Source organism: Bubalus kerabau, chromosome 19 (assembly GCF_029407905.1).
Source record: "Bubalus kerabau isolate K-KA32 ecotype Philippines breed swamp buffalo chromosome 19, PCC_UOA_SB_1v2, whole genome shotgun sequence".
NCBI lineage: Eukaryota > Metazoa > Chordata > Mammalia > Artiodactyla > Bovidae > Bubalus > Bubalus kerabau.
Window position 1 is genome coordinate 10,459,533 of NC_073642.1, and position 72,089 is coordinate 10,531,621.

Consider the following 72,089-nt stretch of genomic DNA (forward strand, 5'->3'; position numbering starts at 1 on the left):
AGCCTTATTTATGGTCCAACTCTCACATCTGTACATGACTACTGGAAAAACCATAGCTTTGACTATATGGACCTTTGTCAACAAAGTGATATCTCTGTATTTTAATATGCTATCTTGGTTTGTCATAGGTTTCTTTCCAAGGTGTAAGCATCTTTTAATTTCATGGCTGCAGTCACTGCCCACAGTGATTTTAGAGCCCAAAAAATAAAATCTGTCACTGTTTGTAGTTTTTCCCCTTTTACTTGCCGTGGAGTGATGGGACTGGATGCCATGACCTTGGTTTTTTGAATGCTTTATTTTAAGTCAGCTTTTTCACTCTCTTCTTTCACCCTCATCAAGAGGCTCTTTATTTCCTCTTCACTTTCTGCTATTTGAAAAATTAACTGTCCGGGTGTTTGCTAGAGGTAGTTGTTTGCACCCTCTTCTAGCAAACACTCAAATAGTTAGTTATGACATTTTATACCTGGGTAGACTTTCATCTGAAATTTCCAAAATGGTTTCACTCTCTTAGTAGTAGAATGTTCTTTGCTAACATATCCAGAGTAGGAAAATGGTGTGCGTACACTCATATTTCCATCTAAGACCTGCCTCTGCAAATCATCTTGAAGATGATGAGATGTAGAATATAATTCTTGTTTAGAATATGTAATGAATGCAAAATATGTGCAATTATTGATCTAATGTGCTGATACTTAATGGCAACTCTCCTAAAATGTTCCATACATAACTTCTATGAATGTTAATACTTCTTGCTAGCCTCAATAACTATCCTCTTCAGCAAAAAAATTTGGGAATAAACTATTCATTTCTTAACTCTGTGGTTCCCATGTATTTCCAGAAACATTAAACTCAACATTAAAAATAAAGGTATGGTGAAAGATAACAGTTGCTGTGACTTTTGTTTCAAAAAATATAAGACTCAATTGTGTTTCTGAAAGCATTACACAGAATGTATTTGAGGAGGTAATAATTCTTTTCCATGAACTCATGAACCTGATTATATCATGTACTCAGTGACCTTATGCTTTTAATTTTCTACTAAAATTAGTAGTAGCAATTTTCTATATTTTAAATTTATTGTACATAGAATTTTTCTGCTATGTCTCACGATCTCCCAAAGTATTATTCAAAAGTATGAAGTACTTTTAAAATATCTTTTGTGACTATTCAAATCTCTGTTCCATAAAGTGAAATTGATAAACTAAGATCTGACAAACTTGCAGTTTGAATTTGACTTAACATTTTATGTTAAAAGTAATAAAAATCATTACTGTGTTTGATATGGTTGATGATGATACCAGGGAAGTCATTCAAGCTGGTTAATCTTATTTAAAGCAATATTTCACAGCCCTTTTATTCATGCTATAGATAGATTACCTCTTATACAGATCAGTGATGTATTATTCCAAGTACTAACTATAGAGTATATTATTTATATGGAGCATGCTAAAAAACTTATCCAAACTATGTACCAGAAAGAAACATTTTCTTTATTATATTTAATAATTTAACCAACAACATTTAACCAGATAAATGAGCAGTATTTTTAAAAAACAAAGTTATGTGTTTCCATAAATGCATATGTATGAATCATAACTGTGCGTCATTTCATCTAACTTTAGTTATCTTCTTAAGAGCCCTATTTCCAAATATATCCACTTAAGGGATTAGGGCCTCAACGTACAAACTGGGGAGACACTACTCAGTGAATAACAGAGGCAGCCTTAAGATTCCAGAAAGAATTTCCAGTAAGTATCCCTGAGGTCTAAGGCAAAGGATAATTTCTATCCATCTGCCTTCAGTGAATACCTGCGAACACAGAGTTAGAACCATTCACAAATCAAAACAGGATCCGCACTCCCATTAACTGAGATGGAAGACATTGACCTAAACATTTCCCATGAATTTCTCTATAAGTGGTTTTCATGTGTTTATTTGAAGACTACTATAGGAAACCAGAATTTTTGTGGCCCCTTTGAAGGACGGTAAGTACTTACAGTAAATTCCATGCTTGGCAATAGTCTCAAATAGTCTCAAAGCTCCCCCTAGGACCATGACCAGTACCTCACAGAGTCTATAAAGATGTCCACATTTAGGCTGGTCTTCACACACGAGGTGCCACCTCAGTGCTCTGCTGCAGCTTGACTAGAAACCTTTATTGCCCAGAACACTATGTTTTATATCATTAAAAACGTTGTACTTTTCCCCCTGACTACTATACACACAATTTTTCTCAGGCTTCACATCCTTCCTGCTAGCACTAAAGAAAAGTGAAAGTGTTAGTCTTTCTGCTGCTGCTGCTGCTGCTAAGTCGCTTCAGTCGTGTCCGACCCTGTGCGACCCCATAGACGGAAGCCCACCAGGCTCCCCCATCCCTGGGATTCTCCAGGCAAGAATACTGGAGTGGGTTGCCATTTCCTTCTCCAATGCATGAAAGTGAAAAGTGAAAGTGAAGTCGCTCGGTCGTGTCCAACTCTGTGCGACCCCATGGACTGCAGCCTACCAGGCTCCTCCGTCCATGGGATTTTCCAGGCAAGAGTACTGGAGTGGGGTGCCATTGCCTTCTCCAATTAGTCTGTCAGTCATGTCCAACTCTTTGGGACCCCATGGGCTGTGGCCTGCCAGGTTCCTCTATGGGATTCTCCAGGAAAGAATACTGGAGTGAGTTGCCATTCCCTTCTCCAGGGGATCTTCCCCACCCAGGGATCGAACCAGATTTCCTATATCAGAGGCAGATTCTTTATTGTCTAAGCCACCAGGGAAGCCCTACTTTACATGGAATTGGAAAACTGATGACCTCTTCCACTAAAGACTGGGAAAACCTTCCCATGGCACAAAGTATCTTCAGTGCTGTACCTTCTCTGTGAGCTTTGGCACATGAATGTTCCTTAGAAATCCACACTAGACAGATTTTCTGCCATGGCAACATGGTCAACCATGAAAGTTTGTATTTTAAAAGAATATTTTCTAAGATAAGAAATAGGAAAGAGTTGAGTCTGGGAAAAAGTCACTGGAGAGGTCATCTCTGAAGCTTTTACTTGTTCGTTCATCATTTCTGGCGTAGGACGAACTATTGGCTTCTTTAGCTTTTCAAGGAATAAGTCCAAACCATCAGAGCTGATCAACCAGGCAGCTATTTCCACTGACCAATATATTCATATTAAAAAATGACTGCTGAACAACCATCCTTGGCTGGGGGTTCACATAATTAGGTAGTTGAAGTTTCTGACTGAAGAAGATGATTCCAACAGGACTTAGATGGGAAATGAGGGACAGAGAAGTCCTTTAGTCTATGTTTACAATAAAAGAAAAGAAAACTTGAGAGACAAAGCCTTTGATATTAGAGGTAATAGTATAAAAAGACAGCTAATCCAGATGAAAAGCACTGATTGAAGGCGGGTGATATGAAATGAGGATACAAAATAAGAAAAACAGAAGAACAGAGTCAACATAGCAGAAAATAGTAATGTAACTACAAAGTTTGAAGACTTTCACAGAAAAAGAGCACAAAAACTTTGTTAAGCCCTTTGTATGCACATCATAGAAAAATATCCTTGACTGGTTTTGTAAAAAGTAATATCAGTAGTGGGGCTGTTTTAAGGTTTTTAAATTCAGTGGCTCAACAGTGTTCTCAAAGACCCAAACTCTTTCTGTATTTTTCCCATATCATCTTTAGAAGTAAAGTAAATATTCAAAATAGTAATATAACTCATTACAGAACTTGAATTTTTATAATCAGTTGAAGAGGCAGAACAATTCTAAACACACTAACCATAGATACAGCTTTGAAGATATCTGCTAGAAACATTATGACAAAAATTTAAAATATTTCAGAATATTTTGTTTATAAAAAATGCCAATAGCATAGTATGGGACACCAACTGGATACAAGTAAGAAACTCTTTAAAACAAATGATTAAGTACCAAGAATAATTATTTTGCTTATGTTTTTAATATTCTCTCAATCAATAATTATATACATATAAATTAATGTTATTTTCACTTTTTGAGAAATAATTTTATTTTTGAAACTATTATTAATTTTTTTGGAGCATACTTGCTTTACATGTTGTTTTAGTTTCTTTTATACAGGAAAGTGAATCAGTTATACATATATCCCCTCTTGTTTAGATGAAAATGTTTTTTGAATAGAAGGCTTGTATGTGTCTACTTATATAACAAATGATTTTTGTCTATCAGTAAATACGTATTTTGAAAATTATGTTTTAATTACATTTAAGACCCATGACATCTCTGGTTGCCGCTGACTTTTCAGTACAAGGAACAAGACATCAGTTAAATGTGAATGAAGGAGGAAATAGAGGTTTCAGGAAAGAACAGTATGAAATAATAGCATCAGGTTTTGCTATTTTTTTGTGGTCCATAAGTCAGCAACAGAAGTACCTAAGAGCCTCATCAGAAACCAGAATTTCAGTCTTCTCTTTCAGCCATACCAAACTAGAACCTGCATTTTAAATATGCCAAGTGATTCATATCCACCAAAATAATGAGAAGCACTGGATTTGGACTGGAAATGAATACACTGGAGGAATATAGTACAATATCGACAATAATGTTATAACATATTCAACCAGCTTAGTTGAATGTTTCTCCAATTGATAAAGATGTGCAGGTGTGTGGGAAAAAAAAACAATGGACTTAATTGATGAAGGGGTATTTCCACCTAGCAAGTTGAAACAAGAGAGACTCAGAAAAATTGATTAATGGAAGAGAGTTATTATAGTGATACACCATGGAATTGAACATATATGGTCTGGAGAGTGAAGGCATAAAAGAGAAGAAATAGTAAAAGGGAAGCAGGTCAATGGATTGTGATGTTCAGTGGGTGGAAGGACTGTTGGAGTTGGGGAACTAAGAGTAAACTGGAAAATAGGGAATGTTGATCAGAGGGGCTGTTCACAGTGGAAATAATGGGTAAGTTATAAATATTGGTAATGGAAAGATCTAAGCCATTTAGCTTTTGGCCCTGTGAGTAAGTAACTCGTTCAGGGCAGAGAGTAAGACTTATTGATAGAAAAAAAAGGTCAAGGGAATGAGAAGAAAGATAGTAGACAGGTCATCTATGTGGATAATGAAATCAGCAAGAAGTTTCATAATGGTGTTAAAGAGAAGGACCACAGCCAGCAACAGAAACCTCAAAGGAGCAATTGAGGGAACCAGAACTCTATAGAAGACTGCAAACAAGAGGTCAGTCAGTTCGGTCACTCATTTATGTCCGACCCTTTGCAACCCCATGGACTGCAGCACGCCAGGCTTCCCTGTCCATCACCAACTCCCAGAGTTCACTCAAACTCATGTCCATCAAGTCGGTGATGGCCATCCAACCATCTCATCCTCTGTCATCCCCTTCTCCTCCCATCTTCAATCCCGCCCACCATCAGGGTGCTTTCCAGTGAGCTAGTTCTTCACATCAGGTGGCCAAAGTCTTGGAGTTTCAGCTTCAGCATCAGTCCTTCCAATGAACACCCGGGACCGATCTTTAGGATGGACTGGTTGGATCTGTTTGCAATCCAACGGACTCTCAAGAGTCTTCTCCAACACCATAGTTCAAAAGCATCAGTTCTTCAGTGCTCAGCTTTTTTCACAGTTCAACTGTCACATCACATCAGTGGAAAAACCATAGCCTTGACTAGATAGACCTTTGTTGGCAAAGTAATGTCTCTGCTTTTTAGTATGCTGTCTAGGCTGGCCATAGCTTTTCTTCCAAGGAGCAAGCATCTTTTAATTTCATGGCTGCAGTCACCATCTGTAGTGACTTTGGAGCCCCCCAAAATAAAGTCTGTTACTGTTTCCATTGTTTCCCCATCTATTTGTCATGAAGTGATGGGATGGGATGCCCCGTCTTAGTTTTCTGAATGTTGAGTTTTAAGCCAACTTTTTCACTCTCCTCTTTCACTTCTATCAACAGGCTCTTTAGTTCTTCACTTTCTGCCATAAGGGTGGTATCATTGGCATATCTGAGGTTATTGATATTTCTCCCGGCAATCTTGATTCCAGCTTGTGCTTCATCCAGCCTGGCATTTCACATGATGTACTCTGCATATAAGTTAAATAAGCAGGGTGACAATACACAGCCTTGACATACTCCTTTCCCGATTTGGAGCCAGTCTGTTGTTCCATGTCCAGTTCTAACTGTTGCTTGTTGACCTGCATACAGATTTATCAGGAGGCAGGTCAGGTGGTCTGGTCTTCCCATTGTCTTTAAGAATTTCCCACAGTTTGTTGTGATCCACACAGTCAAAGGCTTTGGTGTAGTCAATAAAGCAGAAGTAGATGTTTTTCTGGAACTCTCTTTTTTTGATGATCCAACCGATGTTGGCAATTTGATTTTTGGTTCCTCTGCCTTTTCTAACTCTAGCTTGAACATCTGGAATTTCACAGTTCATGTACTGCTGAAGCCTGGCTTGGAGAATTTTGAGCAGTACTTTGCCAGTGTGTGAGATGAGTGCAATTGTGTCGTGGTTTGAACATTCTTTGGCATTGCCTTTCTTTGGGATTAGAATGAAAACTGACCTTTTCCAGTCAGTTACAAGAGGTAACTGGGTGATATAAAATAATAGGTAGTGGGTGGTATAATCTGATAAATTAAGATTCATACTGGGTAAATGGGAGGGAGGTGGTGGAAAAGAGCAATGTCGAGCAAGAAAGACATCTAGCCCACCTCCAGACCAAATTATTAAGGGTGATAAATGGAATACAGACTGCCATATCAGTAAACAAATGTCATTGTCATCAGCAATTACTGATGGGGAACTGGTGAGCCCTGAGGGAACTCAGGGAGGAAGGAAAACCTGCCATCCAGCAGCCATCAAACTGCAGCTACTACCCTTGCTGAGCTCAGAGGAAACCCAGGATGTGAAACACAGCATACTGGCCCCAGATAACTGAGGTGCCAATCAAACGAATGATTTCAGTGAGCCCAGACTGTTGCGTCTTCCCATACATAGAAAAGAGCTAAATTCCTCAACTTGAGATTTCTAGTTTTCTATAGGTGACAACAATTTTTTTGGTTCCTACTTCCTGCCATTTGTTTCAAAATTCCTATGTAACCTAGCTCCTCTCTCCCCTTGCTTTCTTGGAGCAGTTCTCTCAGGTTTTGTTGAGATGCAGCCTCCCGGCGTTGAAATCTTAAAAATTCCCACTGAATAAAACATAACTCTCAACTTTTAGGTTGTAGATAAAATTTTTAGTGGGCAAAGGGATGTGGAAGAGAAGAGAGCTACCCTTTAAGTGAGTGGAGATGGGAGGAGAAAAAGAAACAACCGTCATCCAGCAAAATGGGAGTAGATAAATAGCCCTGAATGAGTCAGGGAGAATAATGCGGGAAGCTGTAGGATGCTTTAGAAAGTGTGTAAGATCAGGAGTATCTTTTCAGGAGACACAGTTCTGGGGGCCTCTTTTTGTTCCTGCCCATAGCACTGTGGGAGCTGAGTACAGGAGTCTCATTCGGACACACAAAGTTTTAAGGATTCTAGTCTCTCTCCTTTTCAATTAAACATAAAAAAAAAAAAAAAAAAAAAATTGGAACCTGGCCTAAGTGTGTATAACTTTTCATACTCAACAGAAATGGCGAGTTTTTATAAGCTGAAAACACCCATGTAAACAGCACCCACATGAAGGATCAGTGCATCACCAACCCACTTCGTATTTCCTTTTGAGTCACCTTCAGGCTACAAAATAACCACTACCCTGTTTCTCATACTACAGACAAGTTTTTTGGTGTTCCCTTTGGACATCATCTGTTGATGGAGGCAAGAGGTAAGGAAAAGATGGTCTTATCACAAGTTGGCAGTGCTTGGTGGTCCCTTTTGACTTATTGTTAGCATAAATGCCTTGGAAGTGGCAGATGTAGCCAAAAAGCCTGAATCCTCTGGAATATTGATGGCTTCTTCCCTGTACTCTTACAGCATTTTGTGCCCACCTCGATAATAGCATGTTTAGTAAAATACTGTAATTATGTTTTTATCTCCTTGCTGCTTCCAAAGACACAAACACACACACACGTATGTGTGCATTCACCTGCGTACATGCACACACACACAATCCTTTAATTCTTTGAGCCAGCAAGTTTTCTCCATTTTTTTTTCCATTAAAAAACATGGTAAATGTTTAAAAGTATGTGTTGGTTAGAAATAAATGTATATCTCTGTCATTTATATTAAAACCAAATGAAAAACAGAAATTTCCAGAAAATCTTGGCGTTTATGCTAATCCTTTCTTAGAACTTCATATATACGCATTGTATAAAGCTTTCGGTCAATCATCTTGGAAAAGTCTTAAAAATGAGTTGATTTTAAATATTCTCATCACCAATTAAATTACTTCTATGAACCCATATTGTGAATTATGTTATTGTAGGAATGATTTTTTTTACAGTTAATCAAGACAAACTTTGATATCTCAGCTGAAATACTTCAACAGATGTCAAAAGTACTAATTAAGTACTAATTTCATGCACAGAGAACTATTTTATAAAGTTCTAGGAAAAAAATGAGACCTAGAAAGCACAGTTTCTATATCAACATTGTATTTTGGCAATATCCCACTGAAAAGAGAAGCAAGGCAGTTAGGTCATATTTGCAGATGAAGGAACCAAGTCACAGGAAGATTCAATGGCCTCCCCATGACAATGTAAATTCGATCCAAAATGCCTTTTATGCTAGTCCACATTTTACACTGCTTACAGATTATCAAGGCCTGAAACTTCACTATCAGTGATTTGGCCCTTGGAGTAACTCTCTGTCCTCTGTGAAAATAAAACCATCCTACTCTTAATATTAACATATATCTCTTAGTTTTAAGAAGTTGGTTTTGGTAGAGATATGGGAGAGAACTCATGCTAAAAGCACCAGAGTGGGACCCTTAGAGACTGGGAAAATAAATGTGAAGGGTCTATTGTCTTAAAGAAAAAGCCTTTAGTCTTCATAGAACTCAAGTAAAGTTGATACTTTGGTTTTGAAGAAAATCCCATCCATTCATTTCATGATGTTAAAAAGCAACACAAAAATTGGTACTGTTGGAGCTGCCAGTAATTTGGTGTCAATGTGCCTTTCTCCCAAATTCAATGATTTAGTCCATTTAGTTGATAATTAGTGAGGATCTACATGCCAGGCATTTACCTATATATGAGGGATACAGCAACATGGAAAACAGGGTCCTTGCTCTCAAGAAATTCACATTCTAATGCAGAAGTTACTGTGCTTGAATAGCTAATTTTAGCTACTGTAAGTGATACATTTTGCCTCTTCAGTTCCCAGTTATGTGTCAGATATACCTATATTTCCTCAACTTCAATCCTTTCCTATTGGAGTATAGTTGATTTAAAAGGTTGTGGTAATTTCTACTGTACAGCAAAGTGATTTAGTTATATGTATATCTTGCCTGGAGAATCCCATGGACAAAGTAGCCTGGTGGGCTATAGTCCAGAGGGTCACAGGAGTTGGACATGACTGAAGTGACTTAGCATGCATGCATATATATATATATATATATATATATATATACATATATATATATGTGTGTGTATATATATATATATATATATGTATATATATTGCTATTGCTATTGCTAAGTCACTTCAGTCGTGTCCGACTCTGTGTGACCCCATAGATGGCAGCCCACCAGGCTCCCCCGTCCCTGGGATTCTCCAGGCAAGAACACTGGAGTGGGTTGCCATTTCCTTCTCCAATGCGTGAAAGTGAAAAGTGAAAGTGAAGTCACTCAGTCGTGTCCGACCCTTAGCGACCCCATGGACTGCAGCCTTCCAGGCTCCTCCGTCCATGGGATTTTCCAGGCAAGAGTACTGGAGTGGGATGCCATTGCCTTCTCCATATATATATTTGGTTACTATATTTATTAAATATATAATAGTGTATATATTTTTACATTCTTTTCCTTTATGGTTTATCACAGGATATTGAATACAGTTCCCTGTGCTATACAGCAGGACCTCGTATCTTCATACCTGATAGCCCACATTTCCAATGATGACAATATCCTCCATACTGTCACTCAGGTTGGACACCTAAGAATTATTCTTGGCAGTTCTCCCTGTCCCAGCACTCCCAGTGATCAGTCTTCCAGCCTCAGTGGCCCTCCCACTCCTTCCATCTTCATCAGTCATCATCATTTCCTCCCGCCTAGACCACTGTCACCTCCCCCAGGGAGGTGCCTTGGATCCTTAGCACTCTGACTTCAGCCATGCCCTTTGCTGTTCATGGAGTGATCTTCCAAATGTAAAATCTCCTCATGACAATCTTCTGAATAAAAGCTTTTCAAATAAAGTTCAAAATGTATGGACTTAGCCTACCTTCCCAGACTGACCTTCCTCTAAATAAGCATGAATCACTGATACATTTCTTGATTCTCTGTTTTTCAAACCCTGACAATTTGCTTCTTGATTTCTCTGCTTCTGGGAGTTTTTCCTTTGTCTTTCCAGGACTGTCTCCTTTTCATACACTGGGCATCTTTTCAAATAGTACCTCTTCAGGGGTGTCTGCTCTGGTCATCTTATAAAATGTTTTTTGGGACTTCCCTGGTGCTCCAGTGGCTAAGACCCTACGATCCCATTGCAGGGGGCCTGGGTTTGACATGGTCAGGAAACTAGATGCCACATTCTACATCTAAATATCCCATATAATGCAATGAAAAGATCCCACTTGATGCAATGAAGACCAAAGATTTGGTGTGCCACTGCTAAGACCTGGCACAATAAACAAAGATTAATTTTTTTCCTACATATCTCTGTCTCGAAGCAGGTAACTCATTATTTTGAAAAATTATTACCATATAAGATCACCTGAGGACTTGATGTGTTTAGGGATTATTTTCTCTATCCTCTATGTAAGTAAAAGTGTTAGTTGCTCAGTTGTGTCCAACTCTTTTGTGACCGCATGGACTGTAGCCCACCAGGCTCTTCTGTCCATGGGATTCTCTAGGCAGGAACACTGGAGTGAGTAGTCCTTCCCTTCTCCAGCAGACCTTCCTGACCCAGGGATCAAACTCAGGCTTCCTGCATTGAAGGCAGATTCTTTACCCTCTGAGTCACTAGGGAAGCCTCCTATCCTCTGTATTAGAGAACAGATTCTGATGCCCAGACCTGAAGTCAATGCCTGGAACAGAGGAGATTTTCAGGGGTTACTTGCATAGGGGATAGTATCTTCTGTCCAGAATGCTCTTACCCATTTTGAGATTTTAAAACTCTCAAATGGTAAATTGTCCCCTTTTGTGTGATCCCACAACCTTTCCATATATTTATGTTCTAAAAATTCTCACGTTACATGGCAATTATTGGCAGAGTGGGTTAAAAATAATATGTTGCATTTTATACCACATCCACCTTCTAAGAATGGTGAAAAGCTGCTGATTGCATCTTCCTAAAAAGTAAAAGAGAAAATGTTAGAAGTTGAAGGATATATATATGGTAGAGAAAAAGAGGGAGAAAATAAGTTGATAGAAAGTTGTGTTTATCAATGATGCAGCACATACCTTTTGAGAATAACCCAGGAGTATAGTAAAATCTACTAATACTTACAAAACCTCAGAGAAATGGCGGAGTTTGTCTTGGAAAATGTGCGCTTTCTGGGAAAGTTTAGAAGTCATTGAAAAGGTTAATATTTTCAAAATTACAGAATTGAAGTGGAGATCTTAGAGCAATCATATCTGAGTTAATTTGTTCATATAGTTCCATGCACACACATAACGCAGATGAAATTATCTACATAATGCTGTGCATGTGATAATAAAGATAACTATAAGCTATAAAGACCATTCCACATACCCCTCACTCAATCTCTGAACAAGCATGTGAACAAGGCAAATGTGATTAAGTTCATTTTGCAGAAAAAGACAATTATTTTCAGAAAACTCGGCCATGGATCAACATATTGGGGTTTTGTCCTTGTTCCTCCTTAATCACTGTCTCGGTACATCTTCTTTCTGGCCTTGAAATAGTCAGTTTCCACCATTTTTGTTATCATTTCCAAAGACATCAGATAAAAATCTAGTGATTTTAGCACACAATCTGCATTTTTTTCTTTGCATGGGGATCATGGAGCTCTTTGAGAACTACATGGAATCTATGGACTCTTCACAAAATATTTCACGTACACACATGAAAATAGATCTTCTAGGAATCACTGGAAATCATACTGAGAACCTCTTTATAGGCTCTAAAAGTATTCTAATATTCACATTCAGGTGATCTTAAGTTCCTAACTGAATGCTACTAGCAAAGGGTGAACTTCTGAAGAGCTTCTTAAGTTAACTCATAGAAGTCTTCATAAGCACTAACTTCTTCATTCTCTAGTTGTGTGGAATTTCTGAATTGCATTGAAGGCTTTAATTCAAGCTAAACTGTAGAAGGTTTAAGAACTACATTTGGCTCTGTGAGATGCAATGAGCAACCATTTTTTTCTGGCTGTCAATAATGTTCAAAAAGCCAAAACGTTACTGCCCATCCTTGGAATACCCTTGGGCTGGAAATGCACAGTTTTTTGCAGAGTATGTGTTTGTGCCTTGTGTATGTGTTAATCCCTGTTGTGTCAACAGGGATTAACAGAGCTGCTCTCCCATTAAGAGAGGACGGTGTCCCCAGGGAAGCTGATATGTAAGCAAATGACTGTGATTTTATTTTATTTATTTATTTTTTTTTTTAAATTTTTTTTAATTTTATTTTATTTTTAAACTTTACATAACTGTATTAGATTTGCCAAATATCAAAATGAATCCACCACAGGTATACATGTGTTCCCCATCCTGAACCCTCCTCCCTCCTCCCTCCCCATTCCATCCCTCTGGGTCGTCCCAGTGCACCAGCCCCAAGCATCCAGTATCGTGCATCGAACCTGGACTGGCAACTCATTTCATACATGATATTTTACATGTTTCAATGCCATTCTCCCAAATCTTCCCACCCTCTCCCTCTCCCACAGAGTCCATAAGACTGTTCTATACATCAGTGTCTCTTCTGCTGTCTCGTACACAGGGTTATTGTTACCATCTTTCTAAATTCCATATATATGCGTTAGTATACTGTATTGGTGTTTTTCTTTCTGGCTTACTTCACTCTGTATAATAGGCTCCAGTTTCATCCACCTCATTAGAACTGATTCAAATGTATTCTTTTTAATGGCTGAATAATACTCCATTGTGTATATGTAATGACTGTGATTTTAAAAGGCATGTGTCCCTAAATTGAGACTACACTGGTCACATTTTGCATTTTGTAAACAGTCATAGCCTTATGGACTTTGAATAAATGAGCTCCCCAAAGACCACACTCCCTGTGATAAGTTTATCATCTGTGGAAGTAGCATTATCTCTTCCACTTCTGAAAGGTGATATGACTCATAGACTCATCTTTGAAGAGAAGCTTATACCATAAAAATATCCAGCTCAGTGTCTTATATATGAACTTAGTAAAACAATAACAACAATAAGAGACACTATGGTTTTAGAAAAGGCAGAGGAACCAGAGATCAAATTGCCAATATCTGCTGGATTATCGAAAAAGCAAGCGAGTTCCAGAAAAATATCTATTTCTGCTTTACTGACTATGCCAAAGCCTTTGACTGTGTGGATCACAATAAACTGTGGAAAATTCTGAAAGAGATGGGAATACCAGACCACCTGACCTGCCTCTTGAGAAACTTGTATGCAAGTCAAGAAGCAACAGTTAGAACTGAACATGGAACAGACTGGTTCCAAATAGGAAATGGAGTACATCAAGGCTGTATATTGTCACCCTGCTTATTTAACTTATATGCAGAGTATATCATGAGAAACGCTGGGCTGGACGAAGCACAAGCTGGAATCAAGATTGCCAGGAGAAACCTCAATAACCTCAGATATGCAGATGACACTACCCTTATGGCAGAAAGTGAAGAGGAACGAAAAAGCCTCTTGATGAAAGTGAAAGTGGAGAGTGAAAAAGTTGGCTTAAAGCTCAACATTTAGAAAACTAAGACCATGGCATCTGGTCCCATCGCTTCATGGGAAATAGATGGGGAAACAGTGGAAACCGTGGCTGACTATTTTTTGGGGGCTCCAAAATCACTGCAGATGGTGATTGCAGCCATGAATTTAAAAGACGCTTACTCCTTGGAAGGAAAGTTATGACCAACCTAGATAGCATATTCAAAAGCAGAGACATTACTTTGCCAACAAAGGTCCATCTAGTCAAGGCTATGGTTTTTCCAGTAGTCATGTATGGATGTAAGAGTTGGACTGTGAAGAAAACTGAGCACCGAAGAATTGATGGTTTTGAACTGTGGTGTTGGAGAAGACTCTTGAGAGTCCCTTGGGCTGCAAGGAGATTGAACCAGTCCATCCTAAAGGAGATCAGTCCTGGGTGTTCATTGGAAGGACTGATGCTAAAGCTGAAACTCCAGTACTTTGGCCACCTCATGCGAAGACTTGACTCATTTGAAAAGACCCTGATGCTGGGAGGGATTGGGGGCAGGAGGAGAAGGGGATGACAGAAGATGAGATGGCTGGATGGTATCACCAACTCTATGGACGTGGGTTTGGGTAAACTCCGAGAGTTGGTGATGGACACGGAGGCCTGGCGTGCTGAGATTCATGGGGTCGCAAAGAGTTGGACACGACTGAGCGACTGAACTGAACTGAACTGTTTGCAAAATATCCAAGAACAGCGGGAAACGTCTAGGTAGAGAATTAACTTGATGTTAATGAGAAAACCTGGTGTGTGTCCAATTGTCCCTTTTTAAAATGATAGAAACAAAGAATTTAAGTTACAGACTTTCATCTTAGAGAGAGCACTTACTTTATCCACAATGTAGACATTCATTCATTCCACAGATATTATTGAGCTCCTACTATATCCCAAGAGCCCAACACATATCCAGGAATGAAACAGGAATACTTGCCTTCTTGGTGCTTACATTCTAGTTGGGGGAGGGGTGGGAGTGGTTAAGAGTTGTCTTCCAGGATAAGGAAATAAATTATCCCTGTAAATAAGTAAATTGTATGACCATGTTAGAAGGAGAGGAGTTTCATGGACAAAAAGAGAAATAGAGCTGGGTATGGAAAGCAGAAATTCCATATGGTCAGCTAGATGGCCAGTCATTCTGAACCATTGCCATGTGCCTCACTCTCTCCAAGCATCCCCTGGAGTAGGGCACTGGTGTGGGGCAGTGTCTCGAGAAAGCATCTATTAAAGTGTGGCCAGATTAGCCAGTGACCAGGCTGGAAGGCAGGCTGTATTGTCTTGGGGCATCTGCCTCCTCACTCCTCACAATAGATAATTGCCTTCCCAGTAGACACCCAGCATCTTTATGTTCCCTCCCTCCTCTTTCCTGATAACCTGCTCCTCAAGTCTTCTCACAGGGAACGATGTATACCTTAATCAGTGTGCTCTGCCAGGCCTTCAGAAGAGGGAACTATCTCACACACATGCTACTAAGGAGGATGGAGTCCAGTTGAGATGCCAGGGAAGAAAACATGATGGTAAAGCTGCCAGTGTTGACAGTCAGGCAGTGGGTAAAAGGGAACTGTTTTGTCAGAAGGTAATGACAAGCTTCACATCCAGTAGAGCTCTCTGTACTCCATGGCTTACCTCATTGCACATGGCAAATTTCAGGAGGTCCGTGTTCATCCTCCCACTGAAATCACTGTATAATGATTGAATGAAACAGATTGGTATAATTTTAAAACCAGTTGACCGTTAAGGATATGTTCAGTTCCTCGCTCAATAGGGGATATCTTTTGGAGTACAGATTGAATCCATTTTTGTGATCATTTGAACAAAAGCTCATTCTCTGCAAAATTACAGTTATAACTGCAAAGATTTTGTACACTTATTTATTTGCTTGTTTGAAATGAACAATGTTTATGGCAACATTCATATTTCATTGGGAAGGTCTAAAAAGTTAGGAATTAAATGAAGGATTCCTATTCTGACTGTTACCAAATGACAACTTTCTTATTTGTAAGAGATACAAACTACTATTTCCTAAATGTCACCATTTCACATATAGCGGCTTATGAATTATTGCTGAACACATACAATCACAGGTGAAAATTTAGCAGAATCATAATAACATAGTAAATAAAAAAAGAATCCAGACTTTGATGCTAAAAGTTAAACAAACAAGCAAATACAAAGGAGTAAAGGGAAAGCTCTTTTTCTAGTAAGTAACAAATAACAGAGGAAAAACAAGGTTAGAAAATCATCACTTTGCAATGACCATGGTAATAATTAATATAGATGAGAACTATCAATGGATCCTAAAACTATTGTGAGATTTTGTTAAAGAATAGTGTGTCCACATAGTCTAGAAATATCTCCATTTGGATTTCTTATTAATTACAGAGCAAAATAAATTAGAGGTCTTTACACGAGAAAAATAGTGTATGAACAACCTAAATCAAGATCATGTGCTTCCTGATGTGGTTCACAGACAAGGACGGGGTAAAACTTACACAGTAATCCTGCCAGAAAATGAATAACCTGAATCAAATCATGAGGGAACAATCACACAACTCCAAATTGGGAGGCTTTTCAAATAAACACCTTTATTTAAAAACACCTTTTAAACACCTTTATTTAAAAACACCTTTTTAAATAAAGAGTATAGACAGCTAGTCTATACTCTTCCCAATTATCAAATGTCACAAAAGAAAAGAAAGACTAAAACTAAGGAATGGTTTCTGTTTTTAAAAAAGTAATAAGATGAACAACTAAGTGAAATGTGTGATTTTAGATTGGAAACAATTGAAAAGAAAAAAAAGTTGAGACAATTGCAAAATATTGAATTTGGACTATTTATTAGATACCACTATTTTATATGTATTTCATTTCCTTAGTTTCAATAACTACATTTTAATTATTTTCAATGTCATATTCTACTATGAAAATATCCTTGTTCTTATAAGAGAAACATGTGGAAACACTTAGGCATTTGTATCTTATATGGTTCAGCAAAATAATATTTCTGTATAATAAAGACATTACCTGGCTTTTGTCCCTGGGCCCTGGGAGGTCTACTCTAAACACTTGGAACTTCCTATCTTTAGGAGTGTCTCTTTACAGCCTTGGGATTATCTGTCTTTTTTACTTTTGGTGGTCCCCTTGGACCACATCTGATTGTTTATGCTAATTGGGTGACTCATGGTAAATCCCTACATAGTTGATGCTAATAAAATTATTCAAGATTGAAGAGAGTCAAGCCAAAAAGATCAATCAGGTAATTAGAGGGTGGGGCTTTGAGCTACTCAGCACCCACCCATTCTTTGGGAAGAGGAGAGGGCCTGGATATTGTCATTTGACCAATGATTTAAGTGATGATGTCTATTTAATGAAGCCCCACTAAACACTCTGGACACTAAAGCCTGAGCAAGCTTCTCTAACAAGGGCAACTTCACATGTCGGGCTCTCCCAGACCTGCCCTTGGCTGTTTCTAATCTGCATCCTTTTGTTAGGATAAAACTGTGATTATAAGTAAAGAGCTCTCCTGAGTTCTGTGATTTCATCAAGCAGACTATCAACCCTGAGCAACTTAGGAGAACCCCTAAAGAAAGTTGAGCAGAAGTGAGGATCTAGCTGGTGCCAGACATAAGAAGGATGGGGAAGTCTGACCTAATTCTGGGAAGATGACAAATTGCACATTCATTCATTCATTCATTGTAGATTGATTGTACAATTTTTTACAAGCTTCTGTAAGTCTAGTGTTTTAAAAAGCAATATTTTATTTTTAAAAGTGTATGGCTCTGATATAACTTTAGAAAGTGGGGAAATTAATCTGAAGACAAAGCTCAATACACCGTCTCTGTGCCTCTATGGTCATGTCACAGAAAACACTGAACTTCATCTGGTCAGGCAAACAATTAGATTGTTAGATAAATTTTTCTCCAGAAGTTAACTATTTTGGATTGAAAACAGCTAGTCTAAGCCAGCTTGATTTTTTATGCTTAAAAGTGCCCCAAACTAAATATTACATACTAATCTCATGGCATCACTAGCATGAAAATGAAAACACTTTGCAAGTAGACATGGGGGAAGATTCCAATGCAAGTCTTTATGCTAAACATGGTATTCTTATAAACAGTGTAGTACATTCAGTTGATGGGCTTCCCAGGTAGTTCAGTGGTAAAGAATCTACCTACCAATGCAGAAGACACAGGAGACACCAGTTTGATCCTTGGGTCAAGAGGATCCACTGGAGGAGGAAATGTAAACCAACTCCAATATTCTTGCCCAGAAAATTCCATGGACAGAGGAGCCTGGCAGGCTACGGTCCACGGGGTCACAGAGAGTCAGACACGACTGAGTGACTGAGCACGCACATGTGAACATTTAACTGATAGAGATCTTTAGCCATCCAAAGACATTTTAAAAATCTGTGCCTGGCTCATAGTGATGTTCACTGAGAAGCAATAGTAATGAATAATGGACAAGAAATATGAGGGATTTAAGGAAATGGTGATAGCAATGATTCTCTCATCTTGTATAGCACATTTTATTCTATGAGCTAAAATAGGTTTATGCATCATATTATTACCAAGCTGGAGTGGGATACTGGGTAGACAGCTTGAATTAGCACTATGATACTAAAAGAAAATTATCATGAAAACAAGTAGCTTCTCAAGGCCATAGATTGCAAAGTATCAGCCAGTCTCTTCCCACCTGTCATAAAAGTGCCCAAATTGATGACTTTGATAACTCTTCTTTATAGAATTCAAGAGAGAAAGAGAGAGACATACAAGGAAGACACAGTGAGGGAGAGACAGAAACAGAGACAAAGAGACAAATAGAAAGAAGCAGAGAAATAGAGACAGCAGATAATGGAGAGAGACAAAGGACAGAGTCAGAGACAGAGAGAAATGCAGGAGAGAGGAAGGCAGGAAGAAGGATGGAAAAAAAAAGGAGGGAAGGAAGTCTTTACCTTGTCGAAAATGTATTACATTAACAATTAAATACAGAACTTAAATTTTAATTTCTTTTAACTTTCTAAATTGCTGTGGTTTCACTGTTCAGCAGCTACCTGTCCTCTGTATAATGACTTTTGTCCTCCATTACACGTTCATTGTCTACATCACTATCTCAGACACATGCTTTTAAAATAAATTTCATAAAATCTTGCACATGTTGCTTGTAACTTCTTTAGCCAGAATACAATATGCCCTTGAAAATGCATATTAATTCAGTTGTAATCAACTTACATGAATGAAGGAGAAATAATTTACTCTGTATCATTCTCTTTCTTTCTCTCCTCTGCACACATTATATATGTTACATGTTGTATTTTGCAACACTGCATTGTTTTTTGGCTGTCATTCTGAGTTCATCCACCAGGTAAAATCAATTCTTTTTTTTCCCCGGGTAAAATAGTCAAGTTCCTGACACTTGCTTTCTTTTCTCAGCTATATGAAACAGCTTAAAGCATCAGAATGCTTCAGCTAGACTTTTAAATTATATATCTTAGTAGTCCAGTGTATTCAGGAGCTGTACTTAAATATTCAACCTGAAATGGACTCTGTAATAAATTAAGCAAACTACTAACTAAAGCAACTGTGTATCTGCCATCAGAAGTGTATCTGCCATCAGAAGTGACAATTCATCTAATTAGTTTGCAATACTGGATACATTCTAAATTATTTCCCTCCTTTTTTGTTTTTTTTTTCATGGCCACAGTGCATGTAGAGCCCACAGACATATTTCAGTTCAGTTCAGTTCAGTTCAGTTGCTCAGTTGTGTCTGACTCTTTGCCACCCCATGAATCGCAGCATGCCAGGCCTCCCTGTCCATCACCAACTCCCAGAGTTCACTCAGACAGACATACTTGGTTTCTATTAAAAGATGACTCCCACCAGCCAACACATTAATGAGTATTTGTTCAGTGCCTAATGATTTATACAAGGTATAGTGTTGAGTCTGTGGTATGTGCGTGTTCAGTAGCTCAGCGTTTCCAACTCTTTGCGACCCCATGGACTATAGCCCACGAGGCTCCTCTGTCCATAGAATTTTCCAGGCAAGAATACTGAAAGAAAGAAAAAGAAAAGAATACTGAAGCAGTGGTCATTTCTTGCTCCTGGGAATCTTCCCGACACAGGGATCAAGCCTGCATCTCTTGCACTGATAGATGGATTCTTTACCACTGCACCATCTGGGAATCCCACTGAGTATGTGGATGACCCAACAAATAAAAATGATCCACTGGGGAGTGTTACAGCATATCTTAGATATCTCATACTACCAGTGGGTGACCTTCAGTGACTGACAAGTTTCAAGGAAGGTGCAATTAAGACTGTGTGGCCCTTTCTATTATTCTTAGAAATATATCAGCGTACCAGTGAAAGAATAAAAAGAGTAAGGATAACCTTGAACTTTCATGTCTGAATTGACCAGTTGATGATTATCAAAATCCATCACCCCAATTATCATTAAAAAATCATTGGCAAACTTTGGAAGTTCAACTGGTTTTGACTGCAAACATGCAACTGTCTTGCAATTTGACTCATAACCGATGAACGGCAGTGCTCCACTGTGACCCACTGGGTCGGACTTTCCAGTGGTTCCCAGAGGGGCTGAGACAGGCACCAGATATTGAAGGGTGTGAAGGACTTAAAGGCGCAAAGAAAGGCCAAGAGTTACATGTGTCTAAGGGGAAGGGACAAGCTGAACAGTATGGAGAAGTCTCGAAACAACAAAAGAGCAATAATGGAGGCTGGGACCCAGGACAGGGGCATAACAACAGGGAAGAAGCTCAAGGGACGTGGTTGAAGCCAACAGAAAGAGACTAAAGTGCTGGACTTTTATTCCTTAAGCTAAAGTAATGAGTTTTCATTTAAACTTCTCTATTTCAATGCTATCACATAATATATTTGTTATATTTTATTTTATTGTTTACTGTTGTGGTGTATTTGGAGGGAGATAAGCACTGAGGTAAAGACTCAGAGCATATCAATAACTTTACTTAGCAGGCAACAGCAACAAACAGGAATTGGAAAAACAGGATCTGTTGAGCCTTCGTGTTATTTACCACTTATTGGAATGTTGGCTGAAAAACAGTAAAATAAATATTTCATTTTACCCAGCATCATTTAAAAAGTAAATAAGACACAGAGCTCTTCTAAGACGATTTCTGTGGCGGTATGGGGTAGCTATAATGGGCTTCAAGCCGCATAAAGTTTAAGCTAATATTCTTGGGCTTACGAGTTTATACCTCCCTCTCCCTGGAAACAGTTCCCTATATGATTCCCATAGGTAAAATCATCTCAGTGGGTTTCGCAAAGCAGTGTAAATAAGTGCAGGTTTGCATTAAAGCTCCGACTACATATTAAAGGCAAATCAACAGCCCTTACTAATAGAGATGTTCAAAAAAGATAAAACACCTCAAAGCCCAGGCGCTGGGTTTGTGCTGCTATTTCATGTCAAGGCAATTATAGTGATAGTACTAGGGAAGATGAGGGCGGGAGTGGTGTTGTCATCCAGGGGGAAGGGAACGCGAGCCTTTAAGCAATCATGTAGAGCATGCAGAACATCTTAGAGCTGGGGGAGGAACAAAGCTCCACGCTGTCGGAGTATTGATCCGCTCCAGAAGGTGCAGGGAGCCGCCCGGCCGTGATTGCCTTCCCCGCTGGGTTTAGAGAGGTCTGAAAGAATACAGTATTGATCTGGCCCCGTTCCTGAGAAGTAACTTAGAGATAAGCCCTGTCTGGAGGCCACCAACCTTGAGAACAAACTGTTGCAAAACGCCCCCCTTTGCCATGAGTCCAACTTCAGCGCTAATGCTGTGGGGGTGAGGATGAGAGCGCACTTAAACCCGGTCTGAGAGGAGTCGCCCACGTGCTTTCTTCCCCACCTGGCTCTCCCCAGGGGTCTCCAAAGGCCGAAACTGTCAGAACAGTATTAGGAGTGGAAGGAGGGGAGGACAGAGCTGAAGTCCCATTTGCGAAGGAAGAAAGATTGGCGTTTCTGAAGCTTTGTGTCAGTTTTTAAAGTCTGAGTGTTTACTCCAATCTTAGTCAACCTTCATTTAGTGCAACTTTTAAATGAGAATAATAATAATGCCTGTTTTTCAGATTGTGGTCTGGATTCAATGCAATGAAAGGACCTACTGAGGAAATGATAGCTCTTAATAGTCAGGGTCATGTTGGTGGGGGGGAGAGGCGGGGGCGGGGAGCGGAGTGAGGAATCCACTATCTCAGAAAGACTTTCTCCCAGACACTAAATCCTATAAATCAAAAACAAACCAAAAACACTTGTCAGGGCAAAGGAAACTTCCCAATTTTCCACTTCCTGAGCTGTGTTTGGAATTAGTTCATCACTTTAGTCGCTGTGTACTACCAAACCTCAATTTCCAACTTGGAAATATTTTTTAAAAAGCGGACTGAAAATTCTTCATTTGCATACCACTCCTTGTTTCATGGTTTCCTGGTGGAAATTACTGTAACCACAGGATTTTACATGGTTTCAACCTCCAGCCACAAGTTAAAATTGGACAGATGTTACTGAGAAGTTGGGGAACTGGACTGTTAGCTGGGGACTTATCCTGGTGTATCACCAGATCCAAATACAAATTCATTTGGACTGGAAGTTTAGAGTACAGCAAGTTTAGTTTTTCCATTTGCTAAGGAAGATGGCTCCAAGTTTGTCATTCCTTGGGGCAAGCCACTCCAGGAATACTTCTGCGGAGTTATTAATCCTACGTCACTTCCTCAGCCGGTGGGAGTCAACATTATCTCCCTGATTTACGCTGTGTGTCAAATGGGGTACATCTTTACTTCCTAGGTACCGAGGATTCTACGAGTCTCTGTAAAAGGACTCAGTGTTTGGTGTTTTTTTTCTTTCCAAATCGGTATCAGTTCCTCATAGCTATCATGAAATTGTTTCATCAATTTCTGAATTGAATGTGTTGAATGAACAGCCACTTCTCTCAGACAATTTAACCAAAAATGAATTTTATAGTTTTGTCATATTTGAGCTCAGCTCAAAAAGATACAGAGAGATGAGAAAGCCCCACCTTTCAGGTTACTTTCTCCAGCAGCAAAGAGAACTACAGCAAACTCTCCAGGAACAGGTCTTGCGGATTTAAAGATCATAATTGTAATAACAATAACATCTCACCATTTTCAAAGCGCTTCTCTGTGCATTGTCTGTTTTTCATCGTCCTCAAGGCCCCTGGAGGTCAATGCGCACATTCAGCCTGGCTTCATTTGACCCACCTCCGCTTGACCACTGCCGGACTTTTTCCCAGGCAAAAGGAGAACACCCGGGAGGGTGCACAGCCTGGACAAAGAGGCTGCCAAGGTGGTTTGATTTCACCACAATCATTTCATCTGTCTTAGCAGAAATCCCCTGGGCCGCCGTCCCGTATACAAACTTGCCTTTGTTCACACAGCTCAAATAGAAAAGCTTCCCCTTCAAAATTTAACCGTCTCTCTGAAACATTTAAAGGAAATGTGGCCCGTAATTGTTCAACATGAAATGCAGGCTCGTGGATCCTTTGTACAAAGGCTAATATTTAATCTTTTAAAGCTCCTAAGAAGTGCCTTTGAAGCTCTGACTTCGTCAAGCTAAATAAAATAATGCTAAATGTGTGTATTCTTTAGGAAAAACAGTATTTATCTGCACTTTCAGCACACCTTTGGTCACTCCTGCACCCTAATACCTCACCATGCAGAGAGTATTAAGATCATTGATTTTCTGAAATGTATCCATAATTGAAAAATCTTCTCTTCCCACCACCACTTTCAAAAATATTTGGAGAGATCCCTGATGAAAAAAGGCAGAAACGCGTAGCCGTTTTAAAATTCCCTGCATATAAAAAGGGCCAAATGAGTTGTAAAACGGGCTACTCTTGTGTAGCCAGCCCACTGCCTCCCTGATAGGCCAGGTCTGTGAGCATGATGGTTACCCGTATGATAAGAGCACCAAAGGTCTTTGTTACCTCTTTCAGCTCTTCTTTTTTCGTCCTTTTCTAGTTTTGCCGTTCCAAGAAAAGTCAAGGTTTAGAGTTTAATGCCTCTGAAGCTGGGGCAAGGAAACAAAACTGCCTTTTCCAGTGGTCAGTGGAGAATACAGGGAACACTTAAAACAGAGTCACTGAACTGAACAACCTTGATGTGACCAAGGCAGAAACATCCCCTTTAGGAGATCCCCACGGGGTTCCCTTCCGGCTGCGGGGCCGGAAGGTCAGCCCATCGCTATGGCCCTCCCTTTCAAGTGCACGGGCTGACGGTCAGAAACAGGTTCCGCATGACTGGTGGTGCGCAGACGGACTCCACAGAGAGAGACCCTTGACCCACCAGAGGGGGAAAACCAAAGCAGGGATCAGGCACTTTATTTCAAGGGTGTGTGTGTGTGTGTGTGTGTGTGTGTGTGAGTGCATGCACGCATGTGTGAGAGAACACACATTTCAAAGGTGAAGGAAGCCTTTCAAATCTGGACCCCACTACATACCTACACACACACTAGGCAGAAGAAAAAATGGGAAACAGAAATGAGAGATTGTCTTTCAGATGTCAGCAACGTAGACACAGAGGCTATGGGTGGCACCGCACAGTTAGAAATTTATATTTTAACTTTATCCCACTTTTTAAGGAAGACAGTGAATATAGTGGTATTTATATACTTTTGCAAAAAAAGCTTATTCTGCAGCTAAGCTCTTCTGCCTAGGTAGGTTTCCTTCTATCATTAATTGATACATGAAAACTTGACCATACAAGTTGCTAGAAAATCCCATTCTTGTTATCTTGTAAAGGATTTTCTCTGCTACAGATATACAGTGCTGTGGTATACATTTTTATTACATGGTACATTCTTGGATGTGCATAGTAATTAAAAAAACAGCATAACCACACTCATGGGAGGCACTAGCAAGTTCTGGAAGCAGCTAGAGATCCTTTAGCCTAAATCCTTCCCATTTGCAAATTGGAGGCAATCCGGTTTCCACACAAGCAGACTTACTCGTGAGCCAATGACTGGTGGTTATTCGTACCCTATCCAGCAGCTTTTGAAACTTCCTGTAAGTAAGGACGTAAGTAAGATGTCAGAGATGCTAAGTGTAGTACTGGTCACTTTTGTTACTTTTCAACCTTCCTTCTACTGAAGGTTTCTGGGTCAGAAACCTAGAGACTGTGTGTCCTAGTAAGTCATGGGCTAGAACAGGACTCACAGTAGTTGACTGTGACTGGAGAATCCTTGTGGTGGATTCTACAGTAGATGAGACTCAAGCATAACAGAGCCTCAAGCATACCCTAGAACCTGCAGTAGAGGAGACTCAAACATAATTCCTATATTCAGCAAATTTTATGCAGACCCTACTTTATTTCAGAGCTGGAGATACTTAAATACTGATGGACACAGCCAATTCTCATGAAGCCCACCCCCTAGGAAGGATGGCAACAAGGGGCAGGTAATTCTCCTTGTGTTAAGTTGCATGAAGAAGTGATGAATTCTAATGGGGGCCATAAGATAAGCAAACAGGCTGAGGAATGGGGGAGGCTTTCTGGAGAACAGGATGTTTGCATGATAAGGGAAGAAAATTAATGTACATGTGACTTACAAGACCTGATTTTACAGATTGTCTGTTGTGACTATCACATACAATAATTTTCAAACACAGACTCTCCTTTCCAATCCCACCCTGATTTATATTCCTTTGCTATCACAACAAACGAGTCAGGTTTGAAAACTCTCTTTCAGTTAAATTTGGACATTTTAGCAGGGAAAAAGTCTCAGTAGCCTGTCTGATAAGTAGAAAACGGATTATATTTTGGCATCTGTAATCAAACCCCATAGAATAGCCCTAATTGATTTTAAAACTCATATTTCAAGCATACATTTTATTTTCAAAAACACTGCCTCTGCAGTGTCTTACATCTTGCTGTCATTTCATAATGTATTGCCTTTACAAGATTCTGTGACTATTACGAAGCTTAAGCCACAGGTTTTAAGCAGAAATGGGGTTTCTTTTCTCACAAAATTTGGAATATTAAATTCTCCCTGTTCTGAATGAACAAAAAAGATATCTAATTTTGTGTAGGTAGAACTAAAGGTGGTTGCAGGTATAGCCTTTTCAGAAGAAGGAAATAAGACTTTTAAAATGTGGAATTTGAAGATAAACTATGAAACGTTGACTTGCCAACTTGCAACGTATCAAAATGTCAGCTCAGCACCTTAAAGAGTCTAAAGGGATTATTCAGCCCAATTTTCTCTGTGCTTAATGCCATATCCTGGCTTAGAGTCAGGCTCTTCTGGAAGAACATTTAACTCTTTCTGCACATCATGGCCTCATTTCATGCAATAAGGTTGCCATTTCCTAAATGAGATTCTAATAGTCTGAAATATTTCCCTCTGCTTTGAAAGGGCCCTTGCTTCAAGGATATAGCTTACATACTGCGATAACCTCAGTCATTCCCCAGCAAGAATATACCAAAATCACTCTTATGCCTCCATTAGTAGGGCCTAACAAGAATGGGAATAAGAATATTCTTAGCATTATCCCAAGAAGGAACAGTGGCTGGAATCTCATGACAACCTCCTTTAAGCCTGTGGGCATTGTGTGATGGCTTTAATGAAACCACATAAATCTTTAACCATGACATCCAACCTCTAAAGTTTGGAAAAGTCACAGAACATTTGGAAGGGACCTTGGAGGTGGTTGTCCATTTTGTGTATGATTCATGGATTCCCTCTACCATTCTTCTGACAGGTGGACACAAAGATTCTGAGTTCTTTTTTCTCAAAGGTCTCCCATCTCAGAAAGCCACCTATTACCTTGTTTGATGGATCCAGTTGAACTTGATCTTTATACTTTGTAGCAATTAACTTTCAGAAACTTTTACTGCTTGAGCTACTTCTGTATGAATGGGTTTCAGAGAGCCGAGCCATTATTTTCCCATAGGACATCCCTTGATTTTACTTAAAATCCATTTCTGTATGCATTCACCCATTTACTGGGCACCCACTATGAGTCAGACACCCAGCAAGTTGCTGGGGACACTGCAGCAAGCAAAAGTGATGAATTCATTTCCCTCATGGAGCTAACATTCTGGATTGGGTATAGAGGGAGCAGATAAGCAAACAAATAAGGGAAAATGGAAAGTATCAGGTAGAGGTGAGAGCCAGGGCATGCAGGGTAAGGAAGGGAGCTGCGAGTTTGTATCGGTGGTCAGGGGAGAACTTCTCACAAGGTGACAGGTGAGTGTGGGTGGAGGAGACCTGAGGGAGGGGGCCAAGAGGAGACATGCAGAGGTCCCAAGCCCTCCCATTCTGGACTAGCAAATGGATGTCACCTCCCCTATTGGTTTTGATTGATTGGGGATGCTGTCCACATCTCCACACTGAAAGCGGATCCTGGCTAATGTAAAAGGGAGCATTATTTAACAGTATCTGCCATGGATGCTGGGCACAGATGGGTAGCAAATATTCACTATACACATGTTGTAGACCTAATATACTTGCTGCAACTCTTTAAAGCCTTCTCTTCTCTAGATGTTATATCTTCATTCTCTTAAGTAAATCTCTTATTTTATTCTTTTTTCCCTCATCTTTGCAATGCTTGCCCTTTCTCTCGAGTAAGGGTTAATATGTTTCTTAAAGGTAAAAGTCAGGGCTGTGCAGAGTAATGAGCCTGTGATCTGGTGAGCAGGGAAAAAGTCTAGAATCTCAGTACCCTCACTCTGGACTCCACACTCAGACACGTGTAGCCTAAGTTCTTGTTGTTTGGTTTTGGAGGGACTTTTCATTACATCTGTGTGTTTAGTGCTAAGTGATGCCAGTGTGCCAAGCACAGGACTGGTCCTTTTTCCCTCCTTCCTTGGTTAAAAACCTAACATTTAAAGAAAGTGATGTGCATGGGAGGTGTACCATTTGTCAAAACAGACTCTAGTCACATCAATTTGCAAGTCCCAGCACACAGTGTAAAACCACAGTTTCATGTTGCCCATTCTTAACAAAAGGTTAATGCTTTGAGTTTTAAAAAAATTCGGATCTGTTGGTTGGTAATTGGAATAAACATTCAAATTTGAGCATCAAATTTCTCATTAGTTTCACATCAATACCTGTGCTGCAACTATGGATCAGTGAACTGGGCTCCTCGCTGCCCAAGTGAGTTCATTAATCACTCTCCCCTAAGATGGCTGTGTGAGTAGACAGCTGTTCTGAGCAGCTGTCTTCTGGTACACTCCTCTCTACAGACGATGGGAAACTTTTTGCATCAGTCTGCTGTTGTTTTAGCTGGAAGTCCCCTTGTAGTGACAGGTCCAGAAGCAACCAGGTCTCAGGTCAGTAAAGCATTCCAATTTGTAAATGGTCACTTTATGATCACAGATAGAAAGGTTTAAAACCATTAAGGCTAAGTTTCCGTATCTTATCTGACTTATCACCAGGAAAAAGAAATACGAAGCTGTGCATTTCAAGTCTGCACCGTGTTTGGTGAAAAGCCACAAACCCAAATTGAACTCTCATGACCCCTTTTCTCTTGCCCAAAATGATAGGGGCTGGTTGCTTAGCTCTCTGGCTCTTCCAACTATAGATAGATAACTTAATTTTCATATTTTCGGATACACTTGGCTGCTTCAAGAGATCAGAATCCACACACAGCTCCAATTCTCCATTATATTGAAGCGAGGACTCCAGTAATTGGAGCTTATCCTGTTTTAATATATGCAATCAGGAAATTTGAAGCGGCCTTGATGGCCCCTATAACATTTCCCTTAGATGCTCTCTGATATGTCAGCGTCTACAAGTTCATCCACACAGCGATGACCTCATGTGGCAACCTTTTTCCATCTGCTAGAACACTTAGTAGTAACGTGAGAACCTGATTATCTTCTCTTAGGGAAGGAAAAAAAGAGAGGAGTAAAGACTAAGAAAAACAACACACATAAAACACAAATTAAAGAGGTATCTCTCTCCTGTAAACAGAACCATCGAGAGAAATAGACACACACTGCAGAAAATAAGACTCTCAGAATCCAAACAACTGTTTTACGGAAAGGAGGATGTGGGCGTTAGTTGGGAATCAAGCCCTATTTCCTGGAGATGTATTTAGTCTTTTCATATTAAAGAAAAGAGGTAAAAAATTCAATGCATGGAAACTTTCTTTTCTCTCATTAATTGCAATCAAGCTACAAATAAAAGGAAAGGGTCAAGGGGAAAAAATGAATATTTCCTGGGTACTTCTTAGGCAAAACATTTTAAATTGGATTTTCCCATTGTGTGGTTGGGTCAGCTCTGAGGTAGGCAATGCCTCCCTCAAGTGCAGTGAGGCAACTGAAGATCGTTTATTAATTCATTCTTTTGATATTCCTGTAACAAATATGGACGAAGATACTACTATGTACAATGTACTGTTCTAAGCCTTGGAAATCCCGGTAAACAAGGTATTAAAAAAGAGTATAGTACAGGGAATTATATTCAATATTCTGTAATAAACCATAATGGAAAAGAATATGGAAAAGGATATATATATACATACATGTAGAACTGAGGGAGACAGACATAAATCAGGAGACTAAGATTGACACATACACACTATTATATATGAAATAAATAACGAATAAGGACCTACTGTATAGCACAGGGAATTCTTCTCAATAGTCTGCAATGACCTACATGGGAGAAGAATCAAAAAAGAGTGGATATATGTATATGTATACCTGATTCACTTTGCTGTATGGCAAAAACTAACACAACACTGTAAATCAACTATATTCCAGTAAAAATTTACAATAATAATAATAATAAAGAGCTGAATCACTTTTCCGTACACTAACAACAAATGCAACATTATAAATCAAGTATATTTCAATTAGGAAATAAACAGGGAGATAAGAGCCTTGTGTTCACAAAGCTTGCATTTTAATGAGTAAAGACAGAAAACAAGCAAGAAAATATCAGTCAGTAATAATTTTGTGGACAAAAATAAAGCAGAATGCTATCGTAAAGAGAGATTGGAAGTTATTTAATGTCAGGATGATGTCAGGAGAATGATGATGGGGGAGGGTATTGAACTTGAAGCCAGCTAAACAAGAGCTCCTCTTGGAGCAGCTGGGTAAGTCCTTCCCCCAAGACTACAACAGCTGGCACAAGACGTGGAATTTTCAAGCATTCATGTGCAAACCCCCAAGTTTGCTCCATTTTAATGGGTCATTGTGAAATATTTGACTACTTTTGTAAACTATAAAATCATAAAGATAGCTGGCAATTACGTGTAAAATGGAAGTTATGAAAATAATGTAATCAGATAATTAAATTATACATCTTCTGTTTCTGCTTGGCCCTCTCCAAATTGATTATCTCTCCAGCTGCATTTATCTGGATAATTGTCCCGGCTAAACTCTTTTGGAAATAGCTTTACCTTGAAAGCATTGTTTCTGAACATGTCCTCATCCTTACAGTGAACCTATTTCCTCATTACAGAAGTGCTGTGCCTTATTGTTCTCTGATTCTTACCCTCTTAATATCTCATTTAACCTAGTGTAGCTTAAAATTGCATTGGCTGTGGCATGGAGTTTGTTGGGACCAGAACTTTGTATTTAAGGCAATGAGGGGGTGCAGCAAGAAGCAGATATAAAAAAGGTTTATAAAACATTTATAAATACTACACAAAAAGACACACCCAGAAAGCCTCGAAAGTTGAGCCATGTATGCCCAGTGGGGTCTATTAATGGAAATTGCTTAATGAGTGTCTTTTAAAGTAACTACCTATTAAAATACTACACAGTTAAGTGGAGACTTTTCTCTATAATAATCATGGAAATTTTCTAGACTCTCGAATCCAGGAACAATTTCACTCACTACTGAAATGCAGCCCCTTCTGAGGCTGATTATTTCAACTTCCTCAATATACCCATCAGCAGATTGTTCTTTTATAAGACCAGCTGACTGAAGACTAACCCAAGAGTCAAACCAAAGTTGATAACCTCCAACCTTTAAGTTTTTTACAGACTTGTTGATGTAAAATCCAATATTTAAACTTTTTTCCTTTTTCCTTTTATGTCCTTACCAACTTGTTTATATAATTGGTACTAGGAGTTCATCAGACAAAGCTGTCTTTGTTTTATGGCATATATGGAGGAAATTGCTAGGCAATAAATATTAATATAAAAAATATTAATATGGCTCAGATTTTGAAATATGCTCACCAATATTCTACTCATAAAATGAATTACATAATTTTCCTGGAATGTTCCTCCCTGTCCTGTTTTTGATGAAATTCCAAATATGGATCCAATTTCTCCTTTATATTTGAGTTGTATTTCATTCCACTTGCTTCCAACTTCAAGGATTGAATTAAAGGGAATTCTACATACTTTATTCTGTTGAATATAACAATAATCCAAAATGATATGTATAAATGATCTTAGTGAAAAAATCAGCACACACACATATATCATTTGTATATGCAATTCTTACAGCTACGAATTTTGAAAAATATGTTATGTACCACATTATCATTTCTGACAGTTGTATCACAGGTGCGAGAACATTGAGCTACAAGAAACAGTCACAGATGCATGAAATTTGGAGCTAAGACATCTGGTTTAATTCCTTCTGTTTAAACACGTAGAAATCAAGATCCAGAAAGGTCATGAGCCTTGTATCCGGTCGCATAGCTGGTTAAGGGTAGAGCCCAGACCTTCTGACTGAATGTGTGAACAGCTACAAGGAAGACTTGCTTCAAGCAGTGGTGTGAAGCTTCTTTGGTTTAATTATACAATCTTATTTGAGACTCAATGAGATGCTTCCCTAAAGAATGTCTCATTAAGAAAAACTGTTACTAGCTAGGAAACTGCATGTTGTAGACTGGATATTTGTTCCCCACCATACCCCTCATCACCACCATATTCCTATGCTGAGTCCCTAACCCCCAGGGTGACTGTATTTGGAGAAGGGGGCTCAATTTAACATTAAGGTTAAATGAGGTCATGAGGTTGAGGCCCTGATCTAACAGGATTAGTGTCTTTATTAAGAGATGTGGAAGAAAACTCTCTTTCCCTCTTCTTCTCCCTCTCTGCTTTCTCCCCCTCTCACTCCACACACAAGGAAGGAATGATATGAGCACACAGAGAGATGGTGGCCACTGACTAGCCCAGCAAAGGGGCCTCAGAATGAAAACCACCTTGCCACCACCTTGATCTTGGATTTTCAGTCTCCAGACCTTTGAGAAAGAAATTTTGCTTAAGGCACTCATTCTGTAATATTTGTTATGGCAGCTCAAACAGGCTAATACACTAAAATAATTCAAGTGAGATTTACCTAATTTTCCATTTTGTACTTAATAGAGAAAGTTGGTTTACTTAGCAGGTATTAAAAGAAAAATGAAAGGTGGCAAGACAGTGAATGTTTATGTTAGACAACATAATAAAACACAATACTTAGGTTGGAAAAGCATGTTTAGCATTATTGCTGCTGTGATAACTATATAGGTAAAATTCAACAGATCTTTAGTAGTTTTCTTAGAAAAATTATTGAAATTGGAATTGCTGTGTCAAAGTATGCATGTAGTAAGCCTTTTAAAATTTTCACAGAAATAGTAACTGCATAGTATACTACTCTCCAATACTTCACTTTGCAGAATAGGACAGCATGTTGATGCATGAGAGGTAGTGAAGAGGTCTGTTCTGTATAAATGCTATTCATAGATAGCTGCCTTTCTGATGTAAGGAACTCTGCTTAAACAGCGGTTCCTAAGAACACTTGGGAATCTAGGAGAGAATGAGATTGCAGGAGGAGAGAGAACTTGCTTTCACTTTTGTTTATTAAAGACAGATTATCAAATTACCAGGATTTAAGGGCTTCCCTGGTGGCTCAGATGGTAAAGAATCTGCCTGCAATGCAAGAGACCTGGGTTTGACCCCTCAGTCAGGAAGATACCCTGGAAAAGGAAGTGACAACCCACTTCAGTACTCTTGCCTTGGAGAGTCTCATGGACAGAGGAGCCTGGCAGGCTACAGTCTATGGTGTCATAAAGAGTTGGACACAACTGAGCTCCTAATACTTTCACTTTCACTTACATAGAGGATAGAGAGAGAAAATAATCCATAAACTCACTAGGACACACAGCTGGCTAAAAATTAGCACCAAAAAAAAAAAAGGCAAAGAAAGAATTTCTGTGACCTATCTTAAATGAAAATCTCCTGTAAGAATAAAGACTAGCAGGATTCAAGTATGAGTCTGAACCTAACAACAGTTTCCTAACTTTATCCTTTTTCTCTTCTTTCTTTCTTTCTTTTTTTTTTTTAATTTGGGAGTCCAAGATCATTTTTGACAGAGTACAATCGGCAGCCCCTTGGCTACCCTGGAGGGCAACACAAAACACATTCCATCTCAGTTATTACTGACCGACAAGATAAGAAAGTTGCATTTTATGTCACTTCATATCCAGAAATTCTTCCAAATGATAACCGAGAGGCAGTTAAGCCTCCTAGAAAATGAACAGTTAGGAGGATTGGTGAAGAAACCCAGTCACCTTTTGAAAATCTATGGCTAGTAGCCACATGGGGCTTTTTGAACCGAGAAAGTGAGCTTTACTTGCTTGTACCTTGACCCCACCTCAGTCTGAGGTGTGGAAATTGAAGGCTGTATAATTTCTTTTGAAATATCTGCCTTGTGTGGAGCAACAGCAACCCCAAAAAAATGAGCTATGGTGAAGAAGGTGTAAAAAGAAATGCTCTTCTATCTTACAGGCATATCTCCTCTTAATGAACTTTGAAACCAGATGTTTAAACACACAGTCCACATGTAGGCACGCCCTCTTACCCACTGCTTATTCCTGAACATGCTGAGAAAAGTTAAAATTTTAAAAGGAGAGGAAGTGTATCATAGAGATATACTAACCCTCGAATTCCTTAGAGAGGTGAATAACCTTTTCTCTTGATATAGGAACCAAGCATTGATCTGTCACGCTGTTTGTTCTAGTAGAGCTCCCAGAGGCACGTTCAGTTTGAAACGTTAAGGCTAGTTCATTAGGCGTCCCCAGCCCGTTTCTCCCAGAGAATCAAGATAACACTGTGGTTAGTTAATGGCTTTCTCTTGTTTCCCCCAGAGCCTGCCTGTCTGAAGCCTGCAGGCTCGAGAAGCTTCTTCCCTCCTCCCCCCGACAACCCCCGCTTCTCTTTGCTATTAGTCACAGCTGGTAAGGCTCACAGGAGCCAAGCCTGTTTGAAAACAGTCGGATCACGAAAGCGTTTGAGTCTTTCTGCTGCAAGCAACGAACTTGCCCGGGCGGCCAGGAGGAGCTGAGTGGGAGTGGGGGCGGGGCGGGGACGCACTGGGCAGGAAAGGGAAAAGGGAAATTGCTCACCACCCCAGTTCACAACCCTCTCCCAGGGAGCCCCAGGGCAGGCGGCCTTGCTGGGAGGTGGGCAGACTGACTGAAACGAAGTGATGCCTCTTGGGGCTCCCGTCTCCTGTCCACTACCACTGGGCTCCCTGGTATCCTGGTCATGGGGTCCACTCATTATCTTATTGATAAGACTGGAGGTAGTGAATGACCCTTCAGCTGTTGCATTTCTCTAAGACTCACCCACCCATCCCCACTTTCCTCTATACATACTTTTTATAGAGCCTGAGGGGAAGGAAAGAAAGAAAATAAGAACTTAGACATAATCAGTTCAGTCACTCAGTCATGTCCGACTCTTTGCGACCCCATGAATCCCAGCACGCCAGGCCTCCCTGTCCATCACCAACTCTCGGAGTTCACTCAGACTCATGTCCATCTAGTCAGTGATGCCATTAGACATAATAGGTAAATTCAAATTCCAGCACCAGAGCCATAAGGATCTCTAAAATCCTGAGGTTGAACTGCCGAAATGAAAACAGGGTGCCTCACGAGAATGGCTCGATTTCTAACCGCCCTGTTATTTGATGGTTCAGTTACTCCTCCCAAAACAGGCCCTAGAAATGCTGAATAAATTTATTTGTTGCCTCTGATGGAGCCTCCATGAACTGCTACCAAGAACCACTACTCTACTGTTGCCTGAAGTGCCTTTGAGGACTGCTGTGCAAAAGGATGCTCAGAGAAGTCCCACGGTGATGCAGGTGATAACAGTGATGTCATCGCCAGTGACAAATGACCCTTCGTCACAGCCCCTGAACCTGGTTCATGAATGCTTCCGTTGCATTGGGTTTATGAGGCTAATAAACAGATATGCTTTGGGGTCGAGCTTAAATACAAGCCGGAAGGGTTTCATTTCCCTTTTTCCATGTTTAAGGATTGTATTGAGAAATCACAGAGGAAGGTTTTATGAGGGATTAGGTCAAGCCCATAAAAGTAATGAGGTTCTTCAGGTCACCTTTTCCAGGGCAGTCTGAACGGGTTCCCTATCTGGTTGGGGTTTTTCAGACCACATTGCTGCCTCTTCTTAAATGGTTTGAGAAAGTGTGATTTCTTCCTCTGAATTTGGAACATGCTAGTGCCTTATGAGAGATAATAAACACAGGCCCAGGTATATTGACCTTCAAATTCAAGCTTGATGAAAAACCAAGCAAAAAAATTCAAACAGACTCTTAATGTCTTTCCAAAATGGAAATATGTGTGTAATATTTCTAATTAATAAGAAATTCTCTAATTCTCTTGCAATTATGTTTTAGGTTTTAATATCTGTTCAGAGATCATACATAGAAGATAAAGAAAGACCGATGGGAGGACAGAACATTAGCCATTAGCGGTCCAGTAGTCCTTGTCTGGATTGCTCACCACAGCTCTTGTTATACGATAGAAAGATGGTCACTAAGAGTTAGGTAGCTACTTTATCTTATGTTTACTATTGGAAAGATGTGGCTACCACTCAATGTTTCTAAAAACATACCAGTGTTTCCTGTACTAATCTTTCAAATATGGGTTTTAAAAATAATCCAGGTTAAAAAGAGACTGCTGCTGCTACTGCTAAGTCACTTCAGTTGTGTCCGACTCTGTGCGACCCCAGAGATGGCAGCCCACCAGGCTCCCCCGTCCCTGGGATTCTCCAGGCAAGTGAAAAGTGAAAGTGAAGTCGCTCATTCGTATCCGATTCTTAGCGACCCTATGGACTGCAGCTTACCAGGCTCCTCCATCCATGGGATTTTCCAGGCAAGAGTATTGGAGTAGGGTGCCATTGCCTTCTCCATAACAAGAGACTACTATATCATTAAATAAAAATCAAGTCATATGTTATGCAAAAATTTTACTTAGACTTACATTTGAGGGAATTTTGTCTCAGGTCTACTACTGAACGTTAGTTGATGGCAGACTATTATCTAGCAACTTATCCTGGAGGTGAACACACCTCTGAGTAAGCACAAAGGAGCATTAGTGTTGTTCATTTATTCATCAGGCACCAATAAAGACTGCATTATTTAATACAGCTCATTCTCCACACTTTTGCTCCGTACAGGTTCGTCCCCCGGAATCTTCTCTTTCTGCCTGGCCCTTCCCCGGTGTGTCCTCCTCCTACCTGCCCTGCACATTGACTGTCCATGGTCTTGGCCCTTGGTTCTAATTGATCCATATTTTCCTTCTCAGAGAAAGGAAGATGGTGTCCCATCACATCAGATTCCACTCCAGTTTGCCTTCACTCAACATCAACTATATACTTGAATTTTTTCTAGTCATTACCAGATGAGCTGATAACCCTATTAACAAAAAGTAAAATCACGCATCTAGTACTTCTTATATATTAAGCACTGTTCAAAGTGCTCTGTACACACCAATCTCTTCACCTTCAAAAATCCTTTGAGGGAGGTACTCAGTATTTCTGTTGTACAGAGAAGCCAATCGAGACACGGAGGGATTGTTGTAGAATGGCGATGTTGTAGAATAAGAGGACAAAACACCATGGAGCAAAGGGGGCCTGGAAAAGTAGCAGACAGGAGACACAACCAAAATCCCACAGAATCTCAACCAGTGGGGATTAAAAGGACAAATGAACAAAAAACATATACAAATAGGCTGCTGCTGCTGCTGCTGCTAGGTCACTTCAGTTGTGTCCAGCTCTGTGCAACCCCATAGACGGCAGCCCATCAAGCTCTGCTGTCCCTGGGATTCTCCAGGAAAGAATACTGGAGTGGTTGCCATTGCCTTCTCCACAAATAGGCTAGATTTCCTAAAAAGCTGACCTTTGAAAGGAGAACTTTAAAGTAAATTTTAAAGATTTGTTGTATTTTGGGAACTTATTAGCAAGCATCTTATTTCATATAATCTGCACCAAATCCCAGTTTCACAGATAGACACTTAGAGAGGACACAGATTGTCTAGTTTTGCAAAAGAATAAAATGCAAGGCCAGAAATTAAACTCAGGTCTGCTTTGACTCAGCACCCATGCTTTTAGCCACTTTACTAAACTGCCTTTATCTTTGTGGTAGATGGTGAAGGGTGAGTGAGGTCTGGAAAGCCAGAACTGGGAGGGTAGGCCAGTGCAGAGGAGGATAAGTACGAGTAAAGAGGCAGATACGGAATCTGAGAAAGGGATGTCTCTGCTTTGTTCTTCCCTATCCAGCAGGAATGCATGACACTCATATACTTGACAGATAGCAGGCACGCATCCAAATTTTACAGGCTCTGCGGGGAGGGCATAAGAGAGGCCGTGAGAGTGGTGTGAAATGGGAGAGTGAGGATGCCATGGTTGTGTAGAGAAATATGGGAACAGATATTGGGAAGTAAGGTTGAAGCTGCACCTCAAAGGGCCAAGACAAGGTGTTGACTATGGATGTCAAGCAGTGGGTAGCTACCTCTAACTTGCTGAAAGAATACACGAGTGAAATTAAGCTTTACGATATTAGCTTGACAACAAGATGTATTTGGAAGAGTGATGAAAAGGTCATTTTAAAGACCCTTGAAAATAACTCAAAAAATCGATGAGTGTCTAAAGAATAATGTGGAAGATAATAAGCAAAAAGTCACTGTGGACATAGAATGCACATTTGGCAACTGAGGTCGATTGGATTACAGAAAGGGAGGAGGGGCTGATGATTGTCAAGTCTTCAACCTGACAAATCTTTAAAATACTGGTGTGTCATGATTTTATTTTTATTTTATTTTATTTACTGCTGTCTATTTATGAGAGATAAAGAAATTAAGAAGCTTAGTTGATGTGATGCTTAAGATAATGAGTTTTGATTTGGACAACTTAATTTGAGGTACCCACAGAACATTTCTTTGGAATAGTCCAGCGGGTACTTAAAATGTGAGTCTGTTCTCAGAAAATGAGTTGAGCTTGAAACTATGATTTTTAATAAAATTTACTTTTAAAATCAGTTTAGATTTATAGAGAAATTGTATGGATATTGTAAAGGGTATACATAGACTTTATATCTAATTTCTCCTCTGAATAACATTGTGTATAAATATGGTTCAATTCAGTTCAGTTCAGTAGCACAGTCGTGTCCGACTCCTTGTGACCCCATGAATCACATCACGCCAGGCCTCCCTGTCCATCACCAACTCCCAGAGTTCACTCAAACTCTCATCCATTGAGTAGGTGATGTCATCCAGCCATCTCATCCTCTGTCATCCCCTTCTCCTCTTGCCCCCAATCCCTCCCAGCATCAGAGTCTTTTCCAATGAGTCAACTCTTCCCTTACATTTACTAAAATTAATGAGCCAATGGTGTCTCAGTGGTAAAGAATCCACCTGCAATGCAGGAGATGTGGGTTTGATCCCTGGGTTGGAAAGATACTCTTGAGAAGGAAATGGCAATCCACTCCAGTATTCTTGTCTGGGAAATCCCATGGTCAGAGGAGCCTGTCAGGCTATAGCCATAGGGTCACAAAAGAGTCAGACACAACTTAATGACTAAAGAACAGCAATAGGCCTGTGTCTAGCAGGCTGTTCCCCTTCTCACATCTGAATGCAGGAGGATGAGGACCTAGCCTACATCTCAGGAATCTTGCAAGCATAATATTGGATGAGGGATGTGAAGTAAATGGACAACACAAAGTCTACCAAAGGGTAAGCATGCAGCAAATAGCAACTGATGAAGCAGAAGTGATAGTCTATCCTGTTGAGAACGCATTTGTGAAGATTTCATAGATTTCTTACTAACCATACAGATTAAACGAACCAACAACAAAACCCTCTGTGGGCCAAAATATTCTCCCCAACACTGCTGATGAGTGTGAAAATTGGTGTAGTAGAACATTTATGGAGGACAGTTTGTTAATATAAATCAGAAGCCCTAAGCAAGTACATGTGCTTTATAGGGCTTTATAAGTGGATCGAACCGGTCCATTCTGAAGGAGATCAGCCCTGGGATTTCTTTGGAAGGAATGATGCTAAAGCTGAAACTCCAGTACTTTGGCCACCTCATGCGAAGAGTGGACTCATTGGAAAAGACTCTGATGCTGGGAGGGGTTGGGGGCAGGAGGAGAAGGGGACGACAGAGGATGAGATAGCTGGATGGCATCACTGACTCGATGGACGTGAGTTTGAGTGAACTCTGGGAGTTGGTGATGGACAGGGAGGCCTGGCGTGCTGCAATTCATGGGGTTGCAAAGAGTCGGACACGACTGAGCGACTGAACTGAACTGAAGTGGCTCAGATGGTAAAGAATCTGCCTGCAGTGTAGGAGACCTGTGTTTGAGCCCTGGGTTGGGAAGATCCCCTGGAGGAGGGAATGGCAAGCCCGTCCAGTATTCTTGCATGCAGAATTCCATGAACAAAAGAGCCTGGTAGGCTGCAGTCCATGGGGTCGCAAAGAGTCAGACACAACTGAGTGACTAACACATTCAGTTCCGTTCAGTTCAGTTCAGTCACTCAGTCGTGACCAACTATTTGAGACCTGCAGCACACCAGGCCTCCCTGTCCATCACCAACTCCCAGAGTTTGCTCAAACTCATATCCATTGAGTCGGTGATGCCATTCAACCATCTCATCCTCTGTCGTCCCCTTCTCCTCCTGCCCTCAATCTTTCCAAGCATCAGGGTCTTTTCAAATGAGTCAGCTCTTCGCATCAGGTGGCCAAAGTATTGAAACCTCAGCCTCAACATCAGTCCTACCAATGAATACCCAGGACTGATCTTTAGGGTGGACTGGCTGGATCTCCCTGCAGTCCAAGGGGCTCTCAAGAGTCTTCTCCAACACCACAGTTCAAAAGCATCAAATGTTCGGTGCTCAGCTTTCTTCACAGTCCAACTTTCATATCCATACATGACTACTGGAAAAACCACAGCCTTGACTAGATGGACCTTGGTTGACAAAGTAATGTCTCTGCTTTTTAATATGCTGTCTAGGTTGGTGATAACTTTTTTTTCCAAGGAGCAAGTGTCTTTTAATTTCATGGCTGCAATCACCATCTGCAATGATTTTGGAGCCCAAAAAAATAAAGTATCTCACTGTTTCTATTGTTTCCACTTCTATTTGCCATGAAATGATGGGACCGGATGCCATGATCTTAGTTTTCTGAATGTGTGTTTTAAGCCAACTTTTTCATTCACCTCTTTCACTTGCAACAAGAGGCTCTTTAGTTCTTCCTCACTTTCTGCTATAAGGGTGGCAGCATCTCCATACCTGAAGTTATTGATATTTCTCCTGGCAATCTTGATTCCAGCTTGTGCTTCATTCAGCCCAGCATTTCTCATGATGTACTCTGCATATAAGTTAGATAAGCTAACACAATAGTATTTCATTATTAACTAAAATCCATAGTCTATTCAGATTTCCTTAATTTTTACTTAATATAAAACTTAATATTTTTTTCTTCTCCAGGATCATAATCAGGACACCACATCCCATTTAGTCATCATGTCTCCTTAGGCTCTTCCTGGCTATTATAGATGCTCAGAGTTCCCTTGCTTTTGATGACCCTGACAGTTTGAGGAGTACTGTCCAGGTAGTTTGTAGAATGTCATTGTGTCTGATGTGTCTGATGTTTTTCTCATGATTAGACTGGGGTTATGTGTCTTTGGAAGGAAGATCACAGCGCCAGTCTCATCCCATCATATTGAGAGTACATATTGTGGATGTGGCTTACGACTGTGGGTGTTGGCACTGATGACCTGGCTGAGACAGTGCTTGTCAGCTTTCTCCATTATCAAGATATTCTTCCTCCTGCCCGCTTCCATTCTGTACTTCTGTAAGGAAGCCACAGCAAGGACTGGGATTCCTGTTGCCCCTTGAGAGTGAAATATCTACAGAAATTATTTGGAAGCCTTCTGCACAAAATATGTCTCTATTCTACAATTATGTATTTTTTTAATGATTATTTTTCAGTCATTGATTTAGATCAGTATTGACACATGGATATTTATTTTACACTTTGAATTATAGCATACTCATACTTTCATTTCTTGCTTGATTTATTCCAGTTAGGCCTTTGGGAACTCTTTCTCAGGGCCTGTATCCCTTTGACGGAGTTCATATTTTGTGTGAGGCATTTTTGTGTGGTATCAGAACTATTAGCCCATACAGCACCACGGGAAACAATTTCCTTAGCTAGAGTACAGTGCTCATTTACAGTTTCATTTCACTTTAGTTTTCAGTTCAGTTCAGTCACTCAATTGTGTCCGACTCTCTGCAACACCATGGACTGCAGCACGCCAGGCTTCCCTGTCCATCACCAACTCCCGGAACTTGCTCAAACTCATGTAAATTGAGTCGGTGATGCCATCCAACCGTCTCATCCTCTGTCATCCCCTTCTCCTCCTGCATTCAATCTTTCCCATCATCAGGGGCTTTTCAAATGAGTCAGTTCTTTGCATCAGGTGGCCAAAGTATTGGAGTTTCAGCTTCAACATCAGTCCTTCCAGTGAATACTCAGAACTGATTTTCTTTATCATGAACTGGTTCGATCTCCTTGCAGTCTAAGGGACTCTCAAAAGTCTTCTCCAACACCACAGTTCAAAAGCATCAATTCTTCTGCGCTCAGCTTTCTTTAGTTTTATGACTTAGTAATTTCCAAAGTCATTTAGGTCAGCTCCGTTTTCGTCTACCAGAATACAATTTTGAAAAGCATAATTTTCACAAAGATGATGACTATGCCAAGGAAGTGTAAGGCCAGTGGTGTATCTTAAAGAGATGTCTCTGTGTGTGAAGTGTAGGAGAAGATGGAGCAAGTGATAGTGATAATAAAGAAAATTAGGTAGAGAATGAAACGAATACATTGGTACAGATCAAAGTGGCAAGAAAAGAAGAGATAGTTGTTGGGTGATATGGAGCATAAGGATGAAGACAAAGATGTCGCTTCTATAGGCGAATGTTGGCTCCCTCTTCAGGATCATCCCTTTCTGTTTTTACAAATGTTCTCTGGAGACATTCCCTCTTTGGGTCCCTGTGGGGCTTTCTTAACAAAAGGTCTAATTTCACCCTCAGTAATGTCTCCCTCCAGACTCTTCTTCCTCCCTTTTCCTTCCCTTTTTCCTCCCTCTAGCCATCAACTTTGGTAGCCCCAGTGTTTAAGGCTATATAAAGTACCATCTGATCTAGTCTAATCTAAATTTTTCAACTTTTGCCTCCCATTAATAATTCTCCAAGCAGCAAACAGCATTTCTTTCAGAAAGCCCCTCTTGATGTTCCTCCTCCAGAAATTAGATGCTTCAGATGTGAACTCCCATCACAGCATAGCTTGTTAAATTCTTGGTCTTTTGTTGCTAATCTATCAACTACATGAGACCCAAACAATACTTATTTCAGTTGCTATTGTGTATGCCATAGAGTACATGACATCTGGTAATATTTTGATAAATGTTTGTGCATGAACTCATCTTCTGAAGAACCCTTAGCTCTCATCATGTCAGCCTGATCTGTTAATGACATATTCACTGTCATACTTGAAATCTGTTTATCCCATTCTCCTCCGCCTCAACTAAAGCTAATACTAATTCTTCAGTTTTCCAGTGATTTCTTTTGCTCATCAGTTTGTAAAATACTCGATGTTACAGCATTTCATTGCTCACTTTGATTTGCCATTACTTAAGTTTTGTCATGAGTCTTTGTTTATGGCACCTGCTAGATTGTAAATTTTCTGAGAATAGAAGATAAAAATCTATGTTAAACTGTAACAAGCATTTATTGAACACCAAGTGTATACATGGAGTGAGAAGACTTGGCCTCTATCTTTTAGGGGCTTAAAATGTAGCTATAACATAGGACTAAGCATGAAATGATCAGGGAGTACTTGCAAAATAACGTAGAAGAAAATATGTGAGAGAGTTCAGACTGGCTTAGTAATTGCAGGAAACAAGTAAAACCCAACTTTGAGTAGAAATTGTCAGGTAAGGTATGGTAAAGTTGAGGTTGGAAAAACTTTTGGACAAATATGGGGCACTTGCAGCATTTCTTGTCCCTTTTGCAGCCCCTCCTTCAGAGAGGGAAAAATGCAAAAATGGTGCTAGAAAGTCTGATTCCAAACAAGCCTGGGATCCACCATTGACTGGTTGTATAACCCTGGGCTAGTCACCTAAGTCCATTGATCATTAGTCAACTTTCTATAAGGTGATGCTTTAATATCAACCTACTGCTGCTTGGACAGAGGAGCCTGGCAGGCTATGGTCTATAGGGTCTCAAAGAGTTGGACATAACTGAACAGACTGAGCACGAACTACTGGTGGATAGGATTTGCAGGGGAGTGGGTAATGATAAAAGAAGACTCAAAAAAAAAAAAAAACCCAAACTTCTAGGTTTTTATGTAAATGATGATGCCATTAACTGAGGTGGGAAAACAGGAAGAGACGGAAATTCAAAAGGAAGAGAAAGCGAGGGAGTTAGACAACCACAAAAGCTGTTTTTGACGAGTCCCACTTGTGGATATCAATTAGATAGTGACCTGTTTCTATACCTCTTCTAAATCTCTGTCCCCTGTCCCATCAACCCCAAACAGAATGCTCAATCACTTTCTGCGTCTACTCTGCCTTGAATTTTTACATAATGTATATTTTTTTGAAATTGTTAGATTTCTCATTTCTTTGTTCACTATCTACTCCTTCCCTAGAATATAAATGCTAAAAGGACCAGTAATTTATGCTGCTCACTCTAGAACCACTAATGGTACTATAAGACCTGACATGTTGCCAGCACTCAACAATGAATGAACGAATGAGTTAATAAATGAATAAGTGAATAAATGAATCTAAGAAGCTGTATAAGTTAAACTATTTAATAAAAGTATTTAGGAATCAGGGGTCAGTGCTAAAAATATATACACTAGTCACCTGCAATCAGATGGCATTCAAAGCCATGGGAATATGGGTGGTGAAGAACCAAGAAAAAGATGAGGAAATGCCAGCAAAGAGAGGTTGGGAAACTTGCCTGATGCCCTAGAACATATGCAAATTAGCCAGGTTTGAACTTAGTCCCTTGTTCCCTCCAAAGCTTGCCTCCAAGCACTGTCTCTGCATCTCCCCACTAGGGGAAGAATTCTTGCTTAGACCCCCACCTCACCAGCCTCCAGTAAAATTTGCCTTACTCATGCCCTCCACCAGCCCTAGAACTAGAGCCGAAGCAGCTTCACATTGTGAAACAGTCACATCAGTGACTGACAGTGGCTTGTAGAACTTAAAAGATGTTTGCATGTGCATTGAGTAAAAATATCTCATTCAAAAGAATTTATTTTTAACAGCAGAATTTTAGGCTTCAGCTGCAAATCATTCTCAGAGATCGTTAAGTAATAGCCCTTAGGTGTCTCTCTAGTCTCAGTGGATAGTTTCTCGTCAACACTTGAATATAAAAAAAAAAAATCCTGTTCCCAGAAGATTGGTGATCAGAAAAAAAAAAAAAAAATCTAATATCCCATCCTAGATTTTCTACTCAAAGACTTTCCCAGCCTCTTTCTACCTGGTAGAGTGATAACTCCTACCCTGCTAAAAAGGCCAGCATTGTATCTTTTGCTATTGCTTTTCCTCTCTAATTAAAGAAAGAGAGAAAGAAAGAGATGGGCTATGTGTCCCATGCCAAGTACTTGGCATGTATGTACTTGATACATCTGTACCTTTTCATCATAAGTGCACAGTCTCTGGTTAAGATGTTGTAAACCCCACCTTTTGAAAGTCTCTGCAATTCATGAATATAGACTGATTTTGGTTCAGCTGGTGTTAGTGTGTTAGTTCCTGACTTTGAAATGCTTGTAAGTAAGAAACAAACATGCTGTTAGGAAATCAGTGTTTCTTTGAGGGTGAAAAAATAGAACATCTTTTTCCTTTGCTTCAGGGGACAAGCAACCTATCTTTTCTACAAGAGTCTGTAATCAAGAGTTTTAGTAGATCTGAATTCATGACAAAATTAAGAAAGTTAAAAGTTCAGAACTTTCAATCTGCTCAGCAATTCACTTTCTGATGTTCTTTTGTGGTTTAAGCAGTGGCTGAAACTCTACAGAATATGAACGAAGGACAACATGGCTTGGGTCTTCATTAGAAGAATGAGGCCTTCTTATAGTTGAGTGAATGAGTTGAATATCCATTTATAACTTCTCTTAAAATAGTACTTTTTCTGGACAGAAGATTTTATTAAAGAAATTAACATTCATGAAAAATATCATTTTCATTAAAATTTTTAAATAATAAAGCAGCTTTCCAAACCAAAATTTATGTGTGTGTTCCTAGTGTTTGGGAAGATGATTTTTGATCTTCTGACTTTGGTAGAAATTAACATATCTTCATGTTAACATTCGTATATCAAAAGCTATGGTTAGACCTCATCATTAAGTGCCATAAGTTAGTGAATAGTGAAGAGAATTTTTTTTTTTTAAATATGATCAACTAAAGTGGAACCAAAGTTGAGTTATACACAGAATTATTTTAACAGAGGAGTTCTATAATACTGAACTGAGGAGGATTTAGTTTGACAAATCCTTTCATTTGAGCTGATTATATGCAAGTATTCTCAGACACTGGGTAAAGCAAGGCCAATATGAAGCAACAGTGAAAAAATCCTCACCTTAGACATACATGAAGGCTTACTTTTGCTCCCTGATGAATCTCCTACAAGGCTTCCAAATCCATCTTTCCTCCTTTGGGTTAATGAAGTAGTCTATTAAACACACTGTTTAGCACCAAGGTTACTCTAAGATGCCATTAAAGGTGGTCTTGAATAATGTATTTTTATTTGCTTTGGGGGATGGGAATGGTAGTGGGTTGTATGCAAACTTGTAAAAGAAAACTTAGAGTGTCTGAAAGAACTTCATTTCACATATGACCTTTTACAGTAATTGGATCTGAATTATAATCAGTCACCTGAATCCTGAAATAGATAAAATAGTTTTTTAATGTTAAAAAGTTTTAGCCCTTCGTTGATTATCTATCAGTGCTTACAGTCCTGTGAAAATAAGATAAATGAGAAATTTGGTCTCTAATTAGACTTCACTAGATTTACAGCTTTTAATTTATACGCCAATGCAGCTCAGGCCGGCACTAAGGCAGATAGAAATGGAGCCACAGTTTTCAATTGATTTAACAATTTAATTGCAGCATTAACATCCATTAACATTTAACTAACCTTTTAAACTAACCTCAGGCACAACCTTAAAGACTAAATGAAGTAAAATTGCATATAAAAAGGTACTAACATACAGCTGCAAGAAGCCAAAGTGAATCTTGAGGGAGATTTAGCTTTACTTCCTCACATTGGCAGGAGGGAGTCTGTTTTCCTTCTTGCAAAATTCAGTAGGAAAGCATGCTCTGATTTATGGGAAAAGGAAATAGACACCTTTGATGGTTATTAACTCGCATTTGTGTCTTCTTGTCTATGATGATAGCTACATGACGCAACCTACCCTTACAATGGTGGAGAGTTAAGAGTCAAATGCTAAGGAATGTACGGACCACCTTAGAACCGAATGCAAATTTGATCCGAAGCTGAAGTATAACACCCTCCAAACCCTACTGTACTCATGAAACATGCATGCATGCATGCTACGTCATTTCAATCCTATCCAAAAGGCAATGGCACCCCACTCCAGTACTCTTGCCTGGAAAATCCCATGGACAGAGGAGCCTGGTGGGCTGCAGTCCATGGGGTCACTAAGGGTCGGAGATGACTGAGCGACTTCACTTTCACTTTTCTCTTTCATGCATTGGAGAAGGAAATGGCAACCCACTCCAGTGTTCTTGCCTGGAGAATCCCAGGGACGAGGGAGCCTGGTGGACTGCCGTCTATGGGCTTGCACAGAGTCCGACATGACTGAAGCGACTTAGCAGCAGCAGGGACTGTAGCCCTCCAGGCTCCTCTGTCTGTGGGATTTTCCAGGCAAGAATGCCGGAGTGGCTTGCCATGCCCTTCTCCAGGGGATCTTCCCCACTCAGGGATCAAACCCATTTCTTTTACAACTCCCTGCATTGGCAGGCAGGTTCTTTATTACTAGCACATCTGGGAAACACATGAAATGTGGAGAATACACAAATTAAATCCAGTTAGCCAAACCAGCCTCGTATATTTGTTTGTCTGTTTGCTTGCATTTGGGGTTGGGTTGTTTGGTCAGTGTTTTAATTCACAATTTTTCTTCAGTCTTTTCTGCTCTTTTTTTTTTTCAGTTGAGTGGAAAGATTAAAATTCAACAATATATTTTACATTTTTAGGAAAATTCAGGATCGTCTTTGTAAGCTTGGTTTTAAGATAAAAAGGTGAAGGGAGAAATTTTAAGATATTATTCTCTGACTTCAGAAACAAAAATTAAATTGTAAAACATCTGGTTTCACACTTGTGGGTATTTTCTGAACAAGAACAGTCACTTGAGATAGCTTTGCTAAGGTAACTGAAGAATTTTCTTAAATGTTGGTTTTAGAGCATTTCTGCAAAGCAACACTTGGGATGACTAAATAAAATACTGCTGAGATCCTTGTGGTTTTGCAGCATCATAATGGGAATTGATCCCACACACAGATCCAAGGCCCTGGGACAACCTGAGAGTGTTCCCTTTGATGCTTTAGACTGCGAAGTCTAAGGACGCAGGATGGCCTTCCAGCCAACAGAGACACGTTGCTTCCAGACCGATACTATACATCATGTATATAGTAGTTCAATGATCCAGATATTAAAAGCCCATAATTGTAAGCACTGACACAGTATATTGTCACTCTGCCATTTTTCATGCTTCCTGGCACTTCAGTTCCATTTTATGTTGCAGGGCTCTGAGGATATATCATATTAACATTGTGTTCATCCAGGAAAGGTGGGGGTATTATAGACATGCTTACCTTAAAAACTCTGCTACAGCACCTCACAAGAAAGGGCTGTAATTAACCTTAGTAAACAGGAAGACAAAGTGATATGAGAAGGCACTAGGGTGATAATATGTTATAATCAGCCATTTCTGTTCACATTTGGTTTAGTAACGCTTTATATACACATACCACTGATGTGTATAATTTATCTTATTATAGATAGTTATACATCTCAATTCAGTACAGGGTAAGTGGGCTTTGAAGTCAGGCTGTATGAATTTCTGCCTTCACTACTTGCTTATTTTATGTCAAAAGCTTGTTCTTTAAACTCTCTAGGTCTCCATTTCTTTTTTTTGTTTTAAATAAAGGTCCTTCTCCATAAGATGATTGTGAATATTAAATAAGTAGTCAACATAGCATACATGTAGTTCAGCAAGCAGCAGAGAAAGAGAGACAGAAAGAGACAGAGACAGATACAGGGCCATGAAAGTGAGATTCAAATAAATTTGCAAATATAAAAATTACATATCAGAAATACTATTAATATAACTAATGATATATGATGTTAAATGAAATGAAATAGATAAAAATACTAATGTTTTCGGAGTTAGACTGAAAAACAAACGAAGAACCTACTACCCTGGACTTAAAAAACATTATGTTAAAATGTAAAATGATAAATTTTTTGGAAAAGAAAAATAGAACAAAGTCTTCAGAATGAGTTACTGAGACCTGATATCAAAAGTAGAGGTAATAACAGGAAAAACTGATAGGTTAGACCTCATTAAAATACAAACTCTGATTCTGCAAAAGATTTGGTTAAAAGGATAGTCAAACTCCTGACAGGGAGAATTTATTTTCAAACCACATATTCAATACTACAGTAGTATTTAGAATATATAAAGAAATCTCAGGTCTGAAAAAAATAGAAAACCAAATAAGTAACTTAGAAAACAAAGACGAAGAGACATTCCATTGAGAATATGCGGATAGCAAACAAGCATATCAAAAGATACTTGATACCTTTACCTATTAGGGAATTACAAATTAAAACCATGAGGTAGCACTACACAACTAACAGAATGGCTAAAATGAAAACAGTGGAACTCCAAGTGGTGACAAGGAAGCAGAGAAACTAGATGAACCAAACATCACTGGTGGGAATGTAAAAGGGTACAACCGTAGAAAACAGGTTCGCAATGTCTTATAAAAGTAAACATGTGATTGCCATATAATCTAGAAATTGTACCCTTCAGTTTTTATCCTGAAGAAATAAAGACTTGCCTTCATATCAAAAAAAGAAAAAAAAAGAAATGTTCATAGTCACTTTATTCACAATAGCCCTGAACTGGAAACAATCCAAATATTGTTTAATAGTGAAAGTGAAAGTGAAAGTGAAGTCGCTCAGTCATTGGGTGACTCTTAGCAACCCATGAACTACAGCCCACCAGGCTCCTCCGTCCATGGGATTCTCCAGGCAAGAACATTGGAGTGGGTTGCCATTTCCTTCTCCAAATTGTTCATTAGGCAAATGGTTCAAAAATTATAGTTCATCCATATTATGGAATACCACCTAACTCTAAAAAAAAGAACAAAAATTGGTACATACAACAACTTGGATTTGGCCCCAAGGTAATTATGTTGAGTGAATATGCCAATCCCATAAGGTTGCATGCTATAAAATTTAATTTATATAATATTCTTGAAATGAAAATGAAGAGATGAGTGGTTCTCAGGGGTTAGAAATGGGACCCATAGATACAAAATAGCAACACAAGGGATCTTGATAATGATGAACTGTTCTAATTTTGATGGTAGCAATGAAATACACAAATACTCACATGATGAAATCACATAAAATAAATACACATACAAACAAATGAGTACATAGAAAACTGATGAAATCCAAACAAGATCAGTAGATTATTGATGTCAATTTCCTGGTTACGGTATTGTTTTGCACTATAATTATGGAAGATGTTACCTTTGGGGGAAACTGGGTGAAGTATATACATGATCCCTCTGTATTGTCCCTCACTGTGGCATGTGAATCTACAATTATCTCAAAATATAATTTTTTAAAAAATAAAGAAAAGATACTGTAAATACTTGAAAACCTAAAAAGAAACTGCATCTCCATCATTTCAGGGTGAGAATAAGGCTAAGAAGTCTGTTCAGTCTCCAAAGAATATATGCAACCTGATATCCACTTCAAATATAGCCAAGGAAAATAAAGAAAAACAAACAAAAAAAAGAAATCTCAGAGAGTGGAGCCCAGATCCATAGGTTTCCATGGAAAAAGGAAGTTTCCTTGAGAAGGAGCCTTAGCACCTGATCAGGGCACTTAAAAATGTCTTCCCAGAAGATTTCATTGTTTGCTGTGTCTCTATCCTTCCCTTTCTCCAAACAAAGGATTTACTATGGTTGTACTGTCCTTTTATCTCACTATATGTTGGGTGAAAGATATGTTGATCATGTCTGAATCAAAAATAATCACTTTTCACCTGTGAGACTACCATGCATCACCCCACAATAAAGAGAAGAGTACAAACCAGTGAGAGATCCCGGAGTACTGAATAGGAACTTGGAACTGCCTCTCGTGAATATGGTAGGAGTACGTTGCCTCCTGGAAGGATAGTTAGCTTGATTTTGGTGAGTAGATGGGTAACCAGTGTGGTCATGAAGTCTAGTTCCATTATTCCAGTTCTCATCCTTTCAGGTTTATGGTAGAGCAGCATCTTTCTGCCTCTGTGAAATGGGGTGCAGCCTTTTGACTTGTTTTAGCTAATGAAATATGAGGAAAAGTGATACCCATGGAAGTCTTTAAAAGCCAGTGTTCAACTCACCAAATTTCCTTTTATTTTGCAATTATAACCCACAACATTCCAAATGCTATAGGCTACACCAGCCTCCATTCCAAAGTAAGGACAATACAGCACCTATTCCCTGCCAGCCAGCAATGAATTTGTATGATGAATATGATAAATTAACCTCTGTTGGCTTAAAACACTAAGAGCTTGGAGTGTTTGTTAGTCTAGCAGTACCTAGTCCATCCTGGCCAATGCAGCTGTCTTGAATTGTATTGAGTGTTTTTTGTTTTTCTGCCCAGAGTAAGAATGTCTTTTCTAAACCTGGATAAAAGCCAGAGCATGCTTCTCTTCAAAGTAATCTGAAGATGCTAGATATATGCCTGACTATTTTCTCTTATAGCTTAGACTTGACAAATGAAATAAATGTACCTTGTACTCTGAATCTGGAGCTACTTATACAGGAGTTGTAGAGAGTCCAGCAGTAACATACAGTTGTGAAAGCTGGACCATAAAGAAGGCAGCTGCTGCTGCTGCTAAATCGCTTCAGTCATGTCCGACTCTGTGCAACCCCATAGACGGCAGCCCACCAGGCTCCCCCGTCCCTGGGATTCTCCAGGCAAGAACACTGGAGTGGGGTGCCATTTCCTTCTCCAATGCATGAAAGTGAAGTCACTCAGTCATGTCTGACTCTTAGTGACCCATGGACTGTAGCCTACCAGGCTCCTCCATCCATGGGATTTTCCAGGCAAGAGTACTGGAGTGGGGTGCTATTGCTTTCTCCGTAAAGAAGGCAGAGTGCCAAAGAATTGATGCTTTCAAACTGTGGTGCTGGAAAAGAAGGTTCAAAGTCCCTTGGACAGCAAAGAGATCAAACCAGTCAATCTTAAAGGAGTTCAACCCTGAATACTCACTGGAGGAACTGATACTGAAGCTCCTTTGGCCACTTGATGCGAACAGCTGACTCATTGGAAAAGACCCTGATGCTGGGAAAGATTGAAGGCAGATGAGAAGAGGGCGACAGAGGATGAAATGGTTGAGTGGCACTGCCGATGCAGTGGACATGAGTTTGAGCCGTCTCTGGGAGATGGTGAAGGACAGGGAGGCCTGGCGTGCTGCAGTCCACGAGGTTGCCAAGAGTCAGACACGACTTGGCAACTGAACAAGGACAAGAGAGTCTACTGTGATGATAGCGGTCGTGGTGGCAGCAGCATTCACTCATCCGGGCCAGCCCTCCTAATCAGGCTAGCAATAGACTCCAGTGCCCAGTGACATCCCCTGGTCAGCAGAGATAGCGTTGGTGCTCTCCCTGGCCCGGTGGGATACAAACCATGGTTCTTCCTCTTACCCAGGCCCTATGTTCCTAAGCCTGATTGTACAGCCTTCCGAGAAATTCTGTGAGTTCCCCAGTTACCTTTCGAGGAATCTCTCTGATGCTTACAACAGTGTTAGTAACCGTTGGTGGCAATTAGGATCTCTGATGGATACAGACTGATGCAGACTAAGGTTCCTCATGTTAATAACACTGAGACAGTAGGAATGATGGAGAGCCCTCTTTAAATTCTGCATGATTCATTCCAAACTAAACTACTTCAATACAATTGTTTGACAAGAGCTGAATAAAAATCATCTCAAAAGAACAAAGAATGGCCAAATATCACAAACGCTCAGAACTAGTTTTGAAACTGGAGAAATCAGTTAGGGATAACTTTTCAAGTGGTTTAGGTAGACTTAAGCAGTGTTGAATACATACCCTAGAGCCAAGCTGAAAGGTAGAGTCTATGGTAAAAACAAACACTTGGAGAAGACCATATTCCCACTATTTCTGAGGGAAAAACATTTGAACATTTTTTTGGAATATTTGGAATCACTTTTTATATGTTTGAATCCAAGGTGTATGCTTTAGTTGCTGATATCAATAATAAAAAATATAGGAATATCTATGTCATAAGTTTTTCTCAGTAAAAATCACAATGATTACTCTGGCTCACAATACTTTCCAGGACTTCCCAGGTGGCTTAGGTGGTAAGGAATCTGCCTATACTGCAAGAGACTACCTGTAATACAGGAGACCCGGGTTTAATCCCTGGGTTGGGAAGTTCTCCTGGAGAAGGAAATAGCAACCCACTCCAGTATTCTTGCCTGGAAAATCTCTCGGACAGAGGAGCCTGGCAGGCTATAGTCCATAGGGTCACAAAGAGTCAGACACAACTGAAAGAGTAAAGCACCATCACCAGAGTACTTTCCAAAGATGGTTGTAAGAATATCTCTTGTAAAATAAGTCCTTTGGAAGTTTGCCACTTACCAGTTGAGAAGTAGAGTCTATGTCCTTTTCTCTTATACTTGTAACTGCCTTAAATGGCAATCCACTCCAGCACTCTTGCCTGGAAAATCCCATGGACGGAGGAGCCTGATAGGCTACAGTCCATGGGTCACAAAGAGTCCGACACGACTGAGTGACTTTACTTTCACTTGCATATGACTGCAGATGGTGACTGCAGCCATGAAATTAAAAGACGTTTACTCCTTGGAAAGTTATGACCAACCTAGATAGCATATTCAAAAGCAGAGACATTACTTTGCCAACAAAGGTCTGTCTAGTCAAGGCTATGGTTTTTCCAGTGGTCACATATGTGAGAGTTGGACCATAAAGAAAGCTGAGTGCTGAAGAATTGATGTTTTGAACTGTGATGTTGGAGAAGACTCTTGAGAGTCCCTTGGACTGCAAGGAGATCCAACCAGTCCATTCTAAAGGAGATTCAGTCCTGGGTGTTCTTTGGAAGGAATGATGCTAAAGCTGAAACTCCAGTACTTTGGCCAACTCATGCGAAGAGTTGACTCTTTGGAAAATTGTCTCTGATGCTGGGAGGGATTGGGGGCAGGAGGAAAAGGGGAAGACAGAGGATGAGACAGCTGGATGGCATCACCGACTCGATGGACATGAGTTTGTGTGAACTCCGGGAGTTGGTGACGGACAGGGAGGCCTGCTACTGCTACTGCTGTGAAGTCACTTCAGTCGTGTCCAACTCTGTGCGACCCCACAGATGGCAGCCCACCAGGCTCCCCAGTCCCTGGGATTCTCCAGGCAAGAACACTGGAGTGGGTTGCCATTTCCTTCTCCAATGCATGAAAGTGAAAAGTGAAAGTGAAGTTGCTCAGTGTTGTCCGATTCTTTGTGACCCCATGGACTGCAGCCCACCAGGTTCCTCCATCCATGGGATTTTCCAGGCAAGAGTACTGGAGTGGGGTGCCATCACTTGGCTGGCGTGCTGCAATTCATGGGGTCACAAAGATTCGGACACGACTGAGCGACTGAACTGAACTGAACTGGTATGACTTCTGCTCAGGTGTTAATACTGGCTCAGATGGTAAAGAATCTGCCTGCAATGCAGGAGACCTAGGTTTGATCCCTGGGTCGGGAAGATCACCTGGAGAAGGGAATAGCAACCCACTCCAGTATTCTTACCTGGAGAATTCCGTAGACAGAGGAGCCTGGCAGCTACAGTCCATGAGATTGCGAAGAGTCAGACACAGTCCTGGCCGAGTTCTTATCAGACAGCCAGAATCAACTTGCCAGTCATGTGAGGGGCCCATCCTGAACATGGATCCTCTCAGCCCTAATGAGCCAACCCAACTAATATTGAGTGGAGAAGGGCTAACGCATGCCCCCTTCATGCCAAGCCTTCCTCTTCCCTTGGATATTTGTGAGAAAAATATTTTTAATCCACTAAATTTTAGGTGGTTTATTATACAGCGAAACAATTAATATAATGGTATCTAAATCAATCTTTGTGATACAAATCCAGAGGGAAAAAGACTCTGATGTTTCAGTCCATATACTTCCATCTAGACATTAGCAGAGTCACAATATTGTGATAGCAAAGTTAAGATAAAAAAGTGGCTTCACTAACAGGACGTGATTCTGCGAGCTGAAAAGTGAAAGCAGTGTATGAAAACCGACCTGCCAATTGGATAAAGTGCCCTGCCCAAGAGCTCCGTGGTTGAAAAAGCTCTCAAAAGCTCCTGAGACACTCTCACATTGTTTGGAAAGACCCAGCTCTTCTCAATTCTCAGTCTGGCCATTCACTATGTCCTTCAAGCATGAACCCCATTTTATCTGACCCTTTCCACAGCAGCAGACTTATCATAAAGTCTCTGCCATCACCAGAGAGCGTTTAACACTAGCTGTCAAGCAATCAAAAGCTGAGTTGCTTTATCACTCTCTCCTACTCATCCCCAAGTTATATGACTTTGAGTAAGAACATTTAGGGTCCTCTTAGACAACTTGAAAGAACACATGTATACCTGTGGCGGATTCATTTTGATATTTGGCAAAACTAATACAGTTATGTAAAGTTTAAAAATAAAATAAAATTAAAAAAAAAAGAATGAAGGAAAATATTTTATATACTTGAAAAAATTCTTTCTCTCACATTTTTAAAGAAAATTAAGTAGTAAAGATAGAAGGGAGAAAATTAATTTGAATCTTTTCTTTTAAGAATTTTATAGTTTTTCTGATAGTTTTTCTCTGGACGTGGGTGGATGATATGCTTTTGAAGTTAAAGAGAAGCCATGAAACTACTCATGAAGAGAAAGATGAACATGATCCAAGAAAGCATTCAGAGTAAGAAGAATAGTAAATTGTACCATCTCCCCTCCTGTTTGTGTCATTTATTCATTCTTTCAGTGAATATTTAGTTTTTTCTTTCCACCTGCACTTTATTTAGCATTTTTATTTTCTGTCAGCAGGAGACTTTAGATATAATGGATATTAGTAACTTTCACTGCTCTGTGCTAAATTTGCAGTGGAAGAAGCTGTTGTGAAAATTAAAGTGCTAGTCCCTCAGTTGTGTCTGATTCTATGTGACCCTATGGAGCCTGCCAGGCTCCTCTGTCCATGGAATTCTCCAGGCAAGAATACTGGAGTGGGTAGCCATTCCCTTCCCCAAGGGATCTTCATGACACAGGAATCAAACCTGAATTTCCCGCATTACAGGTGTATCCGTTACCATCTGAGGTAGCTGTTAGACCTAGGTATTTTTTTGCTCCTAAATTAGTTTCCTTAGCCACAATCCATTGCTTTCACTTTAAAAGTCCTCTGAAAAATCAGTAGTTCCAAAGCATTGCATCCATTGAGCAAAGCACATATGTTTATTTATTCTTAAACTTTGGAAGCAAAAATCCAGTGATTTATCCACCTAGACACCTTCCCATGGAATAACATACTCAGGAAGAAGGCTCTAGCCCACAAAGAAGAGAGTCAGTCAAAACTGATAAAATACTGACTGATTTTATGCTCAAAATTTAGATCATACCCAAGCAGAAGGGCAAAGTTAACCAGGCTTGCATTCAGTAGTGGGAAACAGTTCAGTGGGAACAGACCTCCAATGGGTTTTGACCAGGCTTGTATCCAGCAGTAAGAAGCAGTTCATTGGGCACTGGGCATTGGGCTCCAGTGGGTTGAGGTCAGGGGTAAATCAAAGGTTTGGATTCAGAAAGTTAGCAAGATGAGAGTACAGAAAGAATCCCTAAGAGGACTCATGCCAGAGAGGAGATAGCATCCAAATCAAGGAGTTTGAGACCCAATCTAGTCCCCAGTAAATGTCAAGTTGTGAACCAATGTCTGCCATATTCCAAAACTCTTGCTGTTAACTAATGAGCTAAATTATATTAGTATTTAGAAATTAATAGATATGAAATAAACATCCTGCTAAACTTAGTATTTAAATAATCAGTAGTCTTTTTCTCCTATGACAAATCTAAAATTTCCTTAACTTATTCAGACTCTTAACCAGGAGTTAAATCTACCTAGTATACTGTTATGAAAGAGAAAATAAATACAGCCTGATGGAAATCCTATCAACAAAATCCTGCTATTGGAAAGCACTCTGAAAGCCAAATATCAATCAGGCTAGAAGTCCAGAACACATTAAATGCATATTTAACTGTTGCCTAGGGTCCTTCCTGTTCAAACTAAATCAGACCATCTTTGTCATAAATGCATAGCTCAGTGGTTTGTGTCTACAGATATAGAGACCAGGGTATAGAAAGTGATCTACTGAGAAAATAAAGTTGGTTTGGTGGGCATTGATGGCATTAATGCCAATGTTGACAAAATAGCAGACATTTCTTTCCAGATATGCATGCTTAAAATCAATTTCATAAGATGCTCCAAAAAGAGTTTCATGAATTTTAAATTATTTTTCTACTAAGTAATCACATCTAATATAAAGAGAAGAATCTTGGACATTTGGAAGAGAGAATATTCAAAAAACTAGTTTATGGAGACTTATGATGAGTCTTGCATCTGTCATTACCACTGATGAAAAAAGAGAAGTCAGGACTAGAGGTGTCTTTATTCTTACAGCCTCAGAGCCAAGTACAGTGCATGGCACAGAGTAAGCATTGACCCATATTTGCCAAATGAGCAAAAGACTCTGGAAGGTTCAGAGGGTTAGAATTCTTCCCTTTAATTCCAAACATCTCTATGAGTGTAGCCGACCCACTTAAGGCATGTTACAGCTTTTTCCTTTTTTATGATCTAAATTGTAGATATACTTTTATAGAAATGAATTAAGAAATAATTCCTTCTCAGACAGCCCTGATGTGTGTGAGAGATTGTTCTGAACTCTGGGCATTGTTTCTGCTACAAGCAGGTTCCTAGACAAGGTGAATGTGCCAGCATCTGAGTGAGCACAGTGGAAACGTGCCCCCACTTAGCATGGTTCACCACGTGTCTGCCTGTCCTCACCAGCTGAGCTGGGCTGCTGCTAGTGACGAGATGGCTCATGACAAGCGCAGGTAAAGGGAAGGAATGTGCCTTTGGAGGCCGTGGTATGGGTTCTTCCCCTCTGGAGACGCTATCCTGCCCACTCTTTTCTCTAACATCTATTCAGCTCCAGATGGGACAGATGTAAACCTTTCTTTCCCTGTTTCCCACCAAAGAGACCAAGGGAAAATTGTCTAACTCTGCAATACCGTAGAAATGTTAGCTGTTATTTGAACTTCACCTGTTGATAAGCTGGACCCATGGAACCCAAAGACATATTGTAGGACCTGAGGATTACAGTTTGGGTTTGAAGTTACTGCTTTCCTGAAGTTTATTCTTTCACCCACATAGAGAAGTCATCCAGTTGTTTTCTTCTTCTGTATTTTCAGAATTTTAACTCTTTTTTGCCTCCCTTTTGTTGAAGGCAAGAACTCATAACATTTTAAAAATATGCTACTGAGCCTTATCTGACACTTTGATCTTTGTATAGCTGAAAATAAACAAAATCTTTAAAATAGTCAAAGCGAAAGCAAAGTCGCTCAGTCGTGTCCAACTCTTTGCGACCCCGTGGACTGTAGCCCACCAGGCTCCTCAATCCACGAATTTTCCAGGCAAGAATATTGGAGTAGGCTGCCATTTCAAAACTTAAAAGCAAAGGAAATCTGGGAAATAAATATTTGAATGTACTGTGATGGCATGTCTAATACATAAAATTTATAGACAGAAACATTAAGATTTCACTAAGACATTTTCAGGCGAACTATTGGGTAAATAGTAATAAAATGGGTTTGTTCAGCCTTCCTAGTAAATTTTAAACATTAAAAAATAACAGAAATACTTTATTAAAATCTGAAAATAATGCCTATTAGTGAAGATAGGGCAAAGAGGCTATTGTAGAAATGTAAATGGATCCAATCTTTTTGAAAAGCCATTGTCAATATGAACCAAATGTTCTTAAAAATGTTCATACCAAGTTAGGATACCTTTTGGAATACTGACTAAGGGAATAGCAGTAAAAATATTATGTGCAAAATATAATTTCTGTGCTATGCAAAATTGTGAAAAATTGAAAACAAAGGCAATCTGAAATCAAACGGTTTTGTAAATTATGGTACAGTTTATAGTAATTAGCTTGTGTCCAGGTCCTTACCTTCACTCTTTTGCTTTCACTAAGAAACATTTATTTTATGTGTATATACAGAGAGAGAGCGAGATAATTTTAGAACTATCAGATTGTACAGAGAAGTATAATGGCATTTAGAATACAATTTGTCATCCACAATATTGCCTTTCTCGGTAAAAAAACACAAGGACAGGTTGAATACCACAATTTTTTCTAAGAATGTGTAAGTTGAAAACAAAACAACAACAAAAACTCCACAAAAACCTACCTCCTATCCTCTCTTCTGCCTTTGCTTTGAATTTCATCAAGTATACTTCATTTTTCAAGGAGCTCTCTCTAATCAGGATGAAGGGGTGGAGTGTATGAAACTGTTGGTTATTTACCAGAAGTGAACGCTGAAATCACAGCTGTGCCCTGAAGCATTGTGGGGCCTTTCAGACAGCCTCTGAGGGGACCGCCTATAAATCTCTGTTCCTGTCGTGTTTAAATAAAGCCCAATACCCACTCAAAAAGAAATTCATCAATGTTATAAAGAAAACAATGACAAAGCACTCTCCTTTGGGTCAGAGAAAACTGATACTTCCACAAGAGAAAAAAGAAGTCATTCTCTAATCCTTCCTACTTCTCCTCTTTCCTCCCTTTGCTCTGCTAATAGATTGTGCTTGCTTGTTCTCTCTCTCTCCCTTTCTCTGGAAAGTTTCTATTCCAGCTGGGCCACAAGAAGCAGTTTCCAGTGAAAGGGAAGTATTTCAGTTTATAAAATACGAGATCACAAATTATCTCCCCAAACTTACAGCTGCAACCCATGATAACATATTAGGCACCCCAAGTGTTGATTCATTCTGAAATCCTGTGTGAAGAAGGGAGTCCCGTGAGACAAGTCCTTTGCACTCCAGCTGCACATTGCTGTTCCATGTGGAGTGGCATTTCACTCAGGGACATAGCCATCTGTTACTCGCCTAAGACACTGCTCAGTCTTCCTTTTAATTCTCTTGGAGAAAATAGCTAGCATAGAGAGAACTTTGAGTCCAAGAGAGGCATGAGACTTAATTTAATGATATGAGCTTATTTACTTTGTCTTCTTTTGTCTCTTATAATCAGAGCAGGAGATGCTTTAGAAGACTCTACAATTTATATATTTGGAAAAATAGTGTTAACCTGCTGCTATGGTTTAAATTGGGTTTTGAATATGCACTTTGGCATGTGGGTTGATCATGTTTCATATTATTTCTTTCCCCTGGGAAATCTAAGATGTAGTGTAAAGACATTCTATCTCAGCTGATGCACTCAAACCATTGGCCCTGAAGTTATTCCATATACTGGTAGGAGGAACTCCTACTGGTCCTCATCAGATCTGTCTTATCACCTGTAGACTCTGCCCCAAGGAGACCCTACACAGGGAGGAAAGGAGGTCGTGGGACCATCATAGGCCCTTGTTGCATCCTTTCCTTCCACTCAGGCTTGTTCAATTCTTTGTCAACTGTTATACTGAATGTTATTAATTTACAATGAGTTGGGCTTCCCTGGTGGCTCAGATGGTAACGAATCAGCCTGAAATGCTGGAGACCTGGGTTCAGTCCCTGGGTTGGGAAGATCCCCTGGAGGACGGCATGGCAACCAATTCTGGCCTGGACAATACCCATGGACAGGGGAGCCCAGTGAGCTAGAGTCCATGGGGTCACAAAGAGTCAGACATGACTGAGAGACTAAGCACAGCATAGCATTAATTTACAGTCTTAAATCCATACTACCATACTTAAAAGTGGATATTTAAACAAATCTCCTTGGACTACAAGGGAATCAAACTATGCAATCCTAAAGAAAATCAACACTGAATATTCAAAGGACTGATTCTGAAGGTGAAGCTCCAACACTTTGGCCACCTGATGTGAAGAACCAGCTCATTAGAAAAGACACCAATGCTAGGAAAGACTGAAGACAAAAGGAGAAGATGGTGGCAGAGGATAAAACTTCAGGGAATATCATTGACTCAAGGGATGTGAATTTGGGCAAACTCTGGGAGATAGTGAAAGACAGAGGAGCCTGGAGTGCTGCAGTCCATGGGGTCCCAAAGAGTTGGACATGACTTAGTAATGACAAAATATACAATATGTAAATTTCTCAGTCTTTTCTTCATAGTGAGTGCCCCAAAAGCAAAGATATTAATAAATTTGTTTCCTCACTATCACAACAAGAGCAAACTATTTTGATGCACGATACTGGATGCTTGGGGCTGGTGCACTGGGACGACCCAGAGGGATGGAATGGGGAGGGAGGAGGGAGGAGGGTTCAGGATGGGGAACACATGTATACCTGTGGTGGATTCATTTTGATATTTGGCAAAACTAATACAGTTATGTAAAGTTTAAAAATAAAATAAAATTAAAAAAAAAAAAGAACAAATCTGGTTACAGTAGGGTTGCTAACTTCAGGAAATAAAAATACAAGATGCTCATTTGAATTTGACTTTCAGATAAGAAAATGTTTTAGTAGATGTATATCCTAAATGTTGCAAGGAAAATACTTATACGAAAATATTATTCGTGTCTAGCTGAAATGCAAATTTAATTGTATGTTTAGGAAACTTAAATTAGGGTGTTTTAACAATTTGTACCTATAATTCAATAGAAGGGTCAAATTCTTGATCATGATTCTCAATAAATGTTTTCCTAAAGATAAAAATAAATAAATAAATAAAAATAAAAATTAATCAGTACTTGTTATTTTTCCCTTTAAATTATGAGGAAAAGAAAAGCTTTTAAATTATAATTATGTTGTGCTTGTGCTCAGTTGTGTCCTACTCTTTGGAACCCCATGGACTGTAACCCACCAGGATCCTCTTTCCCTAGAATTTCCCAGATGAGAATACTGGAGTGGGTTGCCATTTCTTTCTCCAGGGAATCTTCCCGACCCAGAGATTGAACCCATGTCTCCTGCATTGGCAGGTGGATTCTTTATCACTGCCTCACCTGGGAAAGTCATAATTATATTAAGGAATATCAAAAGAAAAAGTATCAAGGAAGATTAGCAAATGATTTCTTCAGGCAAAAGAAAAAAGGAAAAAAAGGAAAGAATGAAGGGAAAGCAAGAGATAGCAGGATGAAGAAAGAATGGGAAAAAGCGAGAGAGAAAGAGAGCGTATAATGGTTGCAGAGTGAGAGGGAGGGAGTCGATCACTGTTCAGAGATGTTACTGATACAAATCCAATTATTCTGCACTGAACAAGCTTTGTTCATTCTTCTATAAAAAGTTTTTTTAGCTGGTCATGAATATTGTGATTATATGAGGTTAAAATACTAATGGTACAAATATACCCTTCCAGGTTTAGTTATTTAATTTACTTTAATTGGTAAATTTATGCTTAGCTGAGCAGTACTATGAAATTGATTAACAAATTACATTCTACTGTCAGTGTTCTATGCCTACTAGTAATATCTGAAGCAGAGTTGACAGTAATTAAATAATAATTCCATCACCAATAACAATTGAATATATTCAACTGAATGAATCATTTTTGTAACATTGAAAATCCTATCCTTATAGTATTACATTGATTGAAGGATGGATGAAGAGGACAATTTTCTGTTAAAGAAACTAGATTAATACATTCCTTCCCATTATAAAGATATCAAAATGTAATCTTTTTTATAAATGGAAACTTGTCAGTTTGACTCATTTGACGCCAGTAGTAACCATTGTCTCTAACTCCAAATGATGTGCATTTGAAATACTGGCAAAAAATATATTTTGGGAGGGGGTGCAAAATAGATGAAAGTCTCATCCGTAGGACGATTTGCGTTTTTTCACATTATAATGCATCCTACAACTGAAGTTGTACCATAACTTGATGGGGAGCATTTTTTTTTAGGTGTATGTAAGATAACTATGAATTCCCCATGTACCACAGTGGTAAAAAATCTGCATGCCATTGCCGGAGATACAAGAAACGCAGGTCTGACCCCTGGGTTGGGAAGATCTGGAGAAGGACATAGCAACCCCCTCCAATGGTGTTTTTTCTTCCTGTTTTTCTCTTTGGTCAATTTTCTCAGAACCATGAGTTGAGAAGTCTTTTTCCCTCAAGGAATCCCTTCAGTTCTTAGTTTTTCCTGCATCCACTGACATTAAGATTATCATATAGCTTTGTCCTTTATTAATATGGTGTATTATATTGATTAAACTAATCCTGCATCTGGGGTAAAATCTACTTGCTTATTGCTATAATCTTTTTTTAAAAAATATTGCTGTATTCTGTTCACTAGTTTTTTGTTATCATTGTTAAAGATTTTGTATAGGGGATACTGGTTTGTAATTTTATTTTCTGTATGTGTTATCTTTATCTGGTTTTGGTACCAAGGTAGTACTGTTCTCATTGAATGAGTTACTCTTCTATTTTTGAAAGAGTCTGTAAAAAATTAGTGTTAATTCCTAAATATTTGGTAGAATTCACCAGTGAATCTATCTGCTGCTGGGCTTTTATTTGTAGGAAATTCTTAAATAATGTCTTTCTTCTCTTTTCTTTTTAAAGGTCTACTCATGTCATGTATTTTTTCCTGAGTAATTGTGTAATTTGGGTCTTTTTGCAGGTTTATTTATTGAATACAGTTTATGTATTTTGGACATACAATTTTATTATAATATTCCCTTATTCATTTTATTTCTATAAAGTCAGTAGGAATGTTCATATTTTATTACTGATTTTAGTACTTTAAATATTCTCATCTTTTCTTGATTAGTTTAGATAAAAGTTAGTGAATTTTAAAAATGTTTCCCAAAAAAGCACCTTCTGTTCTATTCTCCATTTTGTTAATTTACTTTCTTATTATTTCTTTCCTTCTGCTTGCTTTGCATGTAACTTACTAGTCTTTGGATTCAGGGTTGCTGATTGGTGTATTAGATTCCAGTTGTTGCTATAATAAATTAGTACTCATTTAGCAGTTTAAAGCAGCTTAAACAGAATTAATCTAATATACAAATCAGCAATCTTAACTCCAAAGGCTATTTCACTTTAGCAGCTTACATAACATAAATTTATTCACTCACAGCTCTGTAGTTTTAGGTTAGTATTTGTCCAACTGAAGTCAAATCAAGATCTTAGCAGGGCTGAGTTCTTTCTAGAGGCTCTGGGGAGAAATATATTTCCTTGCCATATCTGGTTTCTAGAAGCTTCCTGCATTCCTTGCTTCATGGTTACCTTTAAACCAGCACCAAAGCATCTTCAAGTCTCGCTCAGATTCAATACTTCCCTCTTGCATCTATCAATTCCACTTTTAAAGATCTGTGTACTTACATACCCATATAATTCAGAATAATCTCTGTACTTTAAGGTCAGCTGATTAGTAAACCTCCCTTTACATTTATCTCCCTTTTGCCAAGAAGTATAAGAAATATTAATAACATACTTACAGATTCCAGGGATTAACATGTGGGCATCACAGTACAGGGTCATTATTTTGCCTAACAATCTGAAATATTTCTTCTTTTTAAAAAAAGTTGTTTTATATCTATATGTTTTCCTATAAACACTTCTTCAGGTGCATTCCATCAATTTTGGTATATTGTGTTACCTTTTCCCTCTTCAAATATTTTCTAACTTATCTTTTTAAACCCTTTGGAATTTTTAAGTCTAGTTCAGTCCAGTCGCTCAGTCTGACTGACTATTTGTGACCCAATAGACTGCAGCATGCCAGGCTTCCCTGTCCATCACCAACTCCCAGAGTTTACTCAAACTCATGTCCATTGAGTTGGTGATGCCATCCAACCATCTCATCCTCCTTTTCCTCCTGCCTTCAATCTTTCCCAGCACCAGGGTCCTAAGGAGTCAACTCTTTGCATCAGGTGGCCAAAGTATTAGAGTTTCAGATTTAGCATCAGTCCTCCCAATGAATATTCAGGACTGATTTCCTTTAGGAAGGGCTGGTTGGATCTCCTTGCATTCCAAGGGACTCTCAAGAGTCTTCTCCAACAGCACAGTTCAAAAACATCAATTCTTTGACTCTCAGCTTCCTTTATGATCCAACTCTCACATCCATACATGACTACTGGAAAAACCATAGCTTTGACTAGACAGACCTTTGCTGGCAAAGAACTGTCTCTACTTTTTAATATGCTGTCTAGGTTAGTCATAACTTTTCTTCCAAGGAGCAACATCTTTTAATTTCATGGCTGCAGTCACTATCTGCAGTGATTTTGAAACCCAAGAAAATGAAGTTTGTCACTATTTCCTGTTTCCCCATCTATTTGCCATGAAGTGATGGGACCAGATGACATGATCTTACTTTTCTAAATGTTCAGTGTTAAGCTAACATTTTCACTCTCCTTTTTCACTTTCATCAAGAAGCTTTTTAGTTCTTCTTCACTTTCTGTCATAAGGGTGGTGTCATTTGCGTATCTGAGGTGATTGATATTTCTCCCAACAGTCTTGATTCCAGCTTGTGCTTCATCCAGCCTGGCATTTCTCATGATGTACTCTGCATATAAGTTAAATAAGCAGGGTGACATACCTCAACCTACTCCTTTCCTGATTTGGAACCAGTCTGCTGTTTCATGTCCGGTTCTAACTGTTGCTTCTTGATCTGCATATAGATTTCTCAGGAGGCAATTCAGGTGGTCTGGTAGTCCCATCTCTTTAAGAATTTTCCTGTTTGTTGTGATCCATGAAGTCAAAGGCTTTGGCATAGTCAATAAAGCAGAAATAGATGTTTTTCTGGAACTCTCTTACTTTTTCGATGATCCAACGTATGTTGGCAATTTGATCTCTGGTTCCTCTGCCTTTTCTAAATTCAGCTTGAACATCTGGAAGTTCACAGTTCATGTATTGCTGAAGTCTGGCTTGGAGAATTTTGAGCATTACTTTGCTAGCGTGTGGGATGAGTACAATTGTGCGGTAGTTTGAGCAATCTTTGGCATTGTCTTTCTTTGGAATTGGAATGAAAACTGACCTTTTCCAGTTCTGTGGTCACTGCTGAGTTTTCCAAATTTGCTGGCATATTGAGTGCAGCACTTTCACAGCTTTATCTTTTAGTTCAACTGGAATTCCATCACCTCCACTAGCTTTGATCATAGTGATGCTACCTAAGGCCCACTTGACTTCACATTCCAGGATGTCTGGCTCTTGGTGAGTGATCACACCATCAGAATTATCTGGGTCATGAAGATCTTTTTTGTATAGTTCTTCTGTGTATTCTTGCCACCTCTTCTTAATACCTTCTGCTTCTAATAGGTCCATACCATTTCTGTCCTTTATTGAGCCCATCTTTGTGTGATATGTTCCCTTGATATCTCTAATTTTCTTGAAGAGATCTCTGGTCTTTCCCCTTCTATTGTGTTCTTCTATTTCTTTGCATTGATCACTGAGGAAGGCTTTCTTATCTCTCCTTGCTATTCTTTGGAACTCTGCATTCAAATGGGTATACCTTTCCTTTTCTCCTTTGCGTTTTGCTTCTGTTCTTTTCATAGCTATTTGTAAGGCCTCCTCAGACAACCATTTTGCCTTTTTACATTTCTTTTTCTTGGGGATGATCTTGATCACTGCCTCCTATACAATGTCATGAACCTCCACCCATAGTTCTTCAGGCACTTTGTTTATCAGATCTAATCCCTTGAATCTATTTGTCACTTCTATATAATCACAAGGGATTTGATTTAGCTCATACCTGAATGGTCTAGTGGTTTTCCCTACTTTCTTCAATTAAAGTCTGAATTTGACAATAAGGAGTTCATGATCTGAGGTACAGTCAGCTCCTAGTCATGTTTTTCCTGACTATATAGAAGTTCTCCATCTTTGGCTGCAAAAAAAAAAAAAATAATCAACCTGATTTAAATGTTGACCATCTGGTGATGTCCATGTGTAGTCTCCTCTTGTGTTGTTGGAAGAGGGTATTTGCTATGACCAGTGTGTTCTCTTGGCAAAACTCTGTTAACCTTTGCCCTGCTTCATTCTGTACTCCAAGGCCAAATTTGCCTGTTACTCCAGGTATCTCTTGACTTCCTACTTTTTCATTCCAGTCCCCTACAATGAAAAGGAATCTTTTTTGGGTGTTAGCTCTAGAAGGTCTTGTAGGTTTTCATAGAACTGTTCTACTGCAGCTTCTTCAGCGTTACTGGTTGGGGCATAGGCTTGGATTACCATGATATTGAATGGTTTGTCTTGGAAATGAACAGAGATCATTCTGTTGTTTTTGAGATTGCATCCAAGTACTGCATTTTGGACTCGTTTGTTGGCTATAATGGCTACTCTATTCCTTCTAAGGGATTCTTGCCCAAAGTAGTAGATATAATGGTCATCTGAGTTAAATTCACTCATTTCAGTCCATTTTAGTTCACTGATTCCTAAAATGTTGATGTTCACGCTTGCCATCTTCTGTTTGAGCACTTCCAACTTGCTTTGATTCATGGACCTAACATTCCAGGTTCCTATGCAATATTGCTCTTTACAGCATCAGACTTTACTTCCATCACCAGTCACATCCACAGCTGGGTGCTGTTTTTGCTTTGGCTCTGTCTCTTCTTTCTTTCTGGAGTTATTTCTCCAGTAGCATATTGGGCACCTACTGACCTGGGGAGTTCAGCTTTCAGTCGTCCTATCTTTTTGCCTTTTCATACTGTTTATGGGGTTCTCAAGGCAAGAATACTGAAGTGGTTCGCCATTCCCTTCTCCAGTGGACCACATTTTATCAGAACTCTCCACCATGACCCATCTGTCTTGGGTGGCCCTACAAGGTATGGCTCATAGTTTCATTGAGTTAGACAAGGCTGTGGTCCATGTGATCAGATTGGTTAGTTTTCTGTGATTGTGGTTTTCAGTCTGTCTTCCCTCTGATGGAGAAGATAAGAAGCTTATGGAAGCTTCCTGATGGGAGAGACTGATGGGGGAAGTGGGTCTTGTTCTGATGGGCAGTGCCATGCTCAGTAAATCTTTAATCCAATTATCTGTTGATGTGTGGGTCTGTGTTCCCACTCTATTATTTGACCTCAGGCCAAAATATGGTGGAGGTGATGAAGATAATGATGACCTCCTTCAAAGGGTCCATGCAGGCAGTGCTACACTCGTGCCCCCTTCCCTGAGCAGGCCACCGCTGACCCACGCCTCCACCAGAGACTCCCGGACACTCACACCCAAGTCTGGGTCAGTCTCTTGTGGGGTCACTTCTCCTTTCTCCTTGGTCCGGTGTGCACAAGATTCTTTTTTTGCCCTCCAAGAGTCTGTTACCCAATCCTGTGTAAGTTCTGAAGGCTCTATAGTGGGTTAATGGTGACCTCCTCCAAGAGGGCTTATGCCATACCCAGGTCTGCTGCACCCAGAGCCCCTGCCCCTGTGGCAGTCCACTGCTGACCCATCCCTCCTCAGGAGATGCTCAAACACAGTTCTGTCTCAGTCTTTGTGGGGTCTCTGGGTCCTGGTGCACACCAGGTTTGTTTGAGTCCTTTGAGCATCTCTGGAGGGTATGGGGTTTGATTCTAAATGTGACCTCGCCCCTCCTACCATCTTGCTGGAGCTTCTCCTTTGCCCTTGGACGTGGGGAATCTCCTCACAGTCGCTCCAGTGCCATGCAGCTGCCACTCCAGCGCTGAGCAGCAGACACTGGAATTTTTAGAAATCTAATTTAATTTTCATATATTTGTAAATTTCTAAAACTTCCTCTCTACTTAATTTCTAAAATTATTCCATTTTTCTGGAAGAATATACTTGGTATGATTTCAGTACTTTCATGTTCCTTGATGTTTATTTCATAGCTTAAGTTGTGGTCAATCCTAGGGAATATTCCATTTATTCATTCTGCTTTTGTGATGCAGTGAATTAAAGGGGTATGTCATCATATATGGTTTGCCCATTGTTTTTTGGCATATTCAGTCTTTCAGTATATTGATTTGTTTTCTGTTAAGCTCATTTACTAGTTCCAGTTGTTATCATGTAGATTTATTAGGATTTTCTATTCACTGGATTGTGTCATCTATTTCCTATGAATAAGGATAGGGTTTAAGTCAGTGCAATTTTGTTTATCAGAAAATAAAATTTTATTTCCATATAAAAGTCTAAATGATACACACAAAAAACAAGTTCAACTAAATTAGTAATTTGAGCAAATTGCAGAGTATATGTATATATCTATAGATTTGTATGCCTACATCTATATGCTACAAAAAATCAATTAGAAAATTAAGAGACACAATATAATTTCCAATGGCACCCAAATACTTAAAACATTTGGAAACAAATTTAATTTTAAAATAATCAAAATTTTGATATTAAAAAAAGACAAGCCTTGTTGAGACAAATTAATTTGCCTAAGTGGCTACATGAACATATTTTTTATTGGAAAATTGAATACTGTTAAGATACCAGTTATTTCCAAATTTATCTACAGTGTCAATGCAACTCAATAAAAATACAAACAGATTTTGTTATGTGTGTGAAAATACTAAAGCTGATACTATGATTTATATGGAAATGCAAAGGGATTGGCACAGGAAAAAGAGTCATGAAAAATAGAAGTAAATTTTTCTAATATGAAAATACTATATTAACAGTATTAACAGTACTTGGGTACTGGTATAAAGATATCCAAACATCAATAATGGGCAGGAAGCTTTCACTTCCAACAAAGCTACCTTGTTTCAAACAAATAACTAACTTTGTAGAGTTTGGCATTCCTTTAAAAGGTAAGCATAGACTTATCACACTTACCATATTATCTAAGTCATTCAGTTTCCACTGTTTACCAATGGCAAATGAAAGTGTAGGACCATGGAAATATATATATATAGAGAGAGAGCTGTTCATAGTAGCTTAATTTGTAAAAGCCAAAACTGCAGAACAACCCATATGTCTTTCAACATTTGATGGACTAAACAAACCATGATGTAGCTGTATAATGATGAATTCCTTAGCAATGAAAATGAATAAATTAATTATTGATATATGATATACAATAGATTAATATTAGAATAATTATGCTGAGCAAAATGACAAATAAAAGGGAACTGCTGTATGGTCCCATTTATATAAAATTCTAGAAAGTGCAAACTAACCCTTAGGGGAGGAAAGCAGATCAGTTGTTGCTAGGTAGTCAAGGGTGGGGTGAATACATGAGAGGAAGGTAGAGGAATTTTTACATTGCAAGAGGGAACTTTTGAGTTAATGGTGCATAAGATATTCATGTGATAATGGTTTCATAGGGCTTCCCTGGTGGCTCAGATGGTAAAGAATCGGCCTGCAATACAGGAGACCTGTGTTCTGGGTCAGGAAGATCCTCTGGTATAGGGAATGGCTACCCACTCCAGTATTCTTGCCTGGGAAATTCCATGGACAGAGGAGCCTAGTGGGCTACAGTATATATATGCTTATATATATAATATATAATATATATAATATATAATATATATATTATATAATATATATATTTTATATATATATATATATATTATACAGTATATATAACTGTGGTGTTGGAGAAGACTCTTGAGAGTCCTTTAGACTGCAAAGAGATCAAACCAGTCAATCCTAAAGGAAATCAGTCCTGAATATTCATTGGAAGGACTGATGCTGAAGCTGGAACTCCAATACTTTGTCCACCTGATGCGAAGAACTCAGTCCATGGAAAAGACCTTGATGCTGGGAAAGACTGAAAGCAGGAGAAAGGGATAGCAGAGGATGAGATGGTTGGATGGCATCACTGAATCAATGGACATGAGTTTGAGCAAGCTCCAGGAGATGAAGGACAGGGAAGCCTGGCAATGCTGAAGTCCATGGAGTCACAAAGAGTCGAATATGACTGAGCAACAACAGATATGTGTGTGTATATATATGTATGTATATATATATATATATATGCACATACATATGTATATATACGTATGTATATGACAGGTCTGTCAAATTGTAGTTTAAATTAATGTTTTATTGTATGCGAATTATACTTCAATAACCTGTTTTAAATGCACAAAGTTGCCAAAGCAACAAACTTAAGACAAAAGATTGTTTTTAAAAAGTAATTCTAGTGCAGCCACTATGGAGAACAGTGTGGAGATTCCTTAAAAAACTGGAAATAGAACCGCCTTATGATCCAGCAATCCCACTGCTGGGCATACACACTGAGGAAACCAGAAGGGAAGGAGACACGTGTACCCCAATGTTCATCGCAGCACTGTTTATAATAGCCAGGACATGGAAGCAACCTAGATGTCCATCAGCAGATGAATGGATAAGAGAGCAGTGGTACATATACACAATGAGTATTACTCAGCCATTAAAAAGAATACAATTTGAATCAGTTCAATGAGGTGGATGAAACTGGAGCCTATTATACAGAGTGAAGTAAGCCAGAAAGAAAAACACCAATACAGTATACTAATGCATATATATGGAATTTAGAAAGATGGTAACAATAACCCTGTGTACGAGACAGCAAAAGAGACACTGATGTATAGAACAGTCTTATGGACTCTGTGGGAGAGGGAGAGGGTGGGATGATTTGGGAGAATGGCATTGAAACATGTAAAATATCATGTATGAAATGAGTCGCCAGTCCAGGTTCGATGCACGATACTGGATGCTTGGGGCTGGTGCACTGGGACGACCCAGAGGGATGGTATGGGGAGGGAGGAGGGAGGAGGGTTCAGGATGGAGAACACATGTATACCTGTGGCGGATTCATTTTGATATATGGCAAAACCAATACAATGTTGTAAAGTTAAAAAATAAAATAAAATAAATAAAAGTAATTCTGTAACAACTGAATGTTCATATTGAAGAAAGGAAGACAACTCCACCATTTCCTCACACCATTCAAAACATTAATATTTGATAACCACAGACTTCAACAGAAGTTAAAAAATAAAATCTAGAAGAAAGTATGGTGGAATATTCATAATTTTGGGATAAGCAAAGATTTCCTAGAAACCTTTGAGAAGGCTCAAAAAATCCTCCATAATCATTAAGCCATTGGTAGTCAATTAAAATAATAAATGATATTTTATCAAAAATGCTTAAATTTTAATGAGGCTACACACTACTTGTACCTCACAGAAAGAATTTGTATCCAAAAAAAAAAAAATATATATATATATATTGAACTTCTACAACTTGATAAGTAAAAACACAGCTTGCCTGATTTTATGAAAACAACAGGTTAGAAACTTGAAAGGACGTGATGCAGAGGAAGTAGTTACATGGTGAGAGAGGTAAGTGGTTTGTTGAGGGGAAGGCCAGGAGGAAGCTTTCTGGGGTGATGCGATAGTTCTATATCTCTATAGGGATGTGGATTGTAAGTGAGTATGGTTTTGTTAGAACTGATCCAACTATATACTGTCCATTTATTCATTCCACCTTGTGC

General features: G+C 39.3%; 2 long non-coding RNA genes across 2 annotated transcripts; one reads left to right on the forward strand and one right to left on the reverse strand.

Annotated features, from left to right (window-relative positions):
- Positions 1–24,876: 24,876 nt before the first annotated feature.
- On the reverse strand, positions 24,877–34,044 carry LOC129634289 (uncharacterized). The gene is made up of 3 exons (XR_008705515.1): positions 33,834–34,044; positions 29,563–29,602; positions 24,877–25,009 (listed from the first exon to the last, which is right to left on the reverse strand). It is a non-coding gene; the product is annotated as an uncharacterized LOC129634289 (long non-coding RNA).
- On the forward strand, positions 24,916–36,109 carry LOC129634290 (uncharacterized). Its single transcript, XR_008705516.1, has 4 exons — positions 24,916–25,011; positions 25,321–25,401; positions 35,589–35,738; positions 35,857–36,109. It is a non-coding gene; the product is annotated as an uncharacterized LOC129634290 (long non-coding RNA).
- Positions 36,110–72,089: the final 35,980 nt, after the last annotated feature.